General features: G+C 36.8%; 6 protein-coding genes, 1 long non-coding RNA gene and 1 pseudogene across 7 annotated transcripts; 5 read left to right on the forward strand and 3 right to left on the reverse strand.

Annotated features, from left to right (window-relative positions):
* The first annotated feature begins 15,568 nt into the window (after window positions 1–15,568).
* Window positions 15,569–17,442, forward strand: LOC128134117 (uncharacterized). The gene is made up of 2 exons (XR_008232450.1): window positions 15,569–16,129; window positions 17,108–17,442. It is a non-coding gene; the product is annotated as an uncharacterized LOC128134117 (long non-coding RNA).
* Window positions 17,443–22,018: 4,576 nt separating this feature from the next.
* Window positions 22,019–26,658, forward strand: LOC111908700 (disease resistance protein RPV1). The gene is made up of 5 exons (XM_023904499.2): window positions 22,019–22,575; window positions 23,507–24,614; window positions 24,694–25,059; window positions 25,158–25,880; window positions 25,997–26,658. Exons 1-5 carry the CDS (start codon window positions 22,073–22,075, stop codon window positions 26,513–26,515), a joined length of 3,219 nt encoding a protein of 1,072 aa, XP_023760267.2. The 5' UTR covers window positions 22,019–22,072; the 3' UTR covers window positions 26,516–26,658.
* LOC111908738 (pentatricopeptide repeat-containing protein At5g14770, mitochondrial) lies at window positions 26,599–30,203 on the reverse strand. Its single transcript, XM_023904555.3, has 2 exons — window positions 27,034–30,203; window positions 26,599–26,916 (listed from the first exon to the last, which is right to left on the reverse strand). Exon 1 carries the CDS (start codon window positions 30,144–30,146, stop codon window positions 27,153–27,155), a length of 2,994 nt encoding a protein of 997 aa, XP_023760323.1. The 5' UTR covers window positions 30,147–30,203; the 3' UTR covers window positions 26,599–26,916; window positions 27,034–27,152.
* Window positions 30,204–32,920: 2,717 nt separating this feature from the next.
* On the reverse strand, window positions 32,921–38,607 carry LOC111908739 (uncharacterized). Its single transcript, XM_023904556.2, has 11 exons — window positions 37,857–38,607; window positions 36,750–37,014; window positions 36,123–36,282; window positions 35,365–36,043; window positions 34,860–35,283; window positions 34,603–34,784; window positions 34,372–34,516; window positions 34,045–34,281; window positions 33,613–33,957; window positions 33,399–33,500; window positions 32,921–33,333 (listed from the first exon to the last, which is right to left on the reverse strand). The coding sequence occupies exons 1-11, from the start codon at window positions 38,372–38,374 to the stop codon at window positions 33,100–33,102; spliced, it is 3,291 nt and encodes a 1,096-aa protein (XP_023760324.1). The 5' UTR covers window positions 38,375–38,607; the 3' UTR covers window positions 32,921–33,099.
* Window positions 38,608–40,710: 2,103 nt separating this feature from the next.
* Window positions 40,711–41,783, forward strand: LOC111908701 (uncharacterized). Its single transcript, XM_023904500.1, has 3 exons — window positions 40,711–41,028; window positions 41,102–41,399; window positions 41,695–41,783. Exons 1-3 carry the CDS (start codon window positions 40,711–40,713, stop codon window positions 41,781–41,783), a joined length of 705 nt encoding a protein of 234 aa, XP_023760268.1.
* Window positions 41,784–41,977: 194 nt separating this feature from the next.
* Window positions 41,978–42,642, forward strand: LOC122194438 (uncharacterized). Its single transcript, XM_042902289.2, has one exon. The coding sequence runs from the start codon at window positions 42,008–42,010 to the stop codon at window positions 42,458–42,460; it is 453 nt and encodes a 150-aa protein (XP_042758223.1). The 5' UTR covers window positions 41,978–42,007; the 3' UTR covers window positions 42,461–42,642.
* Window positions 42,643–42,895: 253 nt separating this feature from the next.
* LOC111908702 (uncharacterized) lies at window positions 42,896–43,875 on the forward strand (annotated as a pseudogene).
* A 6,722-nt stretch (window positions 43,876–50,597) lies between these two features.
* Window positions 50,598–51,957, reverse strand: LOC111908740 (acireductone dioxygenase 1). Its single transcript, XM_023904557.3, has 5 exons — window positions 51,746–51,957; window positions 51,571–51,658; window positions 51,375–51,469; window positions 51,015–51,254; window positions 50,598–50,855 (listed from the first exon to the last, which is right to left on the reverse strand). The coding sequence occupies exons 1-5, from the start codon at window positions 51,758–51,760 to the stop codon at window positions 50,727–50,729; spliced, it is 567 nt and encodes a 188-aa protein (XP_023760325.1). The 5' UTR covers window positions 51,761–51,957; the 3' UTR covers window positions 50,598–50,726.
* Window positions 51,958–72,089: the final 20,132 nt, after the last annotated feature.

Raw genomic sequence — 72,089 nt, forward strand, 5'->3', positions numbered from 1 at the left:
GTTTTCTCCACTCAGCGCCTACTCGCCGAGTCCACCTCATTGACTCGCCGAGTCGGCTACTTAACACGCGACCAAGTCACGACTCTACTCGCCGAGTCCATCTATGGACTCGCCGAGTCACTCTCTCCCAATTTACTCTTTTAGCCCTTCCACTCTACTCTTGATATTTCGGGATGTTACACCCACAACATACTCAATCAAACACTGCTAACTGTCCTTTAGGTAAAATGACCATTTTACCCCTGATCATGCCCTAAGTCAAAGTCAGAGTCAACTTTCAGTTGACCCGACTCGCCGAGTTGGCTTTCCAACTCGCCGAGTCCCTACCCAAACGATTGTCCTGAATCCCGTTTCTACTCGTCGAGTTAGGCGACGACTCGACGAGTTCTCCTTTTAAACTGATATTCAAGTCCTTCATCCTACTCGCCGAGTTGTATGAACAACTCGTCGAGTTCATCTTCATCCGATGAACACTTATGCTAAGACTCGCCGAGTTGTATGAACAGCTCGCTGAGTCTGTTCTTGATCTAAGGAGATTTCCTTGAACTCGCCGAGTCAGGGCATTGACTGGCCGAGTTCCTCCATAGATGAGTTCAGCTTCCGACTCACTGAGTCACACCCCGTGACTCACTGCTCACTCGACACTACGAAAAGGGGACAAACTCGGAGACTCGCGAACCGACTCGCCGAGTCGTTACCATGCAATTACTATATGGTCGATTCTGCTTGAATCCAGCTCATGCCATACATAGATCTGGGCTCCTAGGGCCTGTTTATCACGTAAAGTTTCCAACTTTACGTGTAAATAGACCACCATGAGGGTTTTAAGGTCCAAAATGCACCAAAAGGGGTAGATCTAGGGCTTTCATGCAATATGGTTCCAAAAAGACAGTAGATATGAGCTCCTGGAGCTCAACCATGCCTAGATCTAAAGGTCAATCAGCTTATTACAAACCCTCAAACATACACAATCTTGGAAATGGCTCAAAGAGGACTTTAATGGAGCTATAAGGGACAATAAGCTTAAAAACAGAGGGGAAACGAGCTATACCTCAGGGGAAACGTTGGAACGACACAGAGATGCTTGGCCTCCTTCTCCTCTTCTTGATTCACTCTTCTTTCTCCTCAAAAACTTCAAGAACACCACAAAAACACTTCAAACTCACAAGGAAGCAAGGCTAGAGAGAGATACAAGGCTCTGAGGGTGAATGGGGGCGAGATTGGGGCAGAAAGAGAGTTTAAATAGGGTGCAAACCCCTGAAACTTAGGGTTTCATCCAACAGCGGTGACTCGTCGAGTCCGGAATATGGACTCGCCGAGTCGCCAACTTAAACATGTCCCGGGTCCCGTCCTTACTCGGTGAGTCGGACCTATGACTCGCCAAGTCCAAGGCTAAAAAGAAGGAAAAATACTCAATAAGATTTACATACCAGGAACCAGGTGCTACATTGGGAATGACATAGCCTGATCAACTATGCTGGTCCGAGAAGTGATTAGCATATGCCCTAGAATGGTTGTGATGTGTTAACAAGTCTAAAAACTTACCAACAATACCACAAGAAGATCAGTAGAACCTAAACTTAAAATACTATAGGTGTATTTTGTACTACTAGCTACATATATACTATATTCTTATATCCCTTTTCTCGCGTAGATATCATGGCTGGATTCCATCACGGCGACCCGTACTTCCCAAATGAAGACAACGCAGGATGGCTCGAAGAAGAAGAGCCCGAAGATGAGCATCCAATCCCTTTGGATGATCACCTCGCAGAAGGCTTTTCTGATGGATCCGACTCAGAGCCTGAATTCAACAATCTACCTCCCATAGGTCAAGCCCCAAACAACGATCCCCGACCAGCATTTCCAGGCCCCACTCCCTTGTGGGTGAACAACTTGAATCGCTGGAGCGATGAACAGGGTCAACCTTTACCTTACTTTGGGGACCGAAGCTTTTACAACGTTAGCGAAGGTGGTTCTGCGGATAGAGCTCTGCCTGTCATGGTGCGTAGAATTGCTCGAAACGTCGAACAAGGTCGAGCAGCCATCGACCGAGTCATGGAAATTGATGCCAACTCAGGCGTTAACACCGTCCGCATTCGACATCTAGAAGAAGCACTCGAAGGGACGAGGAGAACCAATGACGCACTGCGACAACAATTAACCACCGAAATCGCAGAACTTCGAGTTCGCCAGAGAGCTCACGAACGACACCCCCGAGAAGTGGTTCGTTAACTGGCAGATATGAGGATTCGCCCTAGAAATTCCCATCGCCGTTAGAAGATGTCTAGTACATCTCTGTCTTTTGGATAAGGAATAGCCTTTAACATCTGTGCTCTAAGTAGCACTTGTCTGTAAAATATTCCTAACTCTCAGTACGCTAACTAGGAATCTAGTAACTGTCAAACTTTTCTGTATGGTATGATGTAAGACCTACTGTTGGGTCGATTTTTCCCCTGAACCCATTACATCAAAAATACCAGTAATATTGACAGCTAGCTAATCTGTGAGAAAATCTTTATACTTGCGTTTTCCTACTATTCTTCCCTATTGTGAATTCAATTCGTACATACATTCAACTATTGGGCTATGGTTAGTTAGTCCATGTGTCACTCTCAACTTGCTTACAATTGATTCTTACCATTATATCTGTCTTTATAAACTTATAGCTGAAAGATGCCTCCTCGCAAATCTCCCCGGAATAACCCTGCACCTCCACCACCTCCTCCTCCGGTCATCGATACTGCAGCCCTGAATGCTGCGGTAGCTGCGGCAGTGGCAACTGCCATGGCTCAGTATCACTCAACTAACAACAGCCAAGGTGGAACCCCTGTTGAATCTACTCATGCTGAGATCCATATGCGCATGAGAGAATGCTCCTACAAGGATTTCACCAACTGTAAGCCAAAGTCCTTTTATGGAACCGGCGGAGTCATTTCCCTCTCGCAATGGTTCGAGAAGACTGAATCGGTCTTCGAAATTTGTTCATGCCCTGCTGCGAGCAAAGTCAAATATGCCGCCTGCACCTTTGAAGGAAAAGCCCTAACGTGGTGGAACGGCCACGTTAAAGCTCTAACTCTCGTTGTAGCCAACGACATGGGATGGGAAACAATGAAAGACCTCATGATTGAGGAGTATTGCCCGAGGGGCGAAATCCAGAAATTGGAACAGGAACTTTGGAACCTGACCATGAAGGGCACCAACGTGGTCGCTTACACCGCCAGATTTAGCGAACTGGTGGCTCTCTGCCCCAATATGGTTCCCACTGAAGGGAAGAAGATCGAGAGGTACATCTGGGGGCTGGTGCCTCCGTATCAAGGAAATGTTCTATCATCAAACCCCACTACTTTCGACAGTGCCAAGCGGCTGGCACAACGAGTCATCGACCATGGAATCGAATCCCCAACAACGACAACAACCCTAGCCTTCCCGGAACCCTCCAAACCCGCTGACTCTAAGCGGAAGTCCTGGGATGACAAGAAGAAGAAACGAGGTGCCAAAAAGCAGCAAATTGTGGCTCTACATGCTGCGATAACCCCTACTACTGCTACTGCTCCGGTGAAACAGTATGCAGGAAGTTTGCCTAAGTGCAACAAATGCAACTTCCACCACAACGGCCCCTGCCGTGAAATGCAGTGTTCTAACTGCGACAAGAAAGGACACACTGTTCGATTCTGTAGGTCTCCGGAAAGACCGATCACTCAATTCCCTGGCTCAGGCACGAGCCCAACCTGCTATGGATGTGGTGAAGCAGGCCACTACAAGAGGGACTGCCCCAAAGCAAAGAATGCAAGTGGATCGGGGAGAGTACTGGCAATAAGTCATGGGGAAGCAGTTGCTGACCCGACGGTGGTGACTGGTACGTTCCTTCTCGATAACTCCTATGCATGCATTCTGTTCGATAGTGGAGCGGAGCGAAGCTTCGTGAACCATAAATTTGCTCACATACTTAAACATCAACCACACGCACTTAAAGAACAATTCACGGTAGAAATGGCAAATGGGAAAACTGAAAGCACCAAGAGCATATACTTAGGTTGTACCTTAACTCTAGGTAACCATTCATTTCCAATCGACCTCATGCCGGTTTCAATTAAAAGCTTCGACGTAATCATCGGCATGGATTGGTTGAGTCTGCATCGCGCCGACATCATGTGCTTCGAAAAAGCAATCCGTCTAAACCTCCCGTATAACGAAACTCTCATAGTCTACGGTGACAAACCCAGTACAAGTCTTCGTATTATCTCCAGTATCCAAGCACAAAAATATCTACGTAAGGAATATCGCGCATTCCTTGCTCACGTTGTCGATACAAGCCTAGAAACGAAAGAACTAAAGAACATTCCAGTAGTGAGCGACATCCCCGACATTTTCCCAGAAGAGCTACCAGGTTTACCTCCGCAACGACAGGACGAGTTCAGAATCGACTTAATTCCAGGAGCTACCCCAGTAGCTAAGTCGCCATACCAATTAGCACCAGCAGAGATGCAGGAATTATCTGGTCAACTTAACGAACTGCTCAGCAAGGGCTTCATAAGACCAAGCTTCTCGCCTTGGGGAGTACCAGTCTTGTTTATTAAGAAGAAAGACGGATCATTCCGTATGTGTATCGACTACAGGGAGCTCAACAAACTGACGGTCAAAAATCGTTACCCTCTGCCTCGCATAGACGATCTATTTGACCAACTGCAAGGGGCGAATTATTTTTCCAAAATTGATCTGAGATCCGGATATCACTAGTTACGAGTGCTAGAAGAGGATGTTCTGAAGACAGCCTTCCAAACTCGTTACGGACACTACGAGTTCGTGGTGATGCCATTCGGATTGACCAATGCGCCTGCAGTCTTCATGGATTTGATGAATAGAGTATGCCGACCTTACTTGGATCAGTTCGTTATTGTCTTTATTGACGACATCCTGATCTACTCCCGGAGTAAGGAAGAGCATGGCAACCACCTACGACAAGTTTTAAGAACTTTACGAACGGAGAAGCTCTACGCGAAGTTCTCGAAGTGCGAATTTTGGATCCGAAGAGTCGAATTCTTAGGACATGTGGTAAGCGAAGAGGGAATCCACGTGGATCCATCCAAAATTAAGGCTATTGAGAACTGGTCAGCACCAAAGACGCCTACAGAAATTCGTCAATTTCTAGGTCTTGCTGGCTACTACCGCAGATTCATACAGAACTTCTCCAGTATTGCGAAACCTCTTACAACAATGACTCAAAAGGGTGTGGCCTTTGACTGGGAAGAGAAACAAGAGAGAGCATTTCAAACGCTTAAACGAGCCTTGTGCACCGCACCAATACTATCTCTACCCGAAGGGATAGAAGACTTCGTGGTCTATTGCGATGCGTCAAACCATGGGCTCGGTTGTGTCCTGATGCAACGGGTAAGGTCATCGCCTATGCCTCGAGACAGCTGAAGACACACGAAGTCAACTACACCACCCATGATCTTGAGCTGGGGGCAGTGGTGTTTTCCCTGAAGATCTGGAGACATTACTTGTATGGCACAAAAAGCACTATTTTTACCGACCACAAGAGTTTACAACACATATTCGATCAGAAGGAGCTCAACATGAGACAACGACGGTGGGTCGAGCTACTCAATGACTACGAATGCGACATTCATTATCATCCGGGTAAAGCCAACGTAGTAGCAGACGCCCTAAGTCGGAAGGAATATTCTGGTCGAAGAGTCAAGTCGTTGACAATGACTATCCATTCACACTTGTCTAAACAAATTCAGACAGCTCAACTTGAAGCTATGAAACCTGAACATGTGGTGAGTGAATCCCTCAGGGGAATGGATAAGAACTTAGAAGCCAAGGGTGGCGGAGCCCTATATTTCATGGACCGGATCTGGACCCCGAAGCACGGTGGTTTCCGAGACTTGGTCATGACCGAGGCGCACAACACTCGGTATTCCGTCCACCCAGGTTCGGATAAGATGTATCTGGATCTTAAAAAGCTATACTGGTGGCCTAATATGAAAGCAGAGATTGCTACCTTTGTAAGTAAATGCCTTACTTGCGCAAAGGTCAAGGTCGAGTACCAGAAACCCTCTGGTTTACTGCAACAACCAGAGATTCCAGAATGGAAGTGGGAGCGGATCACTATGGATTTCATAACCAAGTTGCCCAAGACAACGGGTGGACTTGATACCATATGGGTTATCGTCGATAGATTGACCAAGTCTGTACACTTCCTACCTATCAAGGAAACCGATAAGATGGAGAAACTTACGAGAACATACATTAGGGAAATCGTGCGACTACATGGTGTTCCTATATCCATTATCTCCGATAGAGATAGTAGGTTCACCTCAAGATTCTGGCAATCACTACAACATTCCCTGGGAACAAGGCTGGACATGAGCACACCCTACCATCCACAGACCGACGGACAAAGTGAGAGGACCATCCAAACACTGGAAGATATGTTGAGAGCCTGTGTGATTGACTTTGGAAAGGCATGGGATACTCATTTACCCCTTGTCGAGTTTTCCTATAATAACAGTTATCACACGAGCATCAAGGCTGCTCCATTTGAAGCCTTCTACAGCCGGAAGTGCAGATCCCCTCTGTGCTGGGCTGAAGTGGGTGACACCCAGTTAGCTAAGGGGCAAACTTCTGACAGTACTCTCACAGGTCCGAAAATCATTCGGGAAACGACAGAGAAAATCGTACAGATCCGTGAACGATTGAAAGACTCTAGAGACCGACAGAAGAGCTACGCTGATAAACGAAGGAAACCTTTGGAATTTCAGGTGGGAGACCGAGTCCTCCTCAAAGTCTCACCCTGGAAGGGCTTGATACGCTTCGGAAAGCGTGGAAAGCTAAATCCAAGGTACATTGGGCCTTTCGAGATTCTCGCAAGAATCGGCCCAGTGGCTTACAAACTTAATCTACCGAACAAACTTCGTAACATACATTCTACCTTCCACGTTTCCAACTTGAAAAAGTGTCTTTCTGACGAGACCCTTGTAATCCCACTCGACGAGATCGAGATCAACGAGAGCCTCAACTTCGTGGAAGAACCCGTAGAAGTCATGGACCGTGAGGTCAAACAGACGAAGCAAAGTCGTATCCCGATTGTGAAGGTTCGCTGGAACGCCAAGTGCGGGCCAGAATTCACTTAGGAACGAGAGGATCAGATGAAACTGAAATATCCTCATCTTTTTACTTAGATATTTTTAATAATCTAGTAACTTAAACTCAAATTTCGGGACGAAATTTCCTTAACAGGGGGATGATGTGACAACCCGAAAAACTTCTCGCATGCGCTCTTCAATTCTTTCCAATATTAGACTTATTTTAATATAAGGTAATACCCTTTAGAGTCTAATGAAGCATTCTAAATGTGATATAATCAAGGTAGGAGTGTTAAGAAGGGTTAACTCGAAGTGTAGGAATCAAAACCGGGCCAAACACTCCAACACATGGAGTGTGCAGCCATACACTTGAGTGTGCGGCCACACACTCTTGTTTGCGGCCTCACACCTTCCCAACCGCACACTCCACCTATATATGCCACACTTAGATCATTCTTGAACCCTTCCTTCACTTCTTCAAGCATAGAACACGAAAATCCTCTCAAGTATCATCCATTCTCCTTGAAGATCTTCATAAAAGGTACCAAGAACACCAAGAACACCAAGATCATCATCTGGCCGCACACATGGCAGCACACACCACCTGGCAGCACACATGGCCGCACACAAGTGCTGGCAGCACACTAGGCCGCACACCTGGCCGCACACACACACATATAGTGTGTATTTTGGCCATACACCCTCTTGTATAGCCTTATAAACCCTCATACAGTCATATATGATTATAACACTTCATTATAAGTGTTTACTAGTCCCTAAGGTGGTTCCAAAATCATCAATTAGTTGTTCATAACACTAATTAAATCCATATATGTGCCAATATATGCTAAATAGGATTCGCGCGTGTACTCAAGTCACCACTTGACACCTAGCACCAAATCCAACATTGTCATCAGAACCACTCACTACAGGTGAGTTTATACCCCTTTAATTAACCTTTGAAATAATTTTAAATGTTTTAAATGCTTTTATGGGGGGGATACAAGTTGAATACTTATAGTTATTACATCAATCACATGTGATTAATAACTAGAAAACCAATGATTTTATCACTGTTCAAACTGTTTATCAAACTGTTTTACTTCAAAATGTTTTACAAACTCTTTTACTTATCAAATACCTTTATTTAAACTTTATTATGCTTCTTATAAATTGCATGTCCATATATGCATAGATATATAAGAAATGTTTAAAAGGCTTAGGAAGGCCATCCGCCCTATTTCCTTTTCCTCGATTTGGATGTGGTCTGGTGGGATGTCGGGTAGCCGTCCGAGGGTCGTTTCAGTATTAACTATATATCATATATGCATATATAGACATAAAAGTACTCCCATATTCATGCGTATTAGTTACATCATTAGTAAGTTACCATCGGGGTAACACAGGATCATACTACTACAAATTCTAGATCAATGAGTCAGTTCATTCATGACTCAATACATATTACTATGAAAACATATACATTACATTACTATGAGAGCATATACATGATATTACTATGAGAACATATACAACTATACTAGAAGGAAAACATATACAACTATACTAGAAAGAAAACATATACAACGATACTAGAACAGGAACAATACATATACATATACATACATACACTTACATAAATGTGATCCACTGTATCGGAGCATGCCTTAAATGTCATGGACCGAGTTGTAACCAGAGTCTCTTGGAGGGAGAGCGTGAGTTTGTGTATGGATCTATACTGGATTGACTATCCTACACCTTGCTGCTAGCTACAGCCGGACCTGCAGGTCTGCGGGTGCCAAACGTCATACCTTTTTACGACCTACATTTGTCGTTGTTACTCAATCGATAGTATGGTATAATAAATCACATGATACCTTAATATAAATCCGGTTTAAGGTAGTTAGTACAGCAGTAGTTCCTATAATACAACACTACAGTACTACAATAATTTACCCATTACATATATTTAGTGATTATTTCACTTAAACATTAATGTACGAACTATATTTTGTTGAATGATAGTTACACTTGGGAAATTACACATTTTTACAACAAACGAACATACAAAACAATTAAGCCTTGGTAGAAGGCTACTTTAATGGAAAATATAGGTTTTTCTAAGAGATTCAAACTTTTACAAACACTTACAAACATTTACATACATTTTACAAACTTACACTTGAGACATGTTCAAACGTTTTGATAACAAACACCGACACTAAAATACTTATGAACTCACCAGCTTAATGCTGATAAACTCTTTCAAAATAACTTGTATTCTCAGGTCATCAGTAGACAGGTACCGAGACCAGCTTTTGAGAAGATGGAGCGCATATTGTTGGGCCAAATTTGGAAAATGGACTAGAATTAATGGGCCTTTCTATTGGGCCTTGATGATTGGGTTATTAATGGGCCATCCAAGATCAAGCAAATAGACTAGAATAATTAATGGGCTTTATGGTAAGGCCCGTATGAGGAGTTGGGCCCAATTTGGAAAATTGGGCCATAGTTTGGGCCTTCATGATTATGAGGTATTGGGCCATTAGAATACCAAATGTTGGACTGGACTTTTTGGTTGGGCCTTTAAATAAGACCATGTATCGGCCTGGGCATAATTTTCATGTGTTGGGCTTTGATTTCCTAGTTGACTTTGGGCCTATGGTTTGGGCCTTGGGCTTGAATAAGCTAAGCTTGGGGTAATGTAGTAATTATCCAAAGAATTTACTTATGGTTATGTGGTGGGACCCAATTATTAATTGGGTGTTCTTTTTATGATTGATAGTTCGGGAATTTGTCATCCAGCAGCTAGGGTTGAGTCTGCAGGACTTCAGTAGTGTGGGATTGTGTCTACGGGACTTCAACAGTGTGAGGTGAGTTGCCTTCCAGTAGCGGTGGGTCTACGGCCACAATGTTGGCCCATTAGTAGGAGTTGCATGCTAGATGATTGTCTTTGTGATATTCATCTAGGTTTGTTGTTACCTGCTATGTTTTATGTGATAGCATGTTATGATACCGAAGGGGAGGCTAGCACCCAGTTACCGTTTGAAAGATACCAAATGGGAGGCCAGCACCCAGATATGCTAGCCAGTATCCGGTCGAGAGGACCGAAGGGGAGGCCAGCACCCAGATATGCTAGCCAGTATCCGATCGAGAGGACCGAAGGGGAGGCCGGCACATAGATATGCTAGGCAGTATCCGGTCGAGAGGACCGAAGGGGTAGGTCAGGCATCCAGATATGCCTGATAGTATATATTTGTTAGGTGATTATATGGAATGTGGTATGATGGGGGAACTCACTAAGCTTTGTGCTTACGATTTACAGTTTTGGTTTCAGGTACTCGTTTCCACAGGAAAGGAGTTGGCTTGATCGCAACGCATCACATTATGGTTTTCCGCACATGAGATCTTTGGGATTACACTCTGATATTGTTTTATGATAACATGTTTTGATTATTTCTACTTGGGTTTTGACATGACATGATATTATGGATGTTTTCTTATATTGTTAGTTTTATGTAATAACTTATTTAAAAATGAAATTTTTGGCTTTGAATTTTGGGATGTTACAAGTTGGTATCAGAGCCTTGGTTTGTGAGATTCGGGTACACTCTCAGGTGTGTCTGAACTCAAACTAAGGACTTGGTATGAAAATTCTCAAAAGTAAAACCATTTTTATAAAAAGAAGTTTGAAAAGAGAACATAACTTTGAAAAGAACAAAGTGTGTGATGCGTGAAATCAGTCATGCTCAAGTAAGTTTTCCCCAAGATACCCATACATGTTATGTTATGATATGATATGATATGGTTATGAGAACTGCATGCTAGATTAGGGCTGAGGATCTAGGAGGATGCCTTATATGCCTATTGTATGTGCTTGTAGACTTGTATGCTAGTACTGATGAGTCAGTTATAGGATAGCCTGTTTAGGTTATGCCTGATTGTATGAGCCTTTGATTGCATGTACAGATTCCTGATTAGATGATAGAATGATTTGATTGGGATATGATGTTTAGATTTTCCATTGTATGAATGTTGTTTGCTTTGTTCTTTGTGAGTCCAACCGTTCTAGGGATGCGTCTTTTACTCAAAGGATTATCTGATCTCTGTTGCATGTGGCTATATTCACGAGGTAGTTAGTTGACATTACTGGGAATCTTTCAACATCTGAGGACTGGGTGAGTTCGGGAACCTAGGGAAGCCTAGGATATATTTCATTGAGTTAGTAGTGAGGCTTAGTTAGACTTGGGTGTACCAGTTGAGGAAGTGACTTGGAGGATCCGGGAGGATTGCTGAGGAAAGTATGGATAGGTGTGGAAGGTAGTATTGGGCCTGTACTACTGAAAGAACATGATCCATACTCGAATCGGTGAGAGTCTTGGAGAATCTGAGAAGCTTCAAGGAAGAGCTAGTGACCCGGTTTGGGGACAGAGGATGTTCCAGTGTTGCAGCTTGGCCATTGGCAAGTGAGCTAGCGAGCGTGACAGGGTGTCAGACCGTGAAGGCTATGACTTCCAAGAGTTTATAGATATGAGATCGATTTGGAGCACTTTGAGAAAAGTTTCGTGCTAGGTGAGTATAGTAAGAGGGTCCGGGAAGAGACCCATGACTTCTGATCATCGAGTGAAGGGTCAACATGGCCAGAGTCAGTGCAGCACGTACAAGACAATACACAAGGGAGTTTGTCGCTCCGAGGGTTTAGGATACTACAGGGTAGCGGGATTGGTCATGTCAGCAGAAGGTGATTAGTATTCCTCCAGATGTTGCGGGTATGTCATCTTCTATTGTTATTAGATGGATGTTGGGGATACGTATCACGTTGGAGTTATGAGTAAGTTTGGATAATTTAAATCTCGGGTCGGTTTCCTGCTAGTGTTTGGGTTAGAAAGGATCATATATACCATCCTGCATGCCGAAAAGTCCTTGATGAACCCACAGAGGGATGCATCTTGCGGAGCGGGTTCCGCGTGTACCGTTATCATTCCGGATCTTTTTCGAGATCTGTGTAGGAGTGTTGGTTGGAAGATCCTCGGTCAGGGTTAGAGCGATAGTTCTCCAATGAAGTCAACGTTCAGGGGTTCTATCATTGTTCAGGTATGGTCGTTAATTATCTATGGATGAACATTGGAGTTCAAGGCACTACCATTGCTAGGACAGAGCTGGTGACATGAAAAGGGTAGTGTCAGTCGTGGGTGTTAGATGCATAAGTGGTTGGTCATCGCATGTTCAAGAGAATTGTATTTTCTCATGGGTTGTGTTCGGTTAGAGTTCAGTGGTACTGTAAGATTGGAAGTGGGAACGAGGATTCGTCAGCCAAAGTGAAGATTGAGACCTTCAATTGACAGCATGGGAGATGGATTGAGGCGTCAGATTGGACCAGATTTCAAGAGTACTCTTCAAGGTTTCAGAGGATGGGCGATCTTAAGGTTTGATTGGTGATGGATCGCTAGCACTGGTAAGTACAGGTTATCGTCAGTGGACTATTAGGAAGTAAGAAGGATCGGGAATCCTTCAATTCGCACGTACCGTGAAGTCTTAGTCGAATCTAAGTGGGGGAGATACTTTTTATATAGTTCTCCGAATGTGAGTTCTGGTTGCGCGAGGCGTAATCTCTTGGGCACCTTGTCAACCAGAAGGGCATTTTGGTCGATCCGGCCAAGATAAAGGTCGTGATGCAGTGGGAGATTCTGAGGTCTCTAACCGAGATTCAGAGTTTCCTGGGTATAGCGGGATATTACCAAAGATTTATACAGGACTTCTCCGAGATTGCAGTCCCTTTGATCCGACTGACCAAGAAGTCGGTGGCCTTCGTTAGGGGCCTGAGCAGCAGACAACCTTCGAGACTATTAGACAGCAGGTTCCGGGAACCAAGTTAGAGTACCAGTTAGGACTCAAGTTCAGTAGTGTGTTAGGTCGAGTGCGTGTTCGACCTAGTTTGGAAAATATTGTAAGACTACAGGGGTAACCGTACCATTCACTAGCTGTCAGTTAGTATAGGAAGTGTTGTAAGACTACGGGGGTAGCCGTAGCATTCACTAGTGGTCAGCTAGCATGGGAAGTGTTGTAAGACTGCAGGGGTAGCCGTAGCATTCACTAGTGGTCAAAAAGTGATAGAGTGTCGTGAGACTACGGGTGTAGCTGTAGCATTCACTAGGTTGGTAGATGGCATGAGTGTGTTGTTAGAACGCGGAAGGAACAATAGTACCCACCAATTTGGGTGTAGCAGTGAGGATATGGAAATCCACTGATTGGATTTCGGATTTACCCAAATGGATTAGATCTGGTTAATCCAGTAATGAGACTGTAGGGACGTCACTACAGTTATGAGAGCAGAGAAGCAATGGACTGCTTAAGGTTGTTTGTGATGTAAGACTACCATTGGTTAGGTAGCAATCACTTTTAATCTTGGATTGGATGACGTCAGGATTCGACGCATGACCCGATCATTTAGATCCAAAGGTTTTTAGAGCCACAGTGGCATGATAACTAGTGGCAACTAGTTCCAGAGAAGGATTTCGTTTGGAATTCGTGTGAGGCGACTAAGGTGGTGTTTCTTTTTTATCTGCAGATCTGCATGACCTCTTATGTCTGCGCCGCGCAGACCACGCGCAGACATTAGCCTTCGCAGACTGTTTGTTTTTTTGAAGACTACATACCTAAAAATGTCTGCACACCCTCTTCTTGGCACAGATGTGGACATGAGTCTTCTAACATCTTCAGACATCTTCTAGCCTAAAAAAACACATATATCTTTATTCTTTTTAAGTTTTTTTTTTTAATTTATATTTTTTCCAACTTTATTAATGATAAATAATTTGAAAAAAAAAATACAAAACTTAAAAAAAAAAAAAAAAAACGTTTGACGATACAAACATGATATTTTTGACAAATTTATAAATAAATATTTATTATAATAATAGTCATTGAAGTTGTTTACATAAATATGAAAAAAAAAATCAAAATATATAATCTTATATTTTTTTGCCAAATTTTATAAAACATTGTTTAATACAGTATCGTTAATTTCTCGAGAAAATATTTATGATACGTTTTTAATGGATTTAATTGAAAAAATCGAAGTTTATTTACATCCATTTATGTATCAAATTCTTTAATCCCAAATTATAATGTTTAGTTATAACTTTTCAACTTGGTTTTTTATCAAATATATACGTTAATTCATAACAGTTTTATTTTTATTTTTTATACAAAAATACATAAAAGTTGATCTAGATTTGTTAATTATTTATAACAAAGTCATAAAAATATTAAAAAATCACTTTGAAGTTTAAAAAAATCAGTTTATTTAGATTTCAGTTTATTTTAGTAGTCTATAGATGTTAAAAAAACAAACAGTCTTCTTTTTTCAGACTGCAGACGTTTGGTCCACCTCTTCTACTGCAGATGTCTACAGATATGGTCCGCAGACTGCAAACATATTCCCTCAGAAAAAACAAACAACACCTAAGTGGGAGTCCCTTGGCTCTGCAGCCGGGCCGGAACCCGGTATTTTAGATGGTTGGTGAACGAATTAAGACATGGCAGGTCTCGTTAGACTTTGGAAAGCATCCATGTGGCAACATATTGCTTCAGGCGGTTCATTGTTCAGACACTTTCAACGATTGGAAATATTAGTATTTGTGTTTAGGGTTGCAAGTTTGGAAGGAATAGCTAGATGATTTGGGGAGTGACAAGTCACTCACAGCGGGAGTATCTGAGCCTTGGTCAAGTATTAGTGGTTTTCAAGGGTAATTAGGTCTGTGATCCTATTTTATAGTGGGAACCTCGAGCTATTAGAAGTTGAGTAGCCTGTTGAGGGATAAACATACAAAACTCAACGATAATGATTCACTATGAGTGGTCTTTCAGGGATTCAGACCATCTCGAGACAGCAGATTTCGGACATAGTACATGTGGTCTTGTTGCAAGGAATTCGGCACCTGCGGATTTTAGGGCTTTACGAGGATTGGTCATGGCTACCCTGGGAAGGCTAGAGCGTGCCCAGGTTGGTGACCATGCTACTAGAGTGGTTGGGCAAGTAAGGAATGATTTCGAGGACGAAATCTAATTTAAGTGGGGGAGAGTTGTAACACCTTGTTTATTTATTAGATAAATAAATAAATTAATGAACAAATGGTAGACCTAAAATAAATAATTATATATCAAAGGATGGTCTCGAGGAGCTAATTGTCACAAGTTTAGAAGATGGAGGTTAAAAGTGTAAAATCTGGATTTAATTTATAAATATTTATGAAGGCGGTGACTAATTGGTGATTTATTGGGACTCAATTGAAGAGATTTTGGAAGCTTAAGGGTTGATTGGTAAATTTTGGATCTTACTTGTAAGGATTTCAGAAGATGGGGTTTAAAGCGTAAAATATTGCCTTAATTTGAAAAGAGATTGGGAAGGAGGGACAAAAGGTGTACATTGGGCGAAATTTTTATATGATCGGGTATTAAACCCGTCACTTTGCTTCACCATGCTAACCTTAACCCTAGAGCAAACCATCAGCCGCCACCTTCACTACTCCCCTTCTCCAGCCGCCGCCGTCGCGCCACCTACCTCTTCGCCATCAGAACTCCATCGCCACTGTCGGGCGACGCGCATAACCGAGGAAGAACCACCAAAAGCGGTCAAATGAAGCGGTATCGACTGGAAATCGGAGATGTTGTGGCCACCATCCTCCTGCTTTCCGACGTCTCTTTTTCAGGCGTTGCGTATCAACCCCGTAGGCATCGACGCTGCTCATCTCCGTCGAAGACGTGGGTGTCCCCAGGCTCTAGGCTGCAGTTGTTGTTGTTAATCGCCGACAGCCATCGCTATGGCCGCTAGTGCCGTCGCTGCCTTCACCGTGCGTCACTAGGTGGGGGGGGCTACGTTTGTTTGGGCGTAAAGGTCGAGTATTGGTGTTTCGTATCGTGATTTGAGAGTTTCTATCGGCTGGAACCACCATGGCGCCCAACCATGATGGCTGCCACCTTCTACCACCACCAGCCACCATAGGGTGGTTGTGTGTGTGTTTATGTTGTTTAGTGTATGTGTTTATTTCGAGTTTTAGCATTGTAAAATGTAATTGGAAATGGAATAATGAGAAAGAAACTCAAACCACCACCTTAGGGTGGTGGCTGCCGCCACCGGCCGCCGTGTCGGGTGGCGGTGTGTTTTGCTTCGTTGTGATTGATTCGTTTTGGGTGCTTGAAACCCTAGTGGGCCTTTTAATCCCTAATGGGCCCAATGAAGCTTAATCGACCCTAATTGACCCAATAAAACCCTAATGGGCTTAATGGTATTCTGGTGGGCCTAATAGGCCCAATAAAGCCCAAATTGACCTAAAAGCCAAACAAATTGATAAATGGGCTAGTATTTGGGTTGGAAACCCTAATGCCAATAAAACCCTAATTTGGGGAATTAATCGGGACATACGGGGATTATTTAATAACTTGAAATATTAAATAATAATCACTGGCAAAGATTAATCTAAACAATATTGGACTTAATGGATTAAGTCCTTAGAGGATTAAGTCCTTAATGGGTTAAATGAGAAACACTTAACCCTAATCGTCATTTTATGTAAAACCCTAATTTCACTTGGGCTTATTGTTGGGCCTTTCTATTGGGCCTTGATGATTGGGTTATTAATGGGCCATCTAAGATCAAGCAAATGGACTAGAATAATTAATGGGCTTTGTGGTAAGGCCCATATGAGGAGTTGGGCCCAATTTGGAAAATTGGGCCATAGTTTGGGCCTTCATGATTATGAGGTATTGGGCCATTAGAATACCAAATGTTGGACTGGACTTTTTGGTTGGGCCTTTAAATAAGACCATGTATCGAACTGGGCCTAATTTCCATGTGTTGGGCTTTGATTTCCTAGTTGGCTTTGGGCCTATGGTTTGGGCCTTGGGCTTGAATAAGTCAAGCTTAGGGTAATGTAGTAATTATCCAAAGAATGTACTTATGGTTATGTAGTGGAACCCAATTATTAATTGGGTGTTATTTTTATGATTGACAGTTCAGGAATTTGTCATCTAGCAGCCGGGGTTGAGTCTGCGGGACTTCAGCAGTGTGGGATTGTGTCTACGGGACTTCAGCAGTGTGAGGCAGTGTTGTAAAACTCGCCGAGTTGGCCGATTACTCCTCCGAGTACTCGCTACTCGGCCCCTTACCGAGGCGAGTTACAATTTCCCGAGTACTCCCCGATCGGTCCCTTACTGAACTGAGCAGTGTTGTAAAACTCGGTCAACTCGGTGATTAATATGTATAATATACTTAATGATTTATTATTTAACACACACACACATGGATTATTACTATATATATATTAAATTTTCAGTAATTATTCACGAACTGAAACCATTATGTGTTTTTTTTATAGTTTTTATGTATTCACATGTATCTAATTTTGTTATATATTTCAATCAGCTTATGATTTTAACTTATGATTTTGACATATATAATTTCCCTAAAATAATTTCTACATGATATAACAAATCCGAGTACTCCACGAGTACTCCTGAGTACTCGCTACTCGGTAGTCGGCCGAACAGGTACCGAGTAACGAGTTCTACAACCTTGGTGTGAGGTGAGTTGCCTTCCAGTAGCGGTGGGTCTAGGGGTGTAAACGAGTCGAGTTGAGCCGAGTACTGCTAAGCTCGAAGCTTGACTCGCCAAAAATACTCGAGCTCGAAGCTCAACTCGAACTCACCTCGAGCCTAGATTTGAAGCTCATACTCGGCTCATGAAATACTCGATACTATCGAGCTCGACTCGCGAGTTCGGTTCGGCTCGACAAAAATTAAAAAAAAAAGTTAAAATCATCTCAAATTAAAAACATTTCACATGCTTTTACTTTCTTCAAAATAACAAAAAATTCACAATAAACCATATAATGTCAATATAGCATCAACCATCTATGTGATTGGAGTTTTCATACATCCGAAATACGAAAAAGAAACATTCTCAAAAGTTTTGAAGTGCAACTTAATTCCTTACTTTGTAATCGGCGCATGAAAGCTAAAAGTGTTAAAATATTTTAATAATTTAAAAGTATATAAAGGTAAAAATTTAATTTTATAAATACTCAATTAAGCTCGCGAGCTTACCGAGCCGGGTATTTTACTACTCGAGCTCGGCTCGATAAGGTACTCGAGTAGCTCGAGCTCGATTAAATTCGAGTCGAATTCAAATATTTTCCGAGTCGGGCTCGAGTTTCTCGTGAGCTGTCTCGTCTCATTTACACCCCTAAGTGGGTCTACAACCACAATGTCGGCCCACTAGTAGGAGTTTCATGTTAGATGATTGTCTTTGTGATATTCATCTAGGTTTGTTGTTACCTGTTATGTTTTATGTGCTAGCATGTTATGATGTTATGTGATAGTGGTAGTAGGGGGTGAAATAGTCCCCGGTTACCGGTCGATAGGACCGAAGGGGTTGTTTAGTACCTAGCCATGCTAGCCAGATTATGACATATATGATATGATATTATTTGGTAGTAGTAGGGGGTGAAATAGTCTCCGATTACCGGTCGACAGGAACGAAGGGGTAGGCCAGCACCCAGATATGTTAGGCAGTATGTGATTTATGTTTATATGCTAGGGTTTTATGTGGTGGTGGTAGGGGTGAAATAGTCCCCGGTTACCGGTTGAAAGATACCGAAGGGGAGGCCAGCTCCCGGTTACCGGTTGAAAGATACCGAAGGGGAGGCCAGCACCCAGATATGCTAGCCAATATTCGGTCGAGAGGACCGAAGGGGAGGCCAGCACCCATATATGCTAGCCAGTATCCGGTCGAGAGGACCGAAGGGGAGGTTGGCACCCAGATATGCTAGGCAGTATCCGGTCGAGAGGACCGAAGGGGTAGCCAGGCACCCAGATATGCCTGATAGTATATGTTTGTTATGTGATTATATGGTATGTGGTACGATGGGGGAACTCACTAAGCTTTGTGCTTACGGTTTACAGTATTGGTTCCAGGCACTCATTTCCACAGGAAAGGAGCCGACTTGATCGCAACGCATCACACTATAGTTTTCCGCACACGAGATCTTTGGGATTACACTCTGATATTGTTTTATGATAACATGTTTTGATTATTTTTACTTGGGTTTTGACATGACATGGTATTATGGATGTTTTCTTATACTGTTGGTTTTATGTAATAACTTATTTAAAAATGAAATTTTTGGCCTTGAATTTTGGGATGTTACAATATAGTAACAATGTCAGAGTACAAATCCCAAGAATCTCATATGCGGAAAATCGTGTGTGTGATGCATTGCTACCGTGCCAGATCCTTTCCCTTCGAAGAAGAAGGACCTGAAACAAAAACTGAAAATCGTAAGCACAAAGCTTAGTGAGTTCCCCCATCATACTACATACTATACATAACACATATTGTCTAACATATCCAGGTACTAGCTACCCATTCGGTCTCTTTCAACTGGTAACTTGCCTAGCATATTAGAGTGTTGGCCTACCCCTTCGGTCCTGTCAACCGGTAACTTGCCTAGCCTATCAAGGTGTTGGCCTACCCCTTCGGCCTTGTCGACCGATACCTCGCCTAGTATATCAGGGTGATGGCCTACCCCTTCGGTCCTTTTGACCGGTATCGGGGACTATTTCACCCCTTAATTCTACCACATAGCATCCTAGTGCATAAACATATAAGTCATATATTGCCTAGCTTATCCGGGTGCTGGCATACCCCTTCGGCCCTATCGACCGGTATTAGGGTCTATCCTACCCCTCCTACCACTATCACATAACATCATAGCATACTAGCACATAAAGCATAACAGATAGTGGCATACCAGACAATTATCACAAAGACAATCATCTTTACTATAACTCTTACTAGTGGGCCGACATTGGTGCCTTCGACCCACTTCTACTGGAAGGTAACTAACCTCAATTTCGTGAAGTAGCTGAACTGTCCTCGGCTCTAGGATCAACTCCTCTCAAACTCCTACACATAACAATATCATGTAATTACTCTTTCATACTCATAACCCCTTTAAGGGTCAACTATGGTCAATGGTCAAAGTCAAAACCAACATCCTGGTTGACTCAACTCGCCGAGTTGGTCCATCAACTCGTCGAGTTCCATAATCCATAAAACCCTGAAATCTCGATCCTACTCATTGAGTCCTTTCATGAACTCGTCGAGTTCATCCTCATAACATAGTTGAGACCTTTTACCCACAACTTGTCGAGTCCCTCCTTGAACTCGTCGAGTTCCTCAATCTTCATAACCCAAACCATGGCCAACTCGCTGAGTCATCTTCTAGACTCAATGAGTTTGCTCGGTAATAAAAAAGGTTGGGGGGACCACGAACCAACTCGCCGAATTGTACGAACAACTCATCGAGTCCCCCATAGTCCAAATTCGTTTAGTCGTTTCCAGTCGGGTTCTAAGCTTCCAAACCATAGATCTGGTTTCCTAGGGTCGATATATCACGTAAAGTTTCTAACTTTACATCCATGCATGGTTACTTAGCTCAAAAAGCCCTAAAAAGTGGTTCACAAGTTGCATGGGACTCCCATAGCCATAAAGTTGGCACCTTTATGCCTTGGAGTCCCCCACAGGCTCCATATCTGAAGTCATGACTCCAAAACTTGCTTGCATCCATGAATGGTTTCGAAATATGCTCCTTAAAGCCCTAAACCACCCCATGAAGAGATCTAGTAAATGAATAGTCAAGGTATAGATTTTATACCTCAATATGCCTGCTTTGACAACGAAATCTCTAGATCCAAAGCTTCCTCCTTCAACCAAGGACTTTAAGCTTCCACTCCTTCAAGGAAATTCCAAAGAATCACTCTCTTTTCATTCACACGCACTTAAGAGGCTCTAGATCACAAATTAGGGTTTGTTGGACTGGGGGAGGCCACGAGGGAGGCCACAATGAAGTGTTAAGGTCCTTAAATAAGGTGCAAACCCTGAAAATTAGGGTTTCACTCTGGCAGCTCTACTCGTCAAGTTGAGGCTTCTCAACTTGTCGAGTAGACTTCAAGTCCGCGTCCAAAAATCTCATTCCTCCAACTCGTCGAGTCCCTTTGCAAAAATGAATAATTCTTATTAAAATACATACCAAAAATCGGACGTTACACACTGTCAGCGGGAACAACAACATTGCTTCTTAAATCACCATTGTTAGTCGTCACCTGCATTGCATTCAATCAGATTATCACTTGTATAGTGGTACCCTGTTGAGAATTATGGAGTAAACCGATCATCCATTTCTTAAGTATTTATAGCCCAAGGCTCTTAAAGCCCACATGCCTATAGCAATTCGATACTATCTATACCCGAAGTTAAAAAAGAAAGCGCTATTTATGGCAAATTTAGGGAATCAACATCAAGATCACCATTAGGGCAAGCTTTGGACATTCCATTGGAGATGTGAGTTTGCCATTCTAGGTGATATATCTTAATTTGGGCCTAATGTAACTTTATTATGACTAGAGAAAAGGACGATAGATGGTGGGGTTGGCCGGTTAGGTGTGGCTTAGTGGCCCAGTCTTTTTTTAGTTATAACAAAAATATAAGTTAAACTAATAAAAATTTCAAAAAAATCATTAATAGACGACAAAATACTAGTTATTTTAAGTTTAAATGTGGCGCACCTACATCGAGGCAGTGTCGACAGCCGTCCCACAAAAAAAAATCAAAAACATATGTTTTTTACATTAATAATATATTTTAACCCTTTTTAAAAGAATATACTTTGATTATTCAAAAGTACACTTCCAAAGAAACAGAAAAAAAAACTAAGTGAAAACTCTTTTTTTATAGTTTCACTTCTACAAAAAAAAAAAAAAAAAAAAAACAAAAAAACAAAAAAAAAACAAAAATAACAGGTATACTACCTGCAACATTTTTGTATATTTGGAGTTGGTAGACCTCACCTCAAACCTCTTCGAGTTGATTTAACATCTACTTTTTCCCATTCCAGACATAATTATCATTTATCTTTTCCATGGCTACTCCTCAAACTGTTTATAGTTATGATGTTTATCTAAGTTTTAGAGGTGAAGACACGCGTAAGAATTTTACAGATCATCTCTATACAGCCATGAAGCAGGCAAGAATCCGAACATTCCGGGATGATGATGCGATGGACAGAGGAAAATTGCTGAAACCAGAGCTAAAGAAAGCCATCAACAAGTCTGCAATTTCACTCATCGTCTTCTCAGAAAGCTATGCATCCTCCAAGTGGTGTCTGGATGAGGTTTTGATGATCATTGAAGAACAAAAGACTTCCTCCTCTAAGCATGACGTCGTACCTGTGTTCTATAAGGTGGACCCATCTGATGTTCGAAATCAAAGAGGTAGCTTTAAAAAGGCATTTGATGGGTATGAAGATATAATCAAGGCGGAAACAGACTTTCACAAGAAGAGAGAATGGTTGGGGAAGGTGGGGGCATGGCGGGATTCTCTTAGAAAAGCTGCAACCTTCACCGGAATGGTTTCTACAGATGGGTACGCATGCTTCCCCTCAACTCAAGTCTCTTAACCTGTCTCCTCTAGTCCTCTGTTTCTGTAATCTCTCTCCTCTGTTTTCTGTAATATATCCCTTGTTTGTGTCTGTGCTATTGGCTTACTGGTACTAGCTTTATATAAACAAACAGACAAACTGATCCAAGAAAACCGTGTCAGATTTTGGGAATATCAATATATCAATATACACTTGGATAATTCGCGATTGCAATCACTTCCCAAAATATGTGATTTCGACCATATAGTCTAGGTATCACGAAATCAAATTTAGGATAACTTCTAAATCTGAAACACAGAATATACTTTGTTGTTTTGCGTTTTCATGAGATATAGAGAATCCGATGATAAATTTCGAGAATGGAAAAATTCAACCCTTTTTTGGAACATTTACTGTGTTCTTATATAAGAGAGAGAAAAGAAGTTAAATGGTGGTTACATTCATTTTGGCGCCAAAAAAAATAGTTAGAAAGGTGGTTATAAGACATAACCGAATCTTACATCATACTGATGTCACCGCTTGGTTTGGTGGGAAAATACATGTCCCGATTCTTTCCTAATATAGAAATCTGTTTAGGTTTCATGTCGCTGCCCCTTGACCCCGTCTGCTGACTGGTCAGTGGAACCACCGTCAAGGGCTCTGTCCCGCAAGGGCGCTGGAACCATGTACCCAGGGTCATTTCCCTCGGACCCCTTGTATACATTGAGGACATTGGTTTCTGAGGATTGTATTGTTTGAAAAAGACGCATTTCTATTCATATGGTACCATTGATATTATGGTTTATACTTTATAGGATTACAGGATACAAAGATAGATACATTTTTATGTTTCTCTTAAAATGTATGTAGTTAAAAATGTTTGTAACAAAATATACATAGATAGAGACTCTGATTGCTTTAAATTGATATTTCTAGGTATGAGGCCAGATTCATAATTGACATTGTGAATGTTATAAGAAAGAAGCTGGACTACAAGGCCCTGTACATTGAGGACAAACTAGTGGGAATAAAGGACGATGTTGCTGAGATTGAATCATGGTTACAAGATCCATCACCGAATGCAGCCATCCTTCTGATTAATGGTATGGGAGGCATTGGGAAAACAACCATAGCCAAATGCATATATAACTCAAACTTCCATAACTATGATGGCAGTTGCTTTCTGGCAAATATTAATGAGACTTCAAATCAACCGGGTGGACTAATTCGCTTGCAAATTCAGCTTCTTTCCACAATTTTAAAGAGAGAAAAGGAAGAAACCATATGGAATGTTGATGAAGGAACCATTAAGATTACAGATGCCTTATGCAACAACGTGGTGCTTATAATCCTTGATGATGTTACAACATTGCAACAGATAGATGCATTACTAGGACCACAATGGTTTTACCCTGGAAGTAAAGTGATCATAACAACTAGGCACAAGTGGTTGTTGACTGCTTTCAAAGATCATCTTAAGGTTAAGGTCCAGTCTGTTAGAACATTATCTACAGTTGATGCCATCGAGCTTTTTAGTTTGTATGCCTTTCATCAAAATCAACCTATGGAACCCCATATTGTCCATACAGAACGATTGGTCCATCACTGCATGGGTCTTCCTTTGGCTCTTAAAGTATTGGGTTCTTCCTTACGTGGAAATACAAATGATGTATGGGAAAATAAGATGTGCAAACTGGAAGCAATTCCTAATCCTGAGATTCAGAAAGTTCTACAAATAAGCTATGAAACTTTGGAAGATGACAAGGATAAAGATTTATTCTTGCATGTTGCTTGTTTCTTTGAGGGTGAGGAAAAAGACTACATTGTCAAGATATTGGCCCCATGTGATGTATACCCTGTGGTTGGGATCAGGAATCTAACGGATAGATGTCTATTGTATGTTGAATATGGGAGAGTGAAGATGCATCAGTTAATCAAGGAGATGGGACGAGAAATTGTTCGCCAGGAATCACCAAAGGATCCTGGAAAAAGAAGTAGACTCTGGCATCATGACGACTGTTTCAATGTGTTGCAAGACCATGCCGTATGTTTAGAAACAGAAACCCCTTTTTCTATATAATCACTTTATTTATATTTATTTATAATTTAAATTTCTCATTCAGGGTACAAAAGAAATAGAAGGACTCATGCTTAATATGCAAAAGATTGAGGAAGCTGAATCAACTTCATCCACAACGATGAATCCAGAGACACGTGGCTTTGAAGAATATGATCATGGCAAAAAAGTACATGGAAATAAGGCAAATTTCGAAATTGGTGCGCTGGAAAAAATGAAGAACCTAATGCTACTTCAACTAAACCATGTAACATTTTATGGGAAATGCAATAAGTTGCCAAAAAAGTTACGATTGCTGAGTTGGCATGGATTTTCTCTAAAAGCTATACCAGGTGATCATAGTTCTTTAGAGAAGTTGGTTGTTCTTGACATGAGTTACAGCAAATTAAAGTGCGTTTGGGATGACTTCAAGGTATATCTTAATCCAATATTGCCTATCACATTGTTACTAATTAATAACATATGGAAAGCTAGCTGTTAATTATATAATTGTGGTTTTCCATGTCACAGTTTATCGGATCCTTAAAAATCCTTAATCTTAGCTATTGCATTGAGCTAATCGAGACCCCTGATTTCCGTGGACTCCCTGGTCTGGAGAGTTTGATCCTGAAAGGTTGTTTGAGTTTAATGAAGGTTGGTGAATCGATTGCATACCTTAAAGAACTAGTCTTGTTAGATCTAACCAACTGTAGAAGCTTAAGAGATTTCCCATGCTTACCTAGCTCTCTTGTATCACTTCAAATGTCTGGTTGCCCAAACCTTGATGTTCTTGGACGGATTCAATGCTTGGATTCAGTTTCATCATTTTCTTTTTTGGATGATATGGATGTCTCAAATTGCAATCTCTTTGACAATTGTTTCCCAAATGACTGGAGTAGTCTGGTTTCGCTCTGGTCTTTGAATATAGATGGCAACAATGTAACTTCTTTACCAAAATGTATTCAAACCCTACCTAGAATTACAAGGCTTCATGCTGGGGATTGCTCAAAAATCAAATCAGTTATAGGTCTCCCGAAAACCATCAATGTATTGTATATCAGCAACAATAAGTCCTTGGAAAAAGTACAGCCTGGACAGAATTCGAGTATCGTAGTGTACTGCCCCAACTGCCCGAAATTGTGTGACATGGAGGGTCGTTATATGGTTCAATCAATAGACAAAGTCGAGACAAAAATCATACGATATCTGGGGTTGACATTAGATGCTTGTGAAGGAATGAAGTTGGGTCTTCAGGTAGTTTTTATATCTCTAGCTATTTCTCTTGTTTGCATATTTGTTTTATCGGCTAATGTCGAGAACTAATCAAAAGCTAAATTACAAATGGTGTTTGTGAATTGTGTCATTCACAGGTGTTACATGAGTTTGGTATATTCAGCACATTTGTTCCAGAAAAACAAATCCCTTCCTGCTTTATGTATAAAGAACGAGGCCCACAAATCTCATTTAGAGTTCCTTGGCATCAAAATAGTTCGACAATAATTGGGTTTAATATGTGTGTCGTGCTTTCTCGATTAAGAGGATATGATTATGCTTATATGAATACTCAAGTATATAATAAGACCAAGAAACTTCGGTTGACATACATGGCTAGGAATAAAAAAATCCGTAAGCATATGGAGCACATCGCATGGCTAAGCGTTTGGAGGTGTGGTAATTTGCTGGAGCCAGGAGATGAAATTGTTATAAGCATCACTACAGGAAAAGCACATCAATTTTATATCAACCTTTTATATGAAGATGATGAACAAGTTGAGGAGGATCATCATGTCGATGCATCTCATCAGATTTTGTGGACCGATAGAATGGATAAAGATATATCCAATTATGTTTGTGGTGATATGACACGTGTGTTCCAAAGCGATAACTGATGACTATCAAGTGTAACTAGCATGAAAATGATTGATGGAAGAAATAGTAGCTTACTTTTGTTAATTAGTTTGCTTTCGCATCCTACTTTCATTTCTTTTTATTAATTTTATTTAAAAATGTTGCAATCACAATCTTTGTAGCCTCGGTCTTTACAATAACCTATCCCTAACAACTTCCTAACCTAAAATGTGAACACTTTAACAATCTTACAAATGTAAGTATTCCTTAATTGCCATTTGGATCATTCTATTAGATTGGGGATTGGCTATAATCACCTCAGCTCTAAATGGGATTCCAGTATCAACATCAGGCTCTTTAGTCTTTACAGAAAAGATTATATCCATCATCTGACTTCTCTGAACAGGAATCTCAGAAGGCACCCTTCGCTTTTAAACAATGTCTGCATGAAAACAAAATTTTGAAAAGGAATAAGTTAACCATATATGCCTAACAACAGGTAATGGCGCTTCAATTTCAAGTAATGTATCAAGTTTGTGTTGAAAAAAAAGAGACATACATTCAGCAACATCTTTAGGATCTTCACGTAGAGGATACAACTCCAATCCAGCACTCGACTCTTTTTCTTCTTTTTTTTTTTGTCAACTGAAAACTTCACATCTTGAGTTCTTACAACAATCAACTCTTTTTTTTCTTTCTTTGTCTCTGAAAAACCAAAGTCATATACCTAAAGGTACTCTCACATGGCTCAAAACCTTTCTCATTCATCTCATTTAACAACATTTTTACTTTATACTCATATGAAGCCCTCAACGCCCTCTCCAGCTCAGCTCGCTTTGCTAACTTACACCACCCACTTATCAATATGTCATAAGTCGAAGAATTAAGAGGAACCATTTTCTCTTGCATCTCATTCATAAGCTCTCTTGCTTGAATCATCATTCCCACTTTAGCAAACTCACTTATAAGCACATTATAAGTACTAGTTTGAGGGACAAATCCTTTTGATATCATTTCACAATAAAACCTAATCGCTTCCCTCCTATTCCCAATCCTACCATACCCAGAAACCAAAATGTTATACACATCAGAATCAATCTCAAAACCTCTTTCCAACATGTCATCAACCAGTTTCAATGCCTCTTTCATAAGACCACCCTTTGAAAGACCCCTGAGAAGCGTATGATAAGTTGAAATATTAGGAGAAACTCCTTCAACCAACATATGTAAAAATGTATCAACAGCCTTTTTTAAATGGGAGCTTTTACAATACCCATTAATTAACACATTGTACGTAACAATATCAGGAGAAAAGCCACTGCTTTTCATTTCTTGTAATGCTAATGTTGCTTTTCTTGTCATGCCTAGCCTGCATAAGGTGGTGATAAGGGCATTATAGACTTTTTGGCTCGGTTTAAGCCCCAAAGCTATAATACGGTCATGAATCAACAAAATATCATCCCCTTTTTTACTTTTTGAAGCTGCATAGACCATAAGTCTGTGAGTTGTGGAGCTAGGGTAAATCCGTAAACTTGCCATTTCATTCAGCAAATCCATGGCTTCATCAATCTTTCCTGCTTCACAGAGTCCACCCACCATGAGATTTGATGTAATCTCATTGGGCACTAACCCTACACTCTTTATCTCTTTCCATAAACTTAAAGCATTGTCTATTTTACCCACCCTGCAATAGGCAGCAATGATTGTGTTGAATGTTTCAAGATTTGGTGACAACCCATGTTCTTTTATTCCATTATAAACAGATTCCACTTCATATTTCCCCAATCCCAATAGCCCATTTGCTATAACATTATAAGCAACAGCATCAAACTGCACATCTTTCTCAGTCATCTCTTCAACCATTCTACAAGCAGCTAACTCTTCACCAGCTTTAAAATAACCATCCATTAATGATGTATAATTAATAGAATCAGGAAATAGTCCTTTTGATATCATATTCTGAAAAAATAAACCAGCCTCATTCATTTTCCCTTTCCTTTTATAATTATTAACAAAAGCATCAAGTACAAAGTTGTTTTCCTCTAATCCGCACGATTTCATTTCCTCATAAAATCTGATAGCCACTTCTTCTTCTCCAGCCTTAAAATAGCCATCAATTAGGCTACTGTAAGCGAAAATATTTGGCATAACTCTCTCAACCACCATTTTTTCCAAGATTTCAAGAACTGCTTCATGCTTTCCAAATTTTAAAAAGCCATTGATCAGAGCAGTGTATGTAATGACATTTGGAGAGACATTTTTGCCCTCCATTTCTTGAAATGTAGACTTCGCGTTATCCAAATCTCCTAACTTGCAACGCCCATCAATCAATGCAGAATAAGTGAAACAATTTGGAACTAAACCAGAAGCTAAAAGACTTTTAAACATCATCTCAGCTTCATCAGGCCTTCCACTTTTGAATAGCCCATCCATCATAATGGTGAATACAACCACATCAAAAGGGATTCCACGTACCACCATTTGACTCTGTAGACCAAGGGGAACTGCTGCATTCCTTGACTTAAAGAACGAATGTAAAAACACAGAGTATGTTATATGATTAGGGTATACACCAACCCTTTGCATTTTCTGAAAAAGTGCTTGAGCATCATCGATTCTCCCATGCTTACAAAGGCCGTATATAAGAGAAGTGTAAGTGACTACATCATATGATAATCCATCCATGGCCATTTTCTCATACAAATTAAGAGCTTCTTCAAGTCCTTGCTGCTTTAAGTAGCCATTGATAAGTGAAGTAAATGTGATAGCATTTGGCTTTATATCCAGTTCCTCAAGAACCGATCCGCCATTGTTTTGAGGTACCATAAGCTCATCAAAAAGACTTTTAGCCTGAGGAATATCCATCATCTTGCAGAACATGTCAATCAAAGTATTGTAAGTTACAACATTAGGGAAAGATTTTTCTTCCATCATCCTACTCAACATCTCAAGAGCAGAATTCACATTGCCAGCTTTAAAAAACCCATGAATCAAAGTATTGAAACCAACTACATCCACATAACCAATTCCTTTATAACCAAACTGATCACGAATCCATTCCAGATATCCCAAAAAACCTGTATCTATAAAACCCTTGACCAATATATTACAAGTAAATTCATCAAAAGTAAACCCCTTTTTAATCATCTCCGAACATAACCCAAATCCTTGTTCAACAAACCCGTATTTACAAAAACCCCATATCACAGTATTATAACTAACAACATCACATTCACCAAAACTCGTATCTCTTAGTAAATCTAAAGCTAATCCGACTCTACCCACTTTACATACAGAATGTAGTACTATATTGCGAGTTGTAACATTTGGAGTAACACCACAAGAGATCATCTCCGAATAAACAAACCATACCTGAGAAACCATCCCTGAGTTGTTGAATTCTCGAAGGAGGCGGTTCCAAGATTGTAAACTTTCAGGAACATAATTGTAATTTCGCATGGCACTGAAAGCATCTGCTGCTTTGGAGAGCCGGTTGCGAGAGAGAAATAGGTGGATTAGTGTGCAGAAAAACGAAGCATATAATCCTCCAGGTTTTATTGTTTGTGAAGACGAGGAGAGAGGTCTAACGGACGTAAGGGATATGAGAACAGGCCGAAGGAGGGTCTTGTCGCACTGCGACTGTTTGATGAAATGCCGCAACGAAGACCCCATCGAGAAGTTTTCAGGACGAGAGTGTCGTTTTAGTAGGTGGGATACGCCGAATTTCTAGAAATTATATTTGGAAAGAAAAAGAAAATACAGCTTAACTTCATTTAACTAATACTTAAATATTTTGTGTCGTGACACCATGTTTTTCTACAAAATTTACCAAATTGGAAAACTTGAATGCAATTTGTGTCCCACTTTCTTGGTTGTGTATAGTTTTTCAAAAAGAATTTCATAGGATGTTATATACGTTAAGCTAGACAATGTTGACATCTGAATCGGCCATTTCACATCGGATTTTACGGGTGAAATCATCTCCATACCATTTAGCCTTAGTATAGTATACCAAGTCTAATATACATTAGTCTAAATATTTAATTTAATCATTTCTACTAAATAAATTAAAAAATATATTACTAAACTAGGTGTGAGACCCATGTATTACATGGGTTTATTTAAAAAAAATTAAAAATGAAATTTAATTCAAAGTTTGAATTTATAAGAAAAATGAGAAATTTTTTGAATTATTAAAATTAATGAGACTTTAATGTATTGAATACATTACATATATAAACTCTTTCTAATAAATATCTTACATATATATTACCTTACATATTAAATGTGAAATTTTAATTTAATAAAATAAAAAATACAATAAAATGACAAGTGGAAAATAAAAAATTTTAAAAATTCTAGAAAATATAATATATCCAAATAAATAAGAAGATGACATGTGACAAAAAACTTTCATTTATTATAATAGATATTTAATTTAGTCATTTCTACTAAATACATTAAAAAAAATATTCTCTTATCCTTATAACTATCTTCTTCCTAACCTAGTTATTTAATCATTACATTATTACCATATAACCATCAATTCATTATTTTCAACCAACCGTTTTTAATAATCTTATTTCCATTAATTTTATTATTATTTAAAATATTTTGTTATTACTTAATAAATATGGTTTTTTGTCTTATCTACATCATCTTTTTATGTGGTTAGCTCCATAAATTATTTATGTGATCGGAATGTCTGAGATGATCGACTATTTCTATATATTTATAAAAAAGATATTGAACTTAAAAAATAATAATAATATAAGAGAAATTTTTATTTCGCATCTAGCATTAAGCATTAGGCGTATACATAATGTGAACCACTATGAACACTCAAATATTTTTATTTTTATTTTACCTATGTATATCTACTATCATTATAAATAAATAAATAAATAACTTTTTTTTAAAATATATATGTATTACGGTAACAATTTTTTGTTTTTTAAAGAAAACTTGAGGGTGGCATGTAGATACACTTGAAAAACATGTGGCTAATGTTAATAAAACCCAACTTTATACAAAAAAAAAATTGTGAAATTAATTTTTTATGTAACATGTAAAACATATTCGGGGAAAAAAAATTAATTAAAGCAAAATTATTATAAAAACAAATTTTAAAAAAAAAAGTTAAAATAGTATAGATCAAATTCATAACAAAAAATATCAAAATATAAACTGGAAACAAATTTATTGAAAATGTTGGTTAAATAAGATGTAAATTTGTCTAATGAAAATATGACAAATTAAAACATATATATATATATATATATATATATATATATATATATATATATATATATATATATATATATATATATATATATGTCTAATGAAAATATGACAAATTAAAACATATATATATATATATATATATATATATATATATATATATATATATATATATATATATATATATATATATATATATATATATATAAAATGTTGGTGATCAAATTCAATGACTGTTTTTTGTAAATAGTTAAACTAGATGAATAATTCACTATTTTTAGTTCAAAAAGTAAAGAATGAATCAATTTCAAAAAAGAAAAATAATGGTAATTTACGGTTTAATAGTAGTGAAATCAAAATAATTTGATGAATGAATCATTCTCATTTGTGCAATTATAAAATGAATGTAATACATTCAATTTTTTACAAAAGAACGTTACATTCTCGGTTTCATGAATATATGAGAAAAAAGGTTCTACAAACATGATTCCTACTTCGGTATGGTCTACAAGACATCTCAAATCATCTATCTATTAATTATGATCATCCATTCACATTAACCATTGTGTGATGGTTGATTTACAATGAACATATCTAATATCTAATGTCTATTGTTTTGTTATATATATATATATATATATATATATATATATATATATATATATATATATATATATATATATATATATATATATATATATATATATATATATATATATAGCATTCAGTAATGTTTATGTTCCACATAATACGCGTAATATACCAAAAAATTATAATACTCAAAACATTTAGTATATCCGCTTAACTAATAAAAATATATTTTGCTATATCCAGCAATATGGGATATGAAAAGGCAAAATATAGAGCAAGCTTTAACTAATGCCCCCAAGTGATTTCCTACTATCCCACAAACATGATTCATTTGGACTCGTGTTTTTTTTGTGACATCGTATTTGACTTTTTTTCAATATAGATTACGTAGTAAAAAAATTCATTAATGATAACATAATTACAGTTTTTACCAATAATAGCAATATGCAAGCCTATGTAACCTAAAACTTGTACAATAGAAATTACTTTAATACATAATAGTAACATACTTACCTGTCTTTTACACATAATAGCAAGCGACATGGTTATGTTCATTTTATTCGCTCAGAATCAAATCCAAACCGAGGGGGGGAGATTACACTAACACTAAACAATTTCCTACAAAGAAACAAAATTCATAAACAACTTCACCTGGGTTCTGCTGTAATACCCGGGGAAGAAATAACAATTAACAACAATCAGTCGGTCTGTATATATAACTTGAACCACAACAAATACTGATACAAATACAAATACAACTGAGAGCTTAACTAATAAGATAAGACTCTATCATCTATACTTGCTGACTAGTCAAATTTGAGAAATCAAGCAGCATTTTGTAAAGTCTGATGGCTGTTGGACGATCATAAGGATCATCCTGAGTACACTGCCGATAAATATCAATTAAAAATCTGAGGGTTTTGTATTCTTCAGTTTGCAACTCTGTCTCTTTACTATCATCATCATCTTCTTCTTCCACTGCACCCAAGGCCTCTAGTTCATCTGTCAATTGTGGCCGTTTCCCCATCTGTTTTAACCAAATTATTATCAATTCATGATCATAGTTGGAAAACTTTTAAATAATATACATACCAAAAGGAGGTCATGAATTTTGGACTCGGGTAGCCCCACGTAAGGCACTTGCAAAGTCAATAACTCCAAAAGTAGGCATCCGAAAGACCATATATCTACTTCCTACACCACACAAGAATTAACTTATTTTCTTTCTCGATTACTTTTTAGACATAATAATTTAGGCAAGTTTGTATACAAGGAAAGTAGCATATACATTAATACATATACATACCAGTCCGTATAAACGGCGATCATGAATTGTTCGATAAACCTCAGGAGCCATCCAACGAGGGGTTCCAACACAGACATCTGGTGGAGGGATCCCCATATGCCCAATGCAACATGTATGCAACCAAGAACGTAAAGGAACTGCTCTATCAAAATCACAAACCTTAACAACTGCACATGTTTCACTTTCATCCATCTCAACCAAAATATTCTCACTCTTCAAGTCACGATGTATTATATCTTTCGAATGCACTTCAGATAACGCCCAAGCAACATCTCTAGCAATTTGTAAACCCAAATTCACAGGAACATGCTTCTCACCAGATCTTCCAAGCTTTTCTATATACCCCTGTTTGTTATTCAGAGGACAATTAAGGTAATCTATTTCTATTTAATGGCTTAATAGATAAGATAATGTATGACAAGTGATAAGTACCTTTAAAGATCCGCCTTTTACATGCTCCATAAAAATGGCAGACTGCAATATACGATGATGTTCTGGTATTCCATCTTCTGATTGTGAAGGTAACCACTTGGTACATATCTGATGGCCTAAAACTTTTACTATGCAAGGGTGCTTCAAAACACTTAGAAGTCTCACTTCCCCTAGGCAGCTATATTCAAAATTCCTAACTTCCTCTGCAGAGCTCTCACTCACTTTCAAAGTGCGCACCTACCACAAAAATCATGTAAAATAATAAGAAATGTGATACTGATACATAGTAATTACCAACAAATAAAGAGCTATAACAGTGATCAAGACCTTAGCAGCAGCCTCGACTGATCCCAGGTTGCATTCAATAAGGGTTGTTGAACTTGAATCTCCTTCCTTGATGTCTTCGTATGCAGCAGAAAGAGATGGAAAAGAACAGTGTGCATCACCATTGATCCGATTCAGAGGAATATACCTAAAATTAAAATACCAACCAACTTAATATATATATACTATATAGTATATACAACATCATCATGTATGTATTAATAGATATTATACCTGTAGAAATATTCTGGATCTGTCTCTTCTCTTATATCATGAGGACGACATGCATCCACTACCATCCGAATGTCTGAATCACCCCTCTTAACCACAATTACATTCCACGCATGTGGTGCAAAATCCAAATACCCTCTCACAAGTTCACATGGTACTTGAGGCTCCATTCGATCACAAAGGTACTGAATTATAAGCAAAATAAATAAATTGTTTAAAGTAAATGAGAGATAACCCAAGTAAATAGATTATTAAACTACCTTCATGAGCAATGACCTGTGTCTACAAACACCAAATTGTAGAGTTCCAATAGGGACAACAATGGAATTTCTCCTTGCTTTTATCAACTGAAGAGATCTTTCACATAGGAGAGCAGTGTCATCTGCTGAGTTAACAGTTTGTTTTGTGGATTTCATAATATTGTTGTTGTTCCCAGTTGGACAAGTGCAGACAAAAGGCTTGTTATAGTTTGATCCAGATACAGACTTGCGTGCCCTATCAACCATTGTACTTCTGTCACTCCCTCCAAAGTGATCAGATACAAACAGAGCAAGCAAGGAAGCAACCTGTAATTTACCAAGATAAATGTCTCCCTCATCTTTCGTGGAACCATACATCTGATTTAAATGATACAGCAATGATTGAGCACAAAGTGTTACAGCATCCAACTCTTCATCCTTTTCCCTGAAAAAAAACATTAACTTCAGTTTACATATCATTATCCTTCAACAGACAATAATTGATTATCAAGATTACAAAAACTACCTGTCCATGACTATAACTTCACGTGAGCCAAGATGCAAGCTTTTCTCATAGCTACTGAGAGGCAAGAAAGGACGATCTCGCCCTGCATCATAAAACCCATCTGGGAGATAATCCTCAATGCTACAAAACGACATTGTACTATATTTAGAAGACTGGTTTACGTGTATGTCAGTTGGTCTTCTTGACTTTCTTGGTTTAGGGTTATCAAGATCCCTTTCAGAATGTCTTTTTGACTGTGTATTGGCATTATTACCACATGAATTATCCACCACCAACTTCTCCTCTGAAAGAGCATCCAATTCAGCCTTTTCTTTGCTACAATCATCTTCAACCTCTTTGCCCTCAACCTGTTCTGAACTATGGTCCTTCTCACGTTCACCATCCGCAGGAAGCAGTTCTTTGTTATCCAGATCAACAGAGGCATTAACTGAGGGACCTTCTAGAAGGGCTTCAGATGCAACAATAGTACTGCAGGATTCACAATTTTCGGTTGTGTTTTGAGTTGAAGCATGGACAGAAGAATCATCACCTTTCCACTTCCTACTGCAGTTTAAACGCTCTTGTCTAGCTCTCTGTTGCAAATAGTAACGCCTTTTCCACCCCTTCCTAGGTTTTCTTGCTGGGAAAGATCTATTTGGTGAAGAACCAGTTAAATGGCTTGACATGGAAGCAGGAGAATCTGGCTCACATTAGCACACATTAGAATCCATCTCTGAAAATAATGAAATATTTAAACAAGTGACAGGAAGAAAAACTACCATTTATGGAATCATCATCAAGGGCTGTGACACTACTTTCCAATACATCCATCTCTACAGATGAATTGATGAATTCACCATTGGTCATGTCCTCATCATTGCCCTCGAGATCACAGCTTATCCATGAAGGTAGTTGAGAAAAACTTGGAAGCTTATTGAACTAGAAAAGAAGACATATAACAGCGTCAGTCAAGCTAGAATGACATAAAATTATATGCGTTCATTAGGTAAAGAGTAAAGATGAAGAGAAAAGAATAGAATAATAACAAAGTCCCCTCTTGATGTATTATACCCAAGAAAACCAACGCATCCAAAAAATGTTATATAAAGCAGTAATATAGGTGTATACAAATACAAGTATACAACCAAATGAGAGTTGATTTTTTGTGCATATATCAAGGCAGTTCTCCATATTTAGCACTACAACTAAAGAATATATATTACCTTCGTCAAGATCAAGTCACATAAAGCATGTCAATGTACTTCAGGTGCAAAATAACCCTATACATAGAAGCATATACCGTTGCTCATTGACTGTCTTAAACATTCAGGCATTCATTTTTTAAAGTTTCTACTAGTTTCAAGACGAGATTTACTTGGGAAAGGGATTAAGTTGATTGTAAGTACCTGAAGGTTTAGTCTGCGAAGATTATGCATCATGTCAAATTCAAGAGACCCCAAGGATGTCAACCTGTTGTTTGAAAGGTCCAAGTTTTCTAATCTTTGGAGAGAGGACAAGGCTGGAGGTACTTGGATCAATTTATTGTTGGCAACTTTCAATGTTATAAGGGCACTCAATTTAGTGATTTCTGAGGGTAAATTTCTCATTTTATTGTGTGAAAGATCTAGGTACTCCAAGCAAGTAAGACGGCCAATTTCTGGTGGCAAATATCTGCAAAATAAGGAGGATGCCAAATTTCATCAGTACTTTGAGTTAAATATCTGGTTATAAGCATATACAGAGACTAGAGAAGAGGTAACCCTAAATTATTAACATCTTTACTCCAAAAACAACCCTCCTTTATGATTTTTTTTAGTTTTGTTTATTTTATGTGCTTTGAAGTTTCTTTAAGCAAAAAAACAGTTGCCTGGGTGGTTATCGCACCATCGGTCCATCGCCTCATTAGGGAATCATATAAGTATGCATGATCAAGGCAAGACGACATTTGCAATGATGATTATATCAAACCATGGAAAAGGTCTTCTTGTCCACCATAGAATATGAAATCTCTGTTCACGATATCCAGAGAAAAAGGTCTTCTTGTCCACCATAGAATATGAGACATGGTTCACAGCCAAAATACTAGAGATAAGTCACTAGTTAAAACTGTTTTGACCTTATAAAGTTATGTCCACTTTCTAGTCACACGAGAAAAGAAGAGGCAAATAGAAGATATTGAGAAAAGAATTGGATATACCAAATGTCAAGTGAAGAGCAAAGCAATTAAGGCGTTGTGGACATGTGGCCTAGTTTTCAGTTGTAAGGCAATGGTTAATGTTTCAGGAACACGTCTAAAATCCTAGTTCTTTCCTCTAATGGCTAATGTCATTCTGATGTAAACAGAGAAATCAATCCTGTATTGACTATGAGTCGTAGTCATTTCAGAAATTAAAGATCGAAGAGGCCAGTACCATGATTAAATTCGTTAAATTTCTATGTGACAGCGTTATTCACATAGCCATTAACAGAAATTAGATTTGTAACAAGAAATAGAAGAACGAAAAAAAAAATACCTGATAGAAAAGTGACAGACAGATAGCTTGGTTAAGCGCTCAAGTCCCATTATGTCTCCCAGTAATGGAAAAGCTGAAGGCCTGGAAGGCGCCTTACTAAGCTCTAACTCCTTCAAGGCCTTCAATTTTTGTAGAGGTAATCCAGTTAACCCCGGCAAAGAAATCTTCACTTGCAATCTTTCGAGGTTAACCAGGTTGCCAAATTCTGAAGGAAACAAATTGACCTCATTCCCAAAGAACTTAAGGGTTTTTAACCTAACCAAACCCCCTACCGATCGAGGAATCAAATTGAACGTATTCTTGTACACATATAAACCCTCTATTGAAGAATTATCACCGTCACTAATCCTACTCTCATCCAAAACCTGGAGATCCAAAGTCTTTCCAGAAGCATCTATTGCGGATTCTACATTCGAGTTCTCATCCAACTCTTCTTCGATGTTTTCGGTAGGGGTGGTGGTGCAATCATGTTCATCAGTTGGAACAACTGCTGTTTCGTCTGAATTCAATATCTGCATCGTGAGATTTTAATAGGGTTTGGAGTACGAATTGGAAAACACATGGATTAAAGAATTATCAATTAGGATGATGCATTGTGTCAATCAATATCGACATATAAATTGGCTAACTTTGGGGTGATGAACAGAGGAAGAAAGAAGGTTTTAGGGCTTCGGCTTGAAGAGCAAGAACCCTAAAATCCAGAGACGATGAGGGTATATGTACTGTAGAATGGGTATTCTGGTAATTTCACAACTGATGTCGTAACTAATTCGTATAAACCCTAAAAGGAAACTACCGTCTAACTCAAATGAAACGACACGGAAATACGCATATGTGTTAAATCAATTAGATTTCATTATAGATTTTGTGATTATATAAAGACAAAATTGCAAAAATTAAATTATCTAGTAGTTGAAAATTGTTAGCTTTAGTCCAAAAATAAAAAATTTAGCTTAGCACCACAGGTCCAAACTTATTTTACTGTAGTTTTGCTTTAGAGTTTTGAAATGTTTTATAATATAGATTTGTCCCAAGGTTGTTAAGATCGGGATTTTTGGGTTTGCAAGATCGGGATCGAGATCCTAAGATCCTACAAAATAAAATATAATTATAATTTATAATATTTAATCACCAAAAATATTTCAAACTTCTAATTTTTTGTTCAAAAGTTATAAAAACTTTAAAATATTAGTCATAAGTCACAATAAAAACGATAAATGGTAGATTGGTAAAGGGTAAAATAAATAAAAAGGTAAAAAAAATCCATTTAAAAAAAAACAAGGGAAGGTATGATCGGATCGGATCTCGATCCTACGATCCTACTTACGATCTTACGATCCTACCTGCGATCCTACCCCAAATACGATCCTTTTACGATCCGGATCGTTTTTCATACCTAAGATCGTAGGATCGTACGATCCTATGATCAGAATCGCGATTTTTGACAACCATGATTTGTCCTCAATTACTTTCATTTTCTACTTTTTTAATATAGTAATTAAAAGGAATGATAAAAATAAAATAACTGACCCCACTTTATCCATCCCCTCCCTACCTCTCTCGAGCCACAAACTTCACCCTTTCAGTGTCGTTCTCGCAAAACCCTTCCTGTAGGAGACGAACAGACTTCATCGTCGTTCGTGCTTCACCCTTCCGGTCAGGGGCGGATGCAAGATTTCATAATAGGGGTTGCACGAAAAAGTCAAGGGTTGCGCGATAATAAAAAAAATATAAAAAATTTAAAATTTTCGAAAAATTTTCTACTGCGGCCGGAAAAGTCAGAAATTGTCGGTGTCACCTTGAAACTCCCATAAATTCTCCCCTGCGTCCAGTGTCGTTCTCGCTTCACTAGTGGTGCTGGAAACACGAGGCGAAACTACCAATTCCAACTTGTATTAACTTGTTAATTGTTTATAAGATAGCATTTCAACTCTACAAATTACATATTCAAAACAAACAAGACTTTGAATCATCACCTATTAAACATTAAACTATCTGATCCAATAGTCCTAAAAAGACAAAAACATTTCATTCTTCACATCCATATAAATAAAACATAACCACCTCTAAAAATCTAAATAAACTATAATTTTAGTTTTAATAGTAAAGTGATTCTGCTTTTAAATTCAAACTCATTTATTCACACTTGGCAGTGTATATTCCTTTAGCTATGTTTTTGTGTTTCAAGTTATTAATATTGACACATGCTACATATTTAATATATTTGTATTTGAACAAGTTTGCTTCTTCAGAACATTTCAGAACATTGATATCCATTTTAATATAAAAACAAAACATCATATATTCCACGTTAGAAGTAAACCAATTTATCTTATAAAGACATTTAGGCTACCCATCTGCACACTTTCACCCTTTTTAACTAAAAAAAAAAAGAAAATGAAATTAATAACGGTGGCCTAGGCCATATGGACGAGCCAAAGTTCACCAAAATTCACCCATGTGTTATGCATTAAAAGGAGAGTTGTATATATATTTTTAGATTTTTAAATAAGAACTATTATCTTTAAAAGTCCAACATTATCTTAATAAAAAAATTAAAAATACTAAAATTCATGATTTTTTTTCTTTATAAATAGAGTATAATATTGATATAGTTCATATCTCATCTTAACTCTTCGTTTCTAAACCTATTTATTTCTTTGATACCATGCATCCAAATCTCGTTTTAAATCTTGACGATTCTCAAGATTATCAAAACTTTTAAGGTTATGAAAGCTCTCAATTTTTTCCAAATCTGAATCAATTCCATGTCACTGAAAATATTCAAACCTCACAAAATACCGGAAAAAACCCAAGAGGCGATAAATAGGATGTTGTTGAAGATATCGCTTTAATGTCAGCATATTGCATCATTAGTGAAGATGAGCGTCGTGGAAAAAACCAAAAGAAAACATCAACATGGGCACAAGTGAAGGAGCTATGTGATGCAAATCAAGCAGAAAACCCAGAAAAGCTTGGTAATAGGAACATAGCTCAAATGAAAGGTTGTTATAAACAACTTAATGAAAGTGATGGAAAATGGGTTGGTGTTTATCGAGAAGCATATAGAAAAAGAAGAAGTGGAATGAGTATGAAAGATGCTGAGAATGAAGCTCATAAGTTATATGAGACAATTGGAAGCAAGTTCAATGACATGATTGTGTTTAATGAGGTTATGTGTAAGCATCGAAAGTGGGCACTACAGCTAGATCATGATGCAACACGATCATGTCCTGAATATGAAGTGGATGATGAAGAAAGTGGTGGTAGCACAAAAAAGATTAAGGTCTACTGAAGAAGGAGATTATTGTGTCCAATCCAACACAGAAGGGGCAAGTATTGGCGGTTCAACAATTAAACGTCCAACAGGTAGAGATGCAGCTAAAAGAAAAGAAAAAGGTAAGTCGTCTAATGAAATTGTTGCAGAACTTCGTGCGGTGAGACTTAGTAGAGATAGTGAAGTAGAAGTAATGAAAAAAAGACTTGACTTGGATCAACAAAGGGAGCAAAAACCGGATGAAAGGGAGCTAATAAAGATGCAGAGTTTGCATTTGAACACACTCCTACAAAAGGAGCAATTTTCGCCTGAAGAAGAAAACATGAAATGTTTTCTAATGTGTTTTATGGAAACTAATTACAGTTTAGTGTATGTTTTATTTTCAGTATGTTTTTAATGTATTTGTAAGATATTTTATTATGTATTTGTACCTCATGTTTTTAATGTATTTGTAAGATATTTTATTATGTATTTGTATCTCGTGTCTTTAATGTATTTGTAATATATATTATATGCTTTTACTGAATGCATAGTTGTCATTATCATCTTTATTGAATGCAGAGTTGTCATTATCATCTTTATTGAATGCAGGCTTGTCATTATCATCTTTCAGAGACACCACTCCTTTTCTTTATAATCTTATCATCTAGAAAATATGTCAATATCTCCATGAATATAAGATTCTCTGATGTGTCAACTTTGTATTGGGTCTTCGGATTTTATCTAGACAAACTATTTTAACATTATCTTTATTTAACATTTAATAACAAAAAAAATCAATATTCTTCCTATATAAATAAAGTATAACCATTACATACTTTCATATCCACCTTTAACTCTTCATTTCATTCTTCATTTCTAATCTATTTGAAACATGTCTCATAATGTAAACTCATCAGATGGTTCCAGTTCATCAAATGTGAATGAATATGATGAGTGGGAAGCACAAATTGTTCAACAAAATCGACAACTTGATGTTATCATGAGTGAGTTACTCATAAGCATACTAAATATGAGCGTAAGAGATCACCCAAGAGCAAGAAGGAGGTATTGTGATCGGGAACGCAAGCGGGGTGAGGCACGTTTGATGAAAGACTACTTTGTTGACAACCCAACGTATGGTGAAGAAAATTTTCTAGGTAGATTTCGAATGCGAAAACCACTATTTCTCCGTATAGTGGAAGTTGTTACAGCCAATGACCGATATTTTCAACAAAGACCTGATGCCACAGGCAGACAAGGTCTTTCACCATTACAAAAATGTACCGGAGCTATGCGGGTGTTGGCATATGGGACATCAGCAGATGCACATGATGAATATTTGTGAATGAGTGAGACTGTAACAAGGGATGCTTTTGTAAAGTTTGTGGAAGGTGTTATTTCATGTTTGGGCTAATGTCATAAAAACCCTCAAGTTTTCAGGGTTTTGTCGGTTTTGCCCAAAGTTGAATTTTATATCCGTTTTTACCATAACATTTTTCAAAAAAAATGTTTGGTTTTACCCTTTTACCGGTGATAACAGGTTACCATTATATTAACTTCGCACAAAAACTCTTAAGTTTACAGTTTTTTTACGTTTTTACCCTTAACTTTATAATTTTTTTTACACTTTTACCCTATGTATTTTTTTCATATTATATGTATTCAAGCAGAAAAATCATATGAGTATGTATATTATGAAAAAAATATACTTAGGGTAAAAGTGTTAAAAAAATTATAAACTTAAGGGTAAAAACGCAAAAAAAAAAATGGTAAACTTAAAGGTTTCTTTGCGAATTTAATATAATGGTAACCTAGAAAATCTATTATCACCGGTAAAAGGGTAAAACCGAACATTTTTTCGAAAATGTTTGGGTAAAAACGGACATAAATTTCAACTTTAGGCAAAACCCTGAAAACTTGATGGTTTTTATGACATTAACCCTTTCATGTTTTCGTGAAGAGTACCTTAGACGCCCCAATCAAGATGATTTGGCACGACTGCTCCATGTTGGAGAAGAACGTAGGGTTTCTAGGTATGGTAGGCAGTATTGATTGCATGCACTGGGAATGGAAAAATTGTCCGACCGCTTGGGCTGGACAATATGTAGGTAGAAGCGGTAAGACAACAATAATTTTGGAAGTTGTTGCATCGTATGACTTATGGATATGGCATGCATTCTTCGGAACACCAGGTTCATGCAATGATATTAACGTCCTCCAAAGATCCCCTCTTTTTGATGATGTCTTGGCAGGTCGAGCATCAAAGTGAGTTACACTGTGAATGATCGAGAAAATCATATGACTTATTATCTCACTGATGGCATATATCCTTCATGGGTTGCCTTTGTCAAGTCAATAAGTTTTCCACAGCTTCGAAAACACAAGTTGTTCGCTGAACATAAAGAGGCTGCTAGAAAAGATGTTGAATGAGTATTTGGAGTTTTACAAGCTCGTTTTGGATTTCTTCATCGCCCTTGTCTTGTGTGGGACAAAGATATGATGGGTAAAATTATGATTGCATGTATCATCATTCATATTATGATAGTTGAGGATGAACGACACACATACCTTCATTATTATGATCCATCCGAATTTATAACAACAAAAGACGAACAATCATTTGAATACTCTACTCAACGAATTGCAGATCTATCTAGTTATATGACCAACATGGCACAAGTTCATAATAGAGATGCTCATAACGCTCTAAAAGACGATTTGATCGAGCATATATGGAAAAAATTCAACACTGAAGAATAATTATGTGGTTTGCATCTTCCATATTTGTAACTTATTTTATCTATTTTATTAAGTCTTTTTCATGAATGTAAAATATTTTTTTATAATTTCATGCTTGAAATAAATAATTTAGTTGTTTCAAAATAAAATATTTAATTTTAATATTTCTAGTAGTTTTTAGTAAAATAAAGTATATTTTTTAAGGAAAAATGAGTTTGGGTTAGGTTGCTAATGGGTGTAAAAAATTGGATTGGGTTGGATTATATAGATGGAAGAGAGAGAAATTAGTTTTATATTAAAAAGTTGGATTGGGTTGGATTGCTGATGAGGATAGTTTTAGTTTCCTTGGAATAATAAATAAAATATAAAAATATATATAATTCAAAATTTCGGATATCTGATATCTAAAATATCCGAAATTTTAGAAAATGAGTATTTGTATCGGAATCCGAAAAACCGGATGTCCGAATGTTAGATATCCAAAATTTCGGATGATTTTAGATTGAATTTTCGCATAAAAATATTTTTTTACACCCCTAGTATTAGGGTAGGTTTATATTTTGTTTTTTTTATGATAAATATAAAGTAAATAAAAAGGGCAAAAATATCATTTCACACACTTTCAAAACGTACCAAACTTACAACAAAATGAAAGTTTTTGAATAATAAAAGCCTTAAAAGTTTTTGGATCAAAATTACAAATTTAAAATGTTAAAATCTATACTTTTTGTAGTACTTTTGAATTTGTTGTGAAATTAGTTATTATAAATAAGTTTAAGCAAAATAATAGATAATTACATATGTGAATATCTTAGTTGAGATGTCATGGGTTTGAGTCTCGTTAAAAATATAGATGATAATCTAAGAGCGGATTAGTTTGTATTTCCCAAAAAAATTACATATATATAATTTAAAGTGATATTCACAAAATTAAAGTCGTGATTATTAAGAATTTATGTATGACAACCCAAAAAATATATCATCAAACGTCGTTAGAATCTAACGATGTCAGCAACACGTAATTGAACCACTCTGTAACCATTCGGTGTAGAAATAAATATATTCGATTTGCACCTTTAATCACGTTAACATTTAGGCTCAAAAATTTAGTGCATGAAAAATCATGTCATCATACGAGCAGGTCAGCATTTCAAGAGCATACTCATTACTGCAAGCCCAAAACTATAAACTTCGTAAAAGTACAACTTAATACTAAAGGGATATGATTTTTATAAGAAATAAAAATCTATCGCATACTAAAAGTTACAACGTCAAAAACTACGAAGATATGGGTTGAATTTTAGCAGAAGTCACCAAAAGGAGAAATATACTACTACTTAAAGTAAGAATTTAGAGAAAAAAACGCCTAAATCAAAACCCTCATAAGAGAGTTATGATTTTTTATAAAATCATAACAGTTATAAAATATAAGCTAAAAACAAAAGTCAGAATTAGCCAAAACGACCAAAGGAAAGTTATAGTATACAGCAAGACCAACACGGATATATAAGGGACGTTGAAAATGGAGTCTGCATGCGAGAGATATGGATTTTCAAAGATTGAAAATCGCCCACGAGAGCATCTGTGTGCAAGGCACAGAGTGCATTTTGACACCTCGATTCGTCAGGATACAAATGACGTGGCACCATAGGAGGGGGACATGCGTTTTCCCCAGGGTGGTTCACGTGTAACTTATGCAGCGCGCACTACACGGCGTGCACCCCAAAATCCCCTATAAATAGCAAGTTTCGGCATTCCAATCCCTCAGCTCTAAATCACCAACACGGAAGGTCGTTGAATCTGAAAGATAACAGAAATACATCAAACAATGCATATTGAAAACCCACACTATGCATACCCACCTACAAGTTTCCCGTTAATCCTGAAGCACTCCCTAAATTAATTATGGATCATGTGCTTTCAGTAGTACGAGCTCAATATTACATTCCACACATATCCATACTCATTCCAAGGACTGTCCCAAGACTCCCAAGTCACTTCGCAACACTCCACTCGCTTTTGCACTGCTAGAACCCCTATCAACACCACCGGTTTCCCCGTGCATGCAAGTTATACACAATACATGATCAAATAGATGGTCGAATGAGTGATTCCAACTTAAGCCCACAACTAGACAAGGAACAAGAAATAAGGCTAAATCAATCATTCTAAGGTTATGCAATCCTGACCGTATACAACTCTAAAACATACGCCTAGCAATAACATTACCAATCAAGACTTCAAGCAACACATAACAAACAATTCTCTAGGCTATAAAGCATAACAAAAGTCAAGCAATTTTACCGAACAATTGTTGAGCGGATATACAACCTACATTCTAGCATGCATATCAATTCATATCATAAATATATAATCATATGGGTATATTAGGTATTCCTTACTTCCTGAGCTCCGACTGACTGTACGCACCACATCCTCCAGTTGCTTATGAAATCTTTTTAGAGAATCGTTTTCTTGAATAAAAGCATTTTCTTTTTCAAAAACCCCTTTAGAAAATCTCTCAGTCCTCAGTTTGAGTTCAGACACACCACAAGGTGCGCCCAAATCCCTCAAACCAAGTCTCTGATACCAACTTGTAACGTCCCAAAAATTACAAATAGACTTTTCAGTTTTAAATTATAGTAACCAATTAAAACCTTTGTTTCAAAACCATCGAGTAACATTCATTTGATCAAAACCATATAATATCAGTGTTAATTTACAAAACTGCGGAAACCAACTTCTTCGATGCGTGTTTATAGTCCCATAAATCCTTCTTATGAACGACCTGCAAAATGTTTAATCCACAACTGTAAGCATAAAACTTAGTGAGTTCCCTAATATACCACATATTTCATCATACATACAATGCCTCCATACAAGAGTTCGACGCATCATACATACAATGCCTCCATACAAGAGTTCGACTCTAGCGTCGAACAGTCCAATATTCTATCTAATAATCATACCTAACAAACAAAAATGAAGTAAGGGTCTGCTCTAAGCCCAGGTGAATGTTATGGGCTAATTCATAGTCTTACATCTTGTCATGGGTTATCACCATGGTTTTACAACAAGTATCATGGGCTACACCCATGGTCTTTCCCTGCAATTAACAAAGTCATTTGTAATCATGGATCAGATAGACATTCAAATAGATGATCAACAAACAATCAAACAAGAACATCACAATCAGAGATTAGACCAAGAGTTCTCAGGCTATCCAACTTAGACCACATAGAACTTAAGCTATTACTACCATATAACCATATAGCATACATTCATATCACAATACAAATTTCATTGGCAACTAGCCTTCCCTAGTCACCCTACCGTTAACAACTTCTTAATTAAGTCTTTTGTTAATTAGTCATATATAATCTTGATAAGTGGCCTACCCCAATTACCTTATCCAAACATAACTTTGATTAGTACCATACGATCTACATGCAATACACTACAAGTCTAGTGTACAATGACACTAAGTGTCCCATACGACACATATATACAAATGAGTTATCTCAACCATTAACATACTTGTTCTCTAACAACACCTCTATCCTAAAATTCAAAGGACATACAATGAGATACATGGCATATTGAGAAACTCACCATACTCGCAGAACCGGAGAAACACAACAACACTCTAACTCCTTCGACTAATCAATCCTTCGAACCAACTAACACCCAAACAAACAAATCCTCAATTAGCAACCCAATCATCCAAGTTGACCCCAAGTCAAACTGGTCAAAATTTAAAGGTCAAAGGTCCACAAAGTCAACGGTCAACCCATTCAAATTCAATGTCATGTTGTGACCATTCCTTGATCACATCGTGGGGAAGCAAAGACAAAACAATTGAGAATATGGGTTTTGTCACGTCGTGACCATTCCTTGGTCACGTCGTGACGACTGCCAGAGGCTACATTTTTGCATTAAGGAATTAATCTATTAAGTCCATTACTCCAACTTTCTAGAAAGCTTCGTTGCCTTCTAAAGAGCCATAAAAGTCTTTACTTTATATACATGCATGTCATTCCCCAAAACTAAGTTAAAATGGTGAAAAATGGAGTCAAAACTCCATAAATTGCACCAAACAACATGAGAATATAGATCCGGAACATATAATAACCAAGGACTTCAAGGAGTGATAAAGTTGGAAATTTTATCCAAACTAACCAATTATAACCATAAACCATGAAGGAAAAGACTAAAAACCTAGATCTACAAGAGATGAACCAAAAAAATGGAAACTTGGAGACTTGCCCAAGTCCAGAAGGTGCACCAATAGATGTAGACAAGCTTGCTAGATGATCCTTTGCTCAACAAAGTCCTATTTCAATTTTTAAGAGGCCAAAACACCATTAGAGAGCTCAAAAAGCAAGGAGAGAGGTTAGGTTTTCATTGATAGAGGTTGGAGGCTAAGAATGAACCCTAGGTCATGAATTAATGACTTTAAATATGTGAGAAACCCTAAAATTCATGGGTTTGGGCTTCAGTGGGTTGTCACGTCATGACAAGTATCCCTGATACGCATTCCTCATTTGGGATGCCATGTCGTGACACCCTTCATATCACGTTGTAGTACATGATTTTCCTCAAAAATCATGCTTTTAACTCATTTAAACCATTTACTTGTCCAATATTGGAAACGGGTGTTATAGTGTGACCACAAAGTATACAGAGCATTGTCATTTCCTACATGTACAAGTCTTATATTGTAGACCGACGACGCCATTTTTCTTATAATCACATACTTCAAATATGGTGTTTCCGATGGAATATACCTTCTGTTTGAACCTCAGCATCCCCTTTTCAAACGTTTATGTATAATTATTGATTTTTTTTAATGACAAATCTAACTTACTCCTAAACTACACCTTAAATTCACATATGTCCACAACAAAACTTGAACCCTCAACCTCAAGGAGAGAGGGCAACACCGGATACCGCTGGGCTACAATTGACTTCTCAAATTTCGCTACACAAGATAACATGTTTGTTATATAATGCTAAAATACAGTTTTTCTATATATGTTTATGTATTTGCCTCCAACATTATGATGTTGAAAATATCATTGTTGCATAGTGCAACTAAAAACTCAATGAATCGATGTTGATAGTTTCTATTCATCTCTCGTTAACTCATTAATAGATTTGAAACTATTAGAGGTCATTATAATATTATGCACCCTATGCAAGCACATTATTGCCTACTTTTAATGACCAACATCCTCTAGTCATAAATATTAAGTTGGAACTACACAATGTAGCCTAAGGTGTTGTTTGTTTTTTGGGAAAAAAAAACATCTTCGGACTTCTTATTGTTGTGCGGCGCACGCGCAACACTTTTCATCTCGCAACTGTTTGTTTTTCAGAAGTCTTCGGATTAAAAAAAAATTGCGCGTGTTCTTCCTGGCACAACACTTGTTTTGCCTCTTTCTACCTCTTTTAACCTCTTCTTCTTCTTTTTTTCTTGCTAAAATATTGATTATATATTGCTGAAATCTTATTTCACATTTTTTTTCTTTTTTTTATATTGAATAATAATAATTTGTTGATAAAATATCATTATCTTATGCTAAAATATCTTTATTTGTTGTTAAAATATCATTATTTTTTGCTAAAATATTATAAATTATTGCCAAAATGTCATACATTATTAAATTTTTGGTATTAAAAAACTATTTTCGGATTATAAAATCAGTTTATTTTAATTTTTTAATATCTGTAGCGGCATGCAAATGTTAAAAAAACAAACACGTTTCTTATTACAGTGTGCAACTGTTTTTTCCACATCTTCTACTGCAGATGATTGCAAAGATGGTCTGCAGAGTTTATGGATTTTTGCTTCAAAAAAACAAACAATACCTAACCAAACTTTTTTATAAATCAACCTTGTTAAACTTTTTTATAAATCAACCTTGTTAAACGCCTTGCATATCTCCCATAAAATCTCCACTCTTTGATATTTCTCAGTATTAGGTCATAAATTCATGAGCGAATGTAGACAACAAAGATCATGATATGCATTTGGAAAAATGTGTGATGGACATGCTAATGGAATTGTCCCTAACGGGTGTGATGGCTAAAGTCACAATATCCCAACGCATTCATTCAGCCTCGATAAAAAAAACCATAAATATGATTCCTCACTTAGTGTTTTGTCTACTATGTAGAAGAAAAGGAAAGGTTTGGTTGTTTTCATCCATAGAAACCACTAGAAGCATTGTTCCAAAGTATTGTCCATCAAGGCTATCATCGTTCCAAAGTATTGTCTTATTTTTTTAGAGAAAAATAAGTTACAGATTTTAATATTTTTATTTATTGTTTTTAGTAATTATAACATCTAATTTTTTAAGAAAATAAAGTTTTAAAAAGAACTAAATTGAAGAGGTCAATAAGATATTAACATTTGCTTGAAAGATGTAGGCTAATCAAAGCGGATCTTGGGCCGAGTTTCTATTTTTTGCTTTTTTAAGCGTTTTTATTTGGATTGGATTGGTGTAGATAGTGGATATGCATAGTCTAAGCTGATCAAACTTATTATCTGAGTTGTTGCATATTTCCTTTTTCTAAGTTGAACTTTAAGTATGGTATATATCAATTTTTTAAGGGATACGGATGATGTAACACTTTGTGCTGAACCATTATTGCTTGTTCTAAATCAAATCCACTATTCCGGGCAATGTTGGTTGGTGATTTTAGCATTCATCAAACATTTTTTAGTAATTTGGATAATATTATTTCACAATCAAGTTTCAAATACCACATAGCATATTAGAATTCGACCTCCAAATACATATATATGGCCTTTAGCTATATCAACAACTCCCGATTTATTTAGATACATGAAGTACTAACCATAGTGATCAATGAGCTTCAAGTGGCATCCCGATCTTTTCACCAAAGTTAACAATGTACTTTCTCCTAGCTGGATGCTCTTCTTGTGGCCTATTGAATGCAGTCCATACTGGCTCTCCAACAAATAACCTCATCAACTGCATACACCCAAATACCATTTGTTTCTGTTTTTACTTGATAGACTTCATAGGGACAATATGGGTGTCTTTTTGACTTAATAAAGAAAGTTCCTATTGGATTTGTTGGAAAGTAGTTTGTTTGACATTAAAATGTAAGCCGAATTTCAGTGTCTTTACCTTGATGTAATTGGAGGTGTCGAGGGTGAAGCGATGGTATATTCCTGCAGGCAAGATGATAAGATCACCAGCCTTTATCCAAATACGAATCCAGCGATCATCTTTATCCCTAACATCAAAATACCCACTCCCTTCCAAGCAGTAACGTATTTCTTCATCTGCATGAATGTGTTCTGTATAGAAGTTCTTCAGCTTTTGCTCGTAATTCTCCACTTTCTCAGGGCACAAATCCAGCAAATCCTACAAAATGAAGTTACCAAAGCTAAAACCATACTCTACAGTCTATAGCCATCTTAAGCTGAAAAAGAAAAAGAAAAAAGGGATGTATCGGTTGAATTTAGGTTAAAAGTGTAAGAGTACCATGTAATTGTAGCCTCTGGTAGCCCTAATGTGTTCTAATTCTTCATCCTCCTCGTACTTTTCTGGATTTAGCTTCCAGTGCAAAACGCCCAATTCTACACAAATTCCAGAGGCGAATAGAATTTAGGGTTCCCATAATCGAAAGTCATACATGTCGGATTATTTTGCGATTTTGAAAGTGAAAACATGAAGGTACCTGCTAAGTGATCCGGGGAGACGAACTCATAGGGATTGCGATGATGAGGAAGCTGTGGATCCTCATGGCTATTATCCATGAACCATGCCTACGACGAAGATTAAAGTCGTGATCGTTGATGTAATGCTGAAAGAAGTCAAAGAGTTCGATTGAGAAAGCAAAATTATTTACTAACCTGAAGAATCGCCATAGAAATTAAACGAAGTGTGCCACAATTGTGTCAGTCGTCTGAATCAAAATCACATATATATTATGTGTATTGGATACTCGAGGCTTCCAAGATTTTTGGTTGCCTTGTTTTGTCAGATAACCATCTATGGTCATCAGCTTCCGTTGGTTATTGTGGCTTCCATTTTTCCTCCAGCACAAAATTGCATAGTTTCTAAATTGTTTCATCACAAATCAATGTAAAAATATATATATATATATATATATATATATATATATATATATATATATATATATATATATATATATATATATATATATATATATATATATATATATATATATATATATAGCAGTTCTCCTAATCGACTAACTTCATAATAGTGAATATACCTAACAACCTTATATAAGCTTAGGTACCTAACTTCATAATAGTACATCGATTTGTATCATATTTACATTGTAATTGTCTAAGGTTCTTAAACTTCAACCTCATAACTTGATTACTTCCAAAATCTTTGGACTTTCACCAATATTTTTATTTTACATCACGTCTTTCTACCGAATACCACCTGATGGGCTTCATATCCTACCGCTACAAATGAAAGGATGTAGGAGAAATATAATGATGAATTTGCAAATTTTTTTGAAGTAAATCAAGTTTAGGGATGAAGTTTAGGAACCTTGGATGATTGCAATGAAAATTTAATGCAAAATGACGTAGTTTGATGAGGTTAGGTACCTAAGCTTATATAAGGTTGTTAGTGTTGGATTAATGTCTAAGTCCATAACTATATTTGGTATGTACTTGACCCGACCCGGCATGGTCCATTTGGGTTGCACTTCACCGACACAATTTATATGGATAATCTTTTGAGAATAGTATGTTTATGATTAATATTAATATATTATAAGTTCTAATATATTAATATGGAATCATATTATTTAATTAGTATTGATCAAGAATTAATTTATAATTAATTAAGTGATCAAAAGGAACTAATTAAATATGGATTCTTATATATATGGAATGGGCCAAGTTCATTTAGGTTGGGCTAAGCTTTCATGGATAGTCCATGGAGTGTTTAACCCATGGATCCTAGGAAATGAAAGGTCATGGGTATTAGGGTTTAACCCTAATCCTCCATACTATATAAAGATGTCTTTGGTTGGTGAAATTGGCACTAGTGTGGATACACTAAAGAAGGGCTAGCCAATTTCACTAGAGAGAACCAAGTAATCATATTCTCTAAAGTATTCCAAGGTGTCTTGGTGATTTGTGATTCCACTTGAGGCTTCCACACTATTGGGGCTAAGCTCTTAAAGCTTGAAGACATCAAGCTACATCAAGAGGTATGTATTCTATCTTGTTACATTCATAGTTTTTGTATGCTAGATTAGGATAATACCTTGGATGTTCTTATTTGCATGTATAATAGAGAAAACATAGATCCAAGGTATTTAGGGTTGCATGTACACTTAGGAAGTGTTAGAATGCTCAAAACCCAACAGTTAGGTATATTCACTTTACCCATATATATATATATATATATATATATATATATATATATATATATATATATATATATATATATATATATATATATATATAGGAATGAGTTCTGTGGAAAACAAATAATTAGGGCAACATCTACCGGAACCAATAATCAAATGACACGTGTCCATTTCTTTCTTCACAATACATTACTTGTGAAGAAAGAAATGGACATGTGTCATTTGATTATTGGTTCCGGTAGATGTTGCCCTAGTTATTTGTTTTCCATAGAACCCATTCCTATATAAAATAAAATAAAATAAAAGGTGTAACCTTAATTAATTCCATAAGTTATAAAATAAAGAAAACTTAATTCTTTTATTAGTTTAAAGTCTTCCATAACTTGTCCTCAAGTTATGGAATTTGAAGAGTTTTTGGATTAAAACTACTTTAAACACATAAGTTATGGAATTAATTAGTTTTGAATAGTTTCAAAACTTGCCCTCAAGTTTTGGAATTTGTAAAGTTTTCACTTATGAATACTTTAATTCCAAGTTAGCCCTTAGAATTTTAAAAGTTAAAATTCAACCCTTATACTTTATAATATTATAAGTTAATAATATATATATATATATATATATATATATATATATATATGTATGTATAAGAGTAAAGTCAGTCTTACCGCTAGTACGCCTCATTCACGAAGCCGGTCTATAAGGTGGGTATAAGGTTGTTGCCTATAAAATGGCAACTTAATGGGTGTCCACTCTCACCCACCGCTTGCTTGACTGGTGGTGGGTCGTTAGCCGAACGGGTTTGACAGGACTAGAATTCTCCCTTCATTAAAAGTATTAATGATAATACTAAGTAACTAAACTCTTAATAATACCCAATCTTAGTTACTTAGGAAAAATGTGAATAAGGTGCTAACCCATGAAATTACACTTTACACTTTGTCTAAGTCGTTAGTGGAGCGTGTGTGGTTAACCGGCACACTAACTTGGACTTAACAAGGTAGGTAAAGGGTGACTTAATATTTATCATAGTATCGATGGAGCGTGTATGGTTAACCGGCACATCGATTGAGGGGTAATTTATTAAGGGTACCAAGTGATTTGCATGGTTACTTCACACCTTGTTTTGTGATCCTCGGCATCCCAGTCACAAAACCTGAAGGGCACACTCGAGATTGAAACATGCCTTTGAAAAGTTCAATGAATCTCAAAGATCTAGGAGTTTCAAAACCAATTAAAACCTAATAATTCATTTCGTTTATCTTGGTGGAAGTTGGTGAATCGTCATTCACCTACCTTCAAATATTTTATAGCTTGGATTACGGCATACCTCTTCTAAGTTATAAAATAGTTTGTTGGGTCCTAGCCTTAATATTTCATATTGGGTGTCATATTAAGGACTTTAAATCAACTATCTTGAATATCTCCCAAAAGATGTCTGTAATAGACACCTATGATCTTCCCAAATCTAGTGAAATAAGGTTTCCTAAATGAAGATGATGTCCTTTGGAAATCATACTTCTTTCACCTCCTCCAATTATTTTCCCCAACCCACAAGTTCATGAAAAGTTTAAGGTCACTCAAGCCCTATTGGCAAGGCAAGGTCTAGGTGTGAACACAGCTTGGAGATGTAGTCACATATTGACAAGCCGGGAGAGTTGGGTGTCAAAGTCTTGAGAAAGTTGGTGGTTCAATCACTTTCTAAGTCACATAGTGAGTTCCTTTGGGACACCTATGAAACAGACTATGACAAGACCCTTAATGATCTTATCTATTTGTTAAGATTAACTTCCTAAAACTTTATGGACATTGACAATGATGACATTGGATATCCAGTAAAGCATTCTCTTCCCAATGGAAAGGGATCGGCCATAGTCAACTCGGTTGACCAAATGGTAAAGAGAAAAGCTAAGTCTGTGATAGTCTCGTGTACCATTATCAAAGGGTCCATATGTTTATATTGCCAAGGGAAGGGGCATTGGTTGCGAAGCTGCCAAATTTACCTAAGGATGTTAAAGTCAATAAGTTTGACTCTACTTCAGGTAAAGACCACTATCTAACTCTGTTAAGTTTCTATTCTGAGATTCCTGATACATGATGTGACTGAGTCACATGGTGATGTTTTAAGAATCAAAGAAAAGTGAAGAAACTTAAAGAAAGAATATGCTGAATCTGATGGCGTAGATGGATTTCTATCGCATAGTTTGAAGATCGGATTCTTGAGCAACTTCTTAGGAGTTATGAGATATTGCTTAGGAATAGATAACAACAAGTTTTCATATGGATTGTAAGGATAAGTTTTTCCGCAAAGTTTTAAAATAAAAGAAAATTTTTTTGATTTTATTTATTTTAAAATATCCTTACAATGGCTTTTGAGGAAAAATTGTTGCTTATATGATTCCATTAAGAGCAAGAGTGGAAATATGAAATTGATTCTTTCATTTGTGGTAATGTCTAGATTTACCAAATAAGGAAAGATTCTCATCACCCAAGTTTCAATTGGACCGGAACTTGGAATCATGCAAGTTGTATAGCATGATGAATGAGAACTTTCAAGTTTTGGAAAATTAAGACTAATTACTCGGCCACATGGATGTGTGAGTCAAGTAAAGGACTAAGGGATCGAGTACACATTCTTGTGCACTGATTAAGTCCACCACAAAAGATTGATAAGACTATTCGTCATAGTTTACTAAAGCTCAGTAAATATGATTATACTTACAAGCTTAAGTGTAACTCTGAGACATTGGAAAAGGTTCCAATGTATGGCAGGGAGAATAAGAAGAATCAAATTAGGCAGAAGGATAAAAGTTTCTCATATATGAAAAGATGGGAGAGTACTTTAGTATCAGTTTTGTGATCATCTTAATGATTAAGAAACCATATCAAAATTAGTTCTCTAAGGAAATCTTAGTGCATTCTTATGACTAAGAAGAGGAACTTGAATTGTTGAAATGGTTAAATCAAGAAGATGAGTCATACTTCGTTCCAATACAAGTCTTAGAGTCATACTCCAAGATTGTCATTTGAGTGACATGTCTTAAAGAAGGTTTAAAACACTTGTCAAATGTAAGAGTAAAAGTTTTCTACTCTTGTACATTTGAAATTGGTAAGTTGTGATGTTTTGGATAAAACAAAGACCAACTTAGGCCAATTGGGTAAAGTGTTTTTCTTGATTAGAATCCGCACTATCTCTTGGATGTTTGACAAGGGAGTCTTATATGTCAAGAGGACAGTGGGAGTCTTAAAGGTCTTGAAAGTCTCAAGAAATAATCAAGAATAAAACCTGAAGTTCTTCACTAGCACACGACTTGAGGTTTATAACCTATCGTGTTGACATATCTGTGCCCATTCCAGTTAAAGTTGGCTTTGCATATGAGTTCTTAGAGTTTTCAGTTTGTTGCATAACAACTTGGAAGCAATGGCAGGCCCTTGAGCTGCCAGGTGGCAAGAAGTTAAGATTGAGTTCAATCCATATGGTTTTGGATTTGTCATTATCTTTGTCTTGTGATTATGGTTTGACAAATTCATATGGGTAGGAACTCATACACCATATAAATCTAAGTGTCATAAGGTTTCTCTCCGATTCATGAAAATGATGGTGAGGAAACGCTTTCACTAAGTAGATTTTACGAAGATATCAATTGTGTTATTTGCATTTTCAAAAGTCGTTAGTGGAGCGCGTGTGGTTAATCGGCACACTAACATGGACTTGTGAGAAATGGCAAATGCCTAAGCAATTGAGACCATGATTACGATATCCCTTTTCATGGTTCTTGAAATTGTTTAGACACACAGGTGAGCTATCTACGGAAAGGGTGTATGAATCTAAATTTCAGACTGTCCAGCTGATTTCTGAGTACATGTCAAAGCTAGTGGGAGCATAAGTGTTATGCTAATAATCATCATGTTAGTGGGAGCATGATAATTATGATAAGTATTGCAAGTTAGCAATGTTAATTATAGAAAACAAAAGTTTCAATTGGGAAAAAGTTGTTTTGCTATAATTAAGGGAGAGGAAATTATGCTTCATCTCAAATCTATAAGCTTAGATCGTGAGGTTTTAATCATTTAGTCAAGGATATATATGAATTTCATGTTGGAATGGCTCAACATAAGGAAATTCTGTATATGGGTCCACTATTTGCGTTCTAAAATTCGATTATGATTACGGCATCCCTTTTCATAATCTGAATTATCAGAACTTGGCAAATTGAAATGGAAATATTATAGCAAAAGACTGGTTTAGTCTTTATGTAAGACATCATGAATCGTGTCCCATATGCTTCGGATATAGGATCGATTACATGTGCTATATTCATCGGTTCTAAAATTTTCCAAATGCCTGGGGCATTAAGAAGGGAAAAGGTTTAGAACTGGATATGACTAAAAGGATTAAACAATTGTCGAGGACAATCTAAGGTTTACCAAAGATTGGTTACTCAAGGACAATTGGAAGTATAGTGATAATTCTGGAAGGACCATATTGACATAATCTGTAAGGAGGCAACTCTTGTTCGAAAGTGATAGTCAAAATGGAATCTGGAAATGTTTCAAAGTTAGAATTTTCAATCTGTGTAAGATTAAGGAAACTTAATGCAAAAAGGATATTTCCAAGGAGTTGATCCCCTTTGGAATACTCTGTAATGATTGTTGCCAAGTCTTTGTGACTTTGTGCATAATCGTTACAAGAGGATCAATGCATATAAGTTTAGAATCTAACAGATTTCTGTAAATGGCATGAATTTGGAATTCTTGCATTTGCAGTAAGGATTTGGGAGTGTGAAAAGAAAATCATTGAAGTTATGTTCAATTGATCTAGTTCACAAAGTAAAGATCATAGACAAACATAGTATGCATACTTGGTGTGTGGCATGACTAGTGTTTAAGAAAACATAGTGTACATGCTTGGAGCATGGGACAACTATTGTTTTAAATTCAAGAATAAAGTTGATAGCTGAAACAGTATACAATGAATAATGTGTAATTATATGGTGATAAATAAAAGGTGTTTTATTTATGTTCAAAGGGTTGATACCATATTGGATTCAATTATTATTGTGTTTTATTTTGCATGTTTTGACTTCCCGAATAAACTGGGTTATTCTTCCTGAATGACTAAGCTATTCAAACATCCACAGTCGGTCATATGTTGGAAGTAGATATGAATTAAGACTGTCATGGGTTGGCTTGTAGAGGTCTAAGTTGTTGGACAAAGGGCTACAACACTCATGAGTGCTCATAAGTTCTGAGTATTGGATTCAACCCGCGCTCATTGGAATCACTTCATGGATTTTATCACGAGTGATCATGAGACGATAATATCTTATATTCTTCAAACCTAGAGATATGAGTTGTTACTATGAGTTGGTTGTACATTAATTGCACGAAAACGCATTTGGTAACTCGGTGCTATAAAACGTGCCTTTGTGTATGATTCAACAAGTAGTAGAACAAGCCATATGAGTCGAAGTTTATCCATTCCTTTTACCTTCGGGACAAAAGCGATATCTGTGGGCCCCTCGATGATTTGATGATGACAAATGGAAGTGCTCGGCCGGGCCAGGACTGATTTGATTTGTTCAATTAGTCAGTCGTCATAAATCGCAAATCGGGAAACAACAAATGGACAGAGAGAATGATTATAATCCATGTCTCAGTCCATATGATATCTAGAATGGAGGAATATATGATCCCTTATCTAATGGACAAGTCACTGACAAAGGTCAGAGTTCATCTACAAGGTCAGAGTACGACAGAAGCTTTTGAGAGCTACGATTGCCAGTTAGGTTTGAAGTCATACGCAATAATAGTTTTAGACTTATCCAAGTGGGAGACTGTTGGATTAATGTCTAAGTCCATAACTATATTTGGTATGTACTTGACCCGACCCGGCATGGTCCATTTGGGTTGCACTTCACCGACACAATTTATATGGATAATCTTTTGAGAATAGTATGTTTATGATTAATATTAATATATTATAAGTTCTAATATATTAATATGGAATCATATTATTTAATTAGTATTGATCAAGAATTAATTTATAATTAATTAAGTGATCAAAAGGAACTAATTAAATATGGATTCTTATATATATGGAATGGGCCAAGTTCATTTAGGTTGGGCTAAGCTTTCATGGATAGTCCATGGAGTGTTTAACCCATGGATCCTAGGAAATGAAAGGTCATGGGTATTAGGGTTTAACCCTAATCCTCCATACTATATAAAGATGTCTTTGGTTGGTGAAATTGGCACTAGTGTGGATACACTAAAGAAGGGCTAGCCAATTTCACTAGAGAGAACCAAGTAATCATATTCTCTAAAGTATTCCAAGGTGTCTTGGTGATTTGTGATTCCACTTGAGGCTTCCACACTATTGGGGCTAAGCTCTTAAAGCTTGAAGACATCAAGCTACATCAAGAGGTATGTATTCTATCTTGTTACATTCATAGTTTTTGTATGCTAGATTAGGATAATACCTTGGATGTTCTTATTTGCATGTATAATAGAGAAAACATAGATCCAAGGTATTTAGGGTTGCATGTACACTTAGGAAGTGTTAGAATGCTCAAAACCCAACAGTTAGGTATATTCACTTTACCCATATATATATATATATATATATATATATATATATATATATATATATATATATATATATATATAGGAATGAGTTCTGTGGAAAACAAATAATTAGGGCAACATCTACCGGAACCAATAATCAAATGACACGTGTCCATTTCTTTCTTCACAATACATTACTTGTGAAGAAAGAAATGGACATGTGTCATTTGATTATTGGTTCCGGTAGATGTTGCCCTAGTTATTTGTTTTCCATAGAACCCATTCCTATATAAAATAAAATAAAATAAAAGGTGTAACCTTAATTAATTCCATAAGTTATAAAATAAAGAAAACTTAATTCTTTTATTAGTTTAAAGTCTTCCATAACTTGTCCTCAAGTTATGGAATTTGAAGAGTTTTTGGATTAAAACTACTTTAAACACATAAGTTATGGAATTAATTAGTTTTGAATAGTTTCAAAACTTGCCCTCAAGTTTTGGAATTTGTAAAGTTTTCACTTATGAATACTTTAATTCCAAGTTAGCCCTTAGAATTTTAAAAGTTAAAATTCAACCCTTATACTTTATAATATTATAAGTTAATAATATATATATATATATATATATATATATATATATATATATATATATATATATATATATATATGTATGTATGTATAAGAGTAAAGTCAGTCTTACCGCTAGTACGCCTCATTCACGAAGCCGGTCTATAAGGTGGGTATAAGGTTGTTGCCTATAAAATGGCAACTTAATGGGTGTCCACTCTCACCCACCGCTTGCTTGACTGGTGGTGGGTCGTTAGCCGAACGGGTTTGACAGGACTAGAATTCTCCCTTCATTAAAAGTATTAATGATAATACTAAGTAACTAAACTCTTAATAATACCCAATCTTAGTTACTTAGGAAAAATGTGAATAAGGTGCTAACCCATGAAATTACACTTTACACTTTGTCTAAGTCGTTAGTGGAGCGTGTGTGGTTAACCGGCACACTAACTTGGACTTAACAAGGTAGGTAAAGGGTGACTTAATATTTATCATAGTATCGATGGAGCGTGTGTGGTTAACCGGCACATCGATTGAGGGGTAATTTATTAAGGGTACCAAGTGATTTGCATGGTTACTTCACACCTTGTTTTGTGATCCTCGGCATCCCAGTCACAAAACCTGAAGGGCACACTCGAGATTGAAACATGCCTTTGAAAAGTTCAATGAATCTCAAAGATCTAGGAGTTTCAAAACCAATTAAAACCTAATAATTCATTTCGTTTATCTTGGTGGAAGTTGGTGAATCGTCATTCACCTACCTTCAAATATTTTATAGCTTGGATTACGGCATACCTCTTCTAAGTTATAAAATAGTTTGTTGGGTCCTAGCCTTAATATTTCATATTGGGTGTCATATTAAGGACTTTAAATCAACTATCTTGAATATCTCCCAAAAGATGTCTGTAATAGACACCTATGATCTTCCCAAATCTAGTGAAATAAGGTTTCCTAAATGAAGATGATGTCCTTTGGAAATCATACTTCTTTCACCTCCTCCAATTATTCTCCCCAACCCACAAGTTCATGAAAAGTTTAAGGTCACTCAAGCCCTATTGGCAAGGCAAGGTCTAGGTGTGAACACAGCTTGGAGATGTAGTCACATATTGACAAGCCGGGAGAGTTGGGTGTCAAAGTCTTGAGAAAGTTGGTGGTTCAATCACTTTCTAAGTCACATAGTGAGTTCCTTTGGGACACCTATGAAACAGACTATGACAAGACCCTTAATGATCTTATCTATTTGTTAAGATTAACTTCCTAAAACTTTATGGACATTGACAATGATGACATTGGATATCCAGTAAAGCATTCTCTTCCCAATGGAAAGGGATCGGCCATAGTCAACTCGGTTGACCAAATGGTAAAGAGAAAAGCTAAGTCTGTGATAGTCTCGTGTACCATTATCAAAGGGTCCATATGTTTATATTGCCAAGGGAAGGGGCATTGGTTGCGAAGCTGCCAAATTTACCTAAGGATGTTAAAGTCAATAAGTTTGACTCTACTTCAGGTAAAGACCACTATCTAACTCTGTTAAGTTTCTATTCTGAGATTCCTGATACATGATGTGACTGAGTCACATGGTGATGTTTTAAGAATCAAAGAAAAGTGAAGAAACTTAAAGAAAGAATATGCTGAATCTGATGGCGTAGATGGATTTCTATCGCATAGTTTGAAGATCGGATTCTTGAGCAACTTCTTAGGAGTTATGAGATATTGCTTAGGAATAGATAACAACAAGTTTTCATATGGATTGTAAGGATAAGTTTTTCCGCAAAGTTTTAAAATAAAAGAAAATTTTTTTGATTTTATTTATTTTAAAATATCCTTACAATGGCTTTTGAGGAAAAATTGTTGCTTATATGATTCCATTAAGAGCAAGAGTGGAAATATGAAATTGATTCTTTCATTTGTGGTAATGTCTAGATTTACCAAATAAGGAAATATTCTCATCACCCAAGTTTCAATTGGACCGGAACTTGGAATCATGCAAGTTGTATAGCATGATGAATGAGAACTTTCAAGTTTTGGAAAATTAAGACTAATTACTCGGCCACATGGATGTGTGAGTCAAGTAAAGGACTAAGGGATCGAGTACACATTCTTGTGCACTGATTAAGTCCACCACAAAAGATTGATAAGACTATTCGTCATAGTTTACTAAAGCTCAGTAAATATGATTATACTTACAAGCTTAAGTGTAACTCTGAGACATTGGAAAAGGTTCCAATGTATGGCAGGGAGAATAAGAAGAATCAAATTAGGCAGAAGGATAAAAGTTTCTCATATCTGAAAAGATGGGAGAGTACTTTAGTATCAGTTTTGTGATCATCTTAATGATTAAGAAACCATATCAAAATTAGTTCTCTAAGGAAATCTTAGTGCATTCTTATGACTAAGAAGAGGAACTTGAATTGTTGAAATGGTTAAATCAAGAAGATGAGTCATACTTCGTTCCAATACAAGTCTTAGAGTCATACTCCAAGATTGTCATTTGAGTGACATGTCTTAAAGAAGGTTTAAAACACTTGTCAAATGTAAGAGTAAAAGTTTTCTACTCTTGTACATTTGAAATTGGTAAGTTGTGATGTTTTGGATAAAACAAAGACCAACTTAGGCCAATTGGGTAAAGTGTTTTTCTTGATTAGAATCTGCACTATCTCTTGGATGTTTGACAAGGGAGTCTTATATGTCAAGAGGACAGTGGGAGTCTTAAAGGTCTTGAAAGTCTCAAGAAATAATCAAGAATAAAACCTGAAGTTCTTCACTAGCACACGACTTGAGGTTTATAACCTATCGTGTTGACATATCTGTGCCCATTCCAGTTAAAGTTGGCTTTGCATATGAGTTCTTAGAGTTTTCAGTTTGTTGCATAACAACTTGGAAGCAATGGCAGGCCCTTGAGCTGCCAGGTGGCAAGAAGTTAAGATTGAGTTCAATCCATATGGTTTTGGATTTGTCATTATCTTTGTCTTGTGATTATGGTTTGACAAATTCATATGGGTAGGAACTCATACACCATATAAATCTAAGTGTCATAAGGTTTCTCTCCGATTCATGAAAATGATGGTGAGGAAACGCTTTCACTAAGTAGATTTTACGAAGATATCAATTGTGTTATTTGCATTTTCAAAAGTCGTTAGTGGAGCGCGTGTGGTTAATCGGCACACTAACATGGACTTGTGAGAAATGGCAAATGCCTAAGCAATTGAGACCATGATTACGATATCCCTTTTCATGGTTCTTGAAATTGCTTAGACACACAGGTGAGCTATCTACGGAAAGGGTGTATGAATCTAAATTTCAGACTGTCCAGCTGATTTCTGAGTACATGTCAAAGCTAGTGGGAGCATAAGTGTTATGCTAATAATCATCATGTTAGTGGGAGCATGATAATTATGATAAGTATTGCAAGTTAGCAATGTTAATTATAGAAAACAAAAGTTTCAATTGGGAAAAAGTTGTTTTGCTATAATTAAGGGAGAGGAAATTATGCTTCATCTCAAATCTATAAGCTTAGATCGTGAGGTTTTAATCATTTAGTCAAGGATATATATGAACTTCATGTTGGAATGGCTCAACATAAGGAAATTCTGTATATGGGTCCACTATTTGCGTTCTAAAATTCGATTATGATTACGGCATCCCTTTTCATAATCTGAATTATCAGAACTTGGCAAATTGAAATGGAAATATTATAGCAAAAGACTGGTTTAGTCTTTATGTAAGACATCATGAATCGTGTCCCATATGCTTCGGATATAGGATCGATTACATGTGCTATATTCATCGGTTCTAAAATTTTCCAAATGCCTGGGGCATTAAGAAGGGAAAAGGTTTAGAACTGGATATGACTAAAAGGATTAAACAATTGTCGAGGACAATCTAAGGTTTACCAAAGATTGGTTACTCAAGGACAATTGGAAGTATAGTGATAATTCTGGAAGGACCATATTGACATAATCTGTAAGGAGGCAACTCTTGTTCAAAAGTGATAGTCAAAATGGAATCTGGAAATGTTTCAAAGTTAGAATTTTCAATCTGTGTAAGATTAAGGAAACTTAATGCAAGAAGGATATTTCCAAGGAGTTGATCCCCTTTGGAATACTCTGTAATGATTGTTGCCAAGTCTTTGTGACTTTGTGCATAATCGTTACAAGAGGATCAATGCATATAAGTTTAGAATCTAACAGATTTCTGTAAATGGCATGAATTTGGAATTCTTGCATTTGCAGTAAGGATTTGGGAGTGTGAAAAGAAAATCATTGAAGTTATGTTCAATTGATCTAGTTCACAAAGTAAAGATCATAGACAAACATAGTATGCATACTTGGTGTGTGGCATGACTAGTGTTTAAGAAAACATAGTGTACATGCTTGGAGCATGGGACAACTATTGTTTTAAATTCAAGAATAAAGTTGATAGCTGAAACAGTATACAATGAATAATGTGTAATTATATGGTGATAAATAAAAGGTGTTTTATTTATGTTCAAAGGGTTGATACCATATTGGATTCAATTATTATTGTGTTTTATTTTGCATGTTTTGACTTCCCGAATAAACTGGGTTATTCTTCCTGAATGACTAAGCTATTCAAACATCCACAGTCGGTCATATGTTGGAAGTAGATATGAATTAAGACTGTCATGGGTTGGCTTGTAGAGGTCTAAGTTGTTGGACAAAGGGCTACAACACTCATGAGTGCTCATAAGTTCTGAGTATTGGATTCAACCCGCGCTCATTGGAATCACTTCATGGATTTTATCACGAGTGATCATGAGACGATAATATCTTATATTCTTCAAACCTAGAGATATGAGTTGTTACTATGAGTTGGTTGTACATTAATTGCACGAAAATGCATTTGGTAACTCGGTGCTATAAAACGTGCCTTTGTGTATGATTCAACAAGTAGTAGAACAAGCCATATGAGTCGAAGTTTATCCATTCCTTTTACCTTCGGGACAAAAGCGATATCTGTGGGCCCCTCGATGATTTGATGATGACAAATGGAAGTGCTCGGCCGGGCCAGGACTGATTTGATTTGTTCAATTAGTCAGTCGTCATAAATCGCAAATCGGGAAACAACAAATGGACAGAGAGAATGATTATAATCCATGTCTCAGTCCATATGATATCTAGAATGGAGGAATATATGATCCCTTATCTAATGGACAAGTCACTGACAAAGGTCAGAGTTCATCTACAAGGTCAGAGTACGACAGAAGCTTTTGAGAGCTACGATTGCCAGTTAGGTTTGAAGTCATACGCAATAATAGTTTTAGACTTATCCAAGTGGGAGACTGTTGGATTAATGTCTAAGTCCATAACTATATTTGGTATGTACTTGACCCGACCCGGCATGGTCCATTTGGGTTGCACTTCACCGACACAATTTATATGGATAATCTTTTGAGAATAGTATGTTTATGATTAATATTAATATATTATAAGTTCTAATATATTAATATGGAATCATATTATTTAATTAGTATTGATCAAGAATTAATTTATAATTAATTAAGTGATCAAAAGGAACTAATTAAATATGGATTCTTATATATATGGAATGGGCCAAGTTCATTTAGGTTGGGCTAAGCTTTCATGGATAGTCCATGGAGTGTTTAACCCATGGATCCTAGGAAATGAAAGGTCATGGGTATTAGGGTTTAACCCTAATCCTCCATACTATATAAAGATGTCTTTGGTTGGTGAAATTGGCACTAGTGTGGATACACTAAAGAAGGGCTAGCCAATTTCACTAGAGAGAACCAAGTAATCATATTCTCTAAAGTATTCCAAGGTGTCTTGGTGATTTGTGATTCCACTTGAGGCTTCCACACTATTGGGGCTAAGCTCTTAAAGCTTGAAGACATCAAGCTACATCAAGAGGTATGTATTCTATCTTGTTACATTCATAGTTTTTGTATGCTAGATTAGGATAATACCTTGGATGTTCTTATTTGCATGTATAATAGAGAAAACATAGATCCAAGGTATTTAGGGTTGCATGTACACTTAGGAAGTGTTAGAATGCTCAAAACCCAACAGTTAGGTATATTCACTTTACCCATATATATATATATATATATATATATATATAGGAATGAGTTCTGTGGAAAACAAATAATTAGGGCAACATCTACCGGAACCAATAATCAAATGACACGTGTCCATTTCTTTCTTCACAATACATTACTTGTGAAGAAAGAAATGGACATGTGTCATTTGATTATTGGTTCCGGTAGATGTTGCCCTAGTTATTTGTTTTCCATAGAACCCATTCCTATATAAAATAAAATAAAATAAAAGGTGTAACCTTAATTAATTCCATAAGTTATAAAATAAAGAAAACTTAATTCTTTTATTAGTTTAAAGTCTTCCATAACTTGTCCTCAAGTTATGGAATTTGAAGAGTTTTTGGATTAAAACTACTTTAAACACATAAGTTATGGAATTAATTAGTTTTGAATAGTTTCAAAACTTGCCCTCAAGTTTTGGAATTTGTAAAGTTTTCACTTATGAATACTTTAATTCCAAGTTAGCCCTTAGAATTTTAAAAGTTAAAATTCAACCCTTATACTTTATAATATTATAAGTTAATAATATATATATATATATATATATATATATATATATATATATATATGTATGTATGTATAAGAGTAAAGTCAGTCTTACCGCTAGTACGCCTCATTCACGAAGCCGGTCTATAAGGTGGGTATAAGGTTGTTGCCTATAAAATGGCAACTTAATGGGTGTCCACTCTCACCCACCGCTTGCTTGACTGGTGGTGGGTCGTTAGCCGAACGGGTTTGACAGGACTAGAATTCTCCCTTCATTAAAAGTATTAATGATAATACTAAGTAACTAAACTCTTAATAATACCCAATCTTAGTTACTTAGGAAAAATGTGAATAAGGTGCTAACCCATGAAATTACACTTTACACTTTGTCTAAGTCGTTAGTGGAGCGTGTGTGGTTAACCGGCACACTAACTTGGACTTAACAAGGTAGGTAAAGGGTGACTTAATATTTATCATAGTATCGATGGAGCGTGTGTGGTTAACCGGCACATCGATTGAGGGGTAATTTATTAAGGGTACCAAGTGATTTGCATGGTTACTTCACACCTTGTTTTGTGATCCTCGGCATCCCAGTCACAAAACCTGAAGGGCACACTCGAGATTGAAACATGCCTTTGAAAAGTTCAATGAATCTCAAAGATCTAGGAGTTTCAAAACCAATTAAAACCTAATAATTCATTTCGTTTATCTTGGTGGAAGTTGGTGAATCGTCATTCACCTACCTTCAAATATTTTATAGCTTGGATTACGGCATACCTCTTCTAAGTTATAAAATAGTTTGTTGGGTCCTAGCCTTAATATTTCATATTGGGTGTCATATTAAGGACTTTAAATCAACTATCTTGAATATCTCCCAAAAGATGTCTGTAATAGACACCTATGATCTTCCCAAATCTAGTGAAATAAGGTTTCCTAAATGAAGATGATGTCCTTTGGAAATCATACTTCTTTCACCTCCTCCAATTATTCTCCCCAACCCACAAGTTCATGAAAAGTTTAAGGTCACTCAAGCCCTATTGGCAAGGCAAGGTCTAGGTGTGAACACAGCTTGGAGATGTAGTCACATATTGACAAGCCGGGAGAGTTGGGTGTCAAAGTCTTGAGAAAGTTGGTGGTTCAATCACTTTCTAAGTCACATAGTGAGTTCCTTTGGGACACCTATGAAACAGACTATGACAAGACCCTTAATGATCTTATCTATTTGTTAAGATTAACTTCCTAAAACTTTATGGACATTGACAATGATGACATTGGATATCCAGTAAAGCATTCTCTTCCCAATGGAAAGGGATCGGCCATAGTCAACTCGGTTGACCAAATGGTAAAGAGAAAAGCTAAGTCTGTGATAGTCTCGTGTACCATTATCAAAGGGTCCATATGTTTATATTGCCAAGGGAAGGGGCATTGGTTGCGAAGCTGCCAAATTTACCTAAGGATGTTAAAGTCAATAAGTTTGACTCTACTTCAGGTAAAGACCACTATCTAACTCTGTTAAGTTTCTATTCTGAGATTCCTGATACATGATGTGACTGAGTCACATGGTGATGTTTTAAGAATCAAAGAAAAGTGAAGAAACTTAAAGAAAGAATATGATGAATCTGATGGCGTAGATGGATTTCTATCGCATAGTTTGAAGATCGGATTCTTGAGCAACTTCTTAAGAGTTATGAGATATTGCTTAGGAATAGATAACAACAAGTTTTCATATGGATTGTAAGGATAAGTTTTTCCGCAAAGTTTTAAAATAAAAGAAATTTTTTTTGATTTTATTTATTTTAAAATATCCTTACAATGGCTTTTGAGGAAAAATTGTTGCTTATATGATTCCATTAAGAGCAAGAGTGGAAATATGAAATTGATTCTTTCATTTGTGGTAATGTCTAGATTTACCAAATAAGGAAAGATTCTCATCACCCAAGTTTCAATTGGACCGGAACTTGGAATCATGCAAGTTGTATAGCATGATGAATGAGAACTTTCAAGTTTTGGAAAATTAAGACTAATTACTCGGCCACATGGATGTGTGAGTCAAGTAAAGGACTAAGGGATCGAGTACACATTCTTGTGCACTGATTAAGTCCACCACAAAAGATTGATAAGACTATTCGTCATAGTTTACTAAAGCTCAGTAAATATGATTATACTTACAAGCTTAAGTGTAACTCTGAGACATTGGAAAAGGTTCCAATGTATGGCAGGGAGAATAAGAAGAATCAAATTAGGCAGAAGGATAAAAGTTTCTCATATCTGAAAAGATGGGAGAGTACTTTAGTATCAGTTTTGTGATCATCTTAATGATTAAGAAACCATATCAAAATTAGTTCTCTAAGGAAATCTTAGTGCATTCTTATGACTAAGAAGAGGAACTTGAATTGTTGAAATGGTTAAATCAAGAAGATGAGTCATACTTCGTTCCAATACAAGTCTTAGAGTCATACTCCAAGATTGTCATTTGAGTGACATGTCTTAAAGAAGGTTTAAAACACTTGTCAAATGTAAGAGTAAAAGTTTTCTACTCTTGTACATTTGAAATTGGTAAGTTGTGATGTTTTGGATAAAACAAAGACCAACTTAGGCCAATTGGGTAAAGTGTTTTTCTTGATTAGAATCCGCACTATCTCTTGGATGTTTGACAAGGGAGTCTTATATGTCAAGAGGACAGTGGGAGTCTTAAAGGTCTTGAAAGTCTCAAGAAATAATCAAGAATAAAACCTGAAGTTCTTCACTAGCACACGACTTGAGGTTTATAACCTATCGTGTTGACATATCTGTGCCCATTCCAGTTAAAGTTGGCTTTGCATATGAGTTCTTAGAGTTTTCAGTTTGTTGCATAACAACTTGGAAGCAATGGCAGGCCCTTGAGCTGCCAGGTGGCAAGAAGTTAAGATTGAGTTCAATCCATATGGTTTTGGATTTGTCATTATCTTTGTCTTGTGATTATGGTTTGACAAATTCATATGGGTAGGAACTCATACACCATATAAATCTAAGTGTCATAAGGTTTCTCTCCGATTCATGAAAATGATGGTGAGGAAACGCTTTCACTAAGTAGATTTTACGAAGATATCAATTGTGTTATTTGCATTTTCAAAAGTCGTTAGTGGAGCGCGTGTGGTTAATCGGCACACTAACATGGACTTGTGAGAAATGGCAAATGCCTAAGCAATTGAGACCATGATTACGATATCCCTTTTCATGGTTCTTGAAATTGCTTAGACACACAGGTGAGCTATCTACGGAAAGGGTGTATGAATCTAAATTTCAGACTGTCCAGCTGATTTCTGAGTACATGTCAAAGCTAGTGGGAGCATAAGTGTTATGCTAATAATCATCATGTTAGTGGGAGCATGATAATTATGATAAGTATTGCAAGTTAGCAATGTTAATTATAGAAAACAAAAGTTTCAATTGGGAAAAAGTTGTTTTGCTATAATTAAGGGAGAGGAAATTATGCTTCATCTCAAATCTATAAGCTTAGATCGTGAGGTTTTAATCATTTAGTCAAGGATATATATGAACTTCATGTTGGAATGGCTCAACATAAGGAAATTCTGTATATGGGTCCACTATTTGCGTTCTAAAATTCGATTATGATTACGGCATCCCTTTTCATAATCTGAATTATCAGAACTTGGCAAATTGAAATGGAAATATTATAGCAAAAGACTGGTTTAGTCTTTATGTAAGACATCATGAATTGTGTCCCATATGCTTCGGATATAGGATCGATTACATGTGCTATATTCATCGGTTCTAAAATTTTCCAAATGCCTGGGGCATTAAGAAGGGAAAAGGTTTAGAACTGGATATGACTAAAAGGATTAAACAATTGTCGAGGACAATCTAAGGTTTACCAAAGATTGGTTACTCAAGGACAATTGGAAGTATAGTGATAATTCTGGAAGGACCATATTGACATAATCTGTAAGGAGGCAACTCTTGTTCAAAAGTGATAGTCAAAATGGAATCTGGAAATGTTTCAAAGTTAGAATTTTCAATCTGTGTAAGATTAAGGAAACTTAATGCAAGAAGGATATTTCCAAGGAGTTGATCCCCTTTGGAATACTCTGTAATGATTGTTGCCAAGTCTTTGTGACTTTGTGCATAATCGTTACAAGAGGATCAATGCATATAAGTTTAGAATCTAACAGATTTCTGTAAATGGCATGAATTTGGAATTCTTGCATTTGCAGTAAGGATTTGGGAGTGTGAAAAGAAAATCATTGAAGTTATGTTCAATTGATCTAGTTCACAAAGTAAAGATCATAGACAAACATAGTATGCATACTTGGTGTGTGGCATGACTAGTGTTTAAGAAAACATAGTGTACATGCTTGGAGCATGGGACAACTATTGTTTTAAATTCAAGAATAAAGTTGATAGCTGAAACAGTATACAATGAATAATGTGTAATTATATGGTGATAAATAAAAGGTGTTTTATTTATGTTCAAAGGGTTGATACCATATTGGATTCAATTATTATTGTGTTTTATTTTGCATGTTTTGACTTCCCGAATAAACTGGGTTATTCTTCCTGAATGACTAAGCTATTCAAACATCCACAGTCGGTCATATGTTGGAAGTAGATATGAATTAAGACTGTCATGGGTTGGCTTGTAGAGGTCTAAGTTGTTGGACAAAGGGCTACAACACTCATGAGTGCTCATAAGTTCTGAGTATTGGATTCAACCCGCGCTCATTGGAATCACTTCATGGATTTTATCACGAGTGATCATGAGACGATAATATCTTATATTCTTCAAACCTAGAGATATGAGTTGTTACTATGAGTTGGTTGTACATTAATTGCACGAAAATGCATTTGGTAACTCGGTGCTATAAAACGTGCCTTTGTGTATGATTCAACAAGTAGTAGAACAAGCCATATGAGTCGAAGTTTATCCATTCCTTTTACCTTCGGGACAAAAGCGATATCTGTGGGCCCCTCGATGATTTGATGATGACAAATGGAAGTGCTCGGCCGGGCCAGGACTGATTTGATTTGTTCAATTAGTCAGTCGTCATAAATCGCAAATCGGGAAACAACAAATGGACAGAGAGAATGATTATAATCCATGTCTCAGTCCATATGATATCTAGAATGGAGGAATATATGATC

This window comes from Lactuca sativa, chromosome 5, assembly GCF_002870075.4.
Source record: "Lactuca sativa cultivar Salinas chromosome 5, Lsat_Salinas_v11, whole genome shotgun sequence".
NCBI classification, from domain to species: Eukaryota; Viridiplantae; Streptophyta; class Magnoliopsida; order Asterales; family Asteraceae; genus Lactuca; species Lactuca sativa.

Bases quoted from the DNA above. Each gene is read 5' to 3' on its own strand.
- LOC122194438 (XM_042902289.2), top strand. From the start codon at position 42,008: ATGTCTCATAATGTAAACTCATCAGATGGTTCCAGTTCATCAAATGTG.
- LOC111908740 (XM_023904557.3), bottom strand. The intron at 51,255-51,374 runs GTACTCTTACAC...TTCATTTTGTAG, and splicing joins CCAGAGGCTACAATTACATG to GATTTGCTGGATTTGTGCCC. The intron at 50,856-51,014 runs GTAAAGACACTG...GGGTGTATGCAG, and splicing joins ACACCTCCAATTACATCAAG to TTGATGAGGTTATTTGTTGG.
- LOC111908738 (XM_023904555.3), bottom strand. From the start codon at position 30,146: ATGGGGTCTTCGTTGCGGCATTTCATCAAACAGTCGCAGTGCGACAAG.
- LOC111908739 (XM_023904556.2), bottom strand. From the start codon at position 38,374: ATGCAGATATTGAATTCAGACGAAACAGCAGTTGTTCCAACTGATGAA. The intron at 36,283-36,749 runs GTACTTACAATC...CTTCTTTTCTAG, and splicing joins TTCGCAGACTAAACCTTCAG to TTCAATAAGCTTCCAAGTTT. The intron at 34,517-34,602 runs GTATAATATCTA...TTTTAATTTTAG, and splicing joins GATCCAGAATATTTCTACAG to GTATATTCCTCTGAATCGGA.
- LOC111908701 (XM_023904500.1), top strand. From the start codon at position 40,711: ATGTCAGCATATTGCATCATTAGTGAAGATGAGCGTCGTGGAAAAAAC. The intron at 41,029-41,101 runs GTTATGTGTAAG...CTGAATATGAAG, and splicing joins ACATGATTGTGTTTAATGAG to TGGATGATGAAGAAAGTGGT. The intron at 41,400-41,694 runs GTTTGCATTTGA...TATTGAATGCAG, and splicing joins GGAGCTAATAAAGATGCAGA to AGTTGTCATTATCATCTTTA.
- LOC111908700 (XM_023904499.2), top strand. From the start codon at position 22,073: ATGGCTACTCCTCAAACTGTTTATAGTTATGATGTTTATCTAAGTTTT. The intron at 22,576-23,506 runs GTACGCATGCTT...TGATATTTCTAG, and splicing joins GGAATGGTTTCTACAGATGG to GTATGAGGCCAGATTCATAA. The intron at 25,881-25,996 runs GTAGTTTTTATA...TGTCATTCACAG, and splicing joins GAATGAAGTTGGGTCTTCAG to GTGTTACATGAGTTTGGTAT.